The sequence below is a fragment of the Perna viridis genome, chromosome 4, assembly GCF_037379345.1.
Source record: "Perna viridis isolate PV_CMFRI_1.1 ecotype Kerala chromosome 4, ASM3737934v1, whole genome shotgun sequence".
Taxonomy (NCBI): domain Eukaryota; kingdom Metazoa; phylum Mollusca; class Bivalvia; order Mytilida; family Mytilidae; genus Perna; species Perna viridis.
Genome location: NC_142448.1, coordinates 36394119 through 36448401, shown reverse-complemented (window position 1 = coordinate 36448401; position 54283 = coordinate 36394119). Strand labels below are relative to the sequence as shown.

General features: G+C 31.8%; 1 protein-coding gene and 1 long non-coding RNA gene across 3 annotated transcripts; one reads left to right on the top strand and one right to left on the bottom strand.

Moving 5' to 3' along the window:
* Nucleotides 1-14001: 14001 nt before the first annotated feature.
* Nucleotides 14002-18232, top strand: LOC148619939 (uncharacterized). Its single transcript, XR_015921319.1, has 5 exons — nt 14002-14138; nt 16311-16355; nt 16608-16658; nt 17397-17427; nt 18185-18232. It is a non-coding gene; the product is annotated as an uncharacterized LOC148619939 (long non-coding RNA).
* A 5123-nt stretch (nt 18233-23355) lies between these two features.
* On the bottom strand, nt 23356-34773 carry LOC148619938 (uncharacterized). Of its 2 annotated transcripts, XM_088576970.1 has the most exons (12): nt 34669-34773; nt 32738-32776; nt 30860-30931; nt 28632-28664; nt 28344-28379; nt 27229-27264; nt 26745-26780; nt 25264-25284; nt 24801-24833; nt 24524-24544; nt 24329-24353; nt 23356-23429 (listed from the first exon to the last, which is right to left on the bottom strand). In XM_088576970.1, coding segments are annotated over exons 1-12 (444 nt in total). In that variant the 5' UTR covers nt 34760-34773; the 3' UTR covers nt 23356-23428. The 2 variants fall into 2 exon arrangements, with proteins under 2 accessions (XP_088433096.1, XP_088433097.1); XM_088576971.1 differs by lacking the exon at nt 28632-28664.
* Between the last annotated feature and the right edge of the window lie 19510 nt (nt 34774-54283).

The window sequence follows — 54283 nt, the reverse complement described above, 5'->3', positions numbered from 1 at the left end:
AAGCGATGAGTTGCTTGATTGCAGCTAATACGTTCGGTATGCAATCCTTTAGATTAAATGATACGACCTTAGATAGTATTGTACTATTTTACATGTTATTGTAATGTTAGTAATTTTAGTTATTTAGATATAAATATACAATCTAAAATCTCTGATGTTGTACATAAAGTGAATTTTTGACTAAAATCACTGATGTTATTCTCGATGGGGTTAAGAATCTAAAATCTTTTCTGAAGTGTTGACGATTCATATATTCACACATGGAGGAAACAACTGCAATCATTCATCTACATAAGGGTAGGGCTAAAACGGCATGATGATAATGTTCAAAACTTATGGACTTCTTTGAACAAATAGATAAGTACATGTACTCACCATAATATGTAGCCAAAGTAATCAGGTGAGCAAAGTGCCTGGACATACTGCATACCATAGTTGACACAGTAATTCAAGATCGAGTCCCGCCGAAAAAAAAGCGACCGTTAGTATGCTTTGTAAACCGGTTCTTAAGTTTCTTTTCATAATGCGTTAAGAAATCCTGATCCGATAGATCAGTGGAAGCATTCAACATTTTGGAAAGTACATTACATTAAATTTGCGAAATTATCATAGAAAGAAATAAAATGTAATAAATGCTTATTTTGCAGATGTGTGGTTTTTTGAAGTATGCATTTTTTTCTTCATTTTCTTCAATTGATTCAGAAAAGAGTTAGAAGATTGATGATTTGATATGTAGTTGCAATTGTTCATCCTTTTTCAGTTTGAAATCTTATGTTGAACAATTATCAATCTTTTTGTATTTTAGTGGCATTTATAGAGTAATCTCCATTAATTTTACAGTACATGCTATAACTGTCATCCCCTATGAACAAGGGTTATATGAAAAGTCACATGGTAGTTTCTGTTTACTAAGACATATTTGACAAAAATATCAAAAATAAGAATATGAAGGCTTTTCAACTATAAATCACATTTTCCATGATTCTTATATAGAGTTCTACTTAAAATTTCAATCCTGTTTCAAAATCGTACTATGTGACGAATAACGGGGTTGTGTATAGTTGTATTTAAATAACAGACTGTTCGAGTAATCTTTCGTTTTATCATTTAGGGTTCAATTAGATAAATTCATCAATTCAAGTTTATCATTCAAACAATGTGGTAATCTGTTAAGTAGTCATGACTATAAGAGGAAGATAAACAACTAATAATTTATTTTTTTTAAAAATTAAATCTATCCGTACTATTTAGTGTTAACAATACTGAAGATTTGTTCACTTTATAAATTAATCTATATTTTAGGTTGTACGTCTGAAAAGCTTAAAGCACAAATATCAAAATCACTGGACGGATGTATTTTGCACTGCTCCGATAAATGGTATTTTACCTACGAGGTTTGTCATGCATTTATTAATATATATATATATGATATTAATTTTCATTTTAAAATTTGAGTATGTGATAATTTATCCGTCTTCTAATAAAAAGTAAAAAGATGTTCATTTAATGTTCCAAATTGACCATCAATACGTATGCCACTTGATGATGTTTAGTCTTGACCATGTACATCAGACATATACGGTTTGTTATTCAACATACACCTCATTAAAAAGAAATCTAAAATTCGAGTAAATTCATTACAAGAAGGGGCTGCATATCTGAATGAGAGAACATGGTACGGGCAATATATTAGAAAGCTTGTCGTTTCAGAATAAGGATTGTGTTTGCCTGAATACTAAACCATTAATTGATGAAAGTTTGAAAGACTGCCGGCGAACTTGTTATAAATATTCATCACAGTTTGCATGTTCAGAAAGAGGATCTACAATGGCTTTTGAATATGTCACAAGTAAATGTTTTTTTTTGAAAATATTTTTAACAAATAATACTTATATATATATATGTGATGGAAGTTTTCTATTTCAAACAAAGCATAGTGTGTTGTTGATGAATTGTATAAACAATAATAAAATGTATTGCAAAAATTAATTAAACTTAACATGCAACATATACAGAAATCTAAAAGGACAGTAAAACGGTAAATTCGTCTTTTTATGTCAAAATGCATATTATTAACCTTAGAATCACTTTTGCAAGCCTGATAAGCCGCTGTGTCATTTGTGTTTGTAGTCAAGGGCCTTGTTCATTTCACGAACTATACCAATCAAGAATGTATTGTGAGGGGAAGAAAAAAACCAAAGCCTTTACCTTGTGAAAGATTGTAATTCCGAACACGGCTATGTATGCAAACCCGGAACAAGTTATTTTCTAAGTAAATAATGAAATACTCATAATCGATTGTATTTAACTCCTTTGACCTTTCAGTTGGTAAAATGATATTCATATGTTTGTACTGAGTTATGAGACATTCATAATTCTTTAAAAAATCACAGCATAATTCTTATGTAATTATGAACAGACTTCAACAATTTCTCAAACCTATGTTTTAATGCATGCTTTTGAATGACAGTGTAGGAATTCATATCACTTTTTATATAGGTCCAGTTAATCGTAAGACCTGGTATGACTATCAAGACGAATGTCTTGGGGATGACCAATATATATTTCGTATAAAACAACAAAATATCGACTGTAACTGGACGCCAATCATTCGAACACATCTTATTATGGAAGGTATGAGTGAGTTGTATTATTTAGTTTAAAGTCATATTTTGTGTCTTTTTTTTGAGAAATATTCGTGCCACTTGTGTAATGGCTTTTGTTCCTTTTTTTTATTTTATTTTATTTATACTTTATTTATTAATTTGGTTTGCCTTCAGCAATATCATTTTTTTTATTAATCGGAATAATCGATACTACTGTTTCAACTCTGTAGATATACGGATATAAATTTATTTTAAGTATGTATTTGCATTATAAATATATATAGCGAAACTTTTCCAAACCGGCCACCACTGGGGCAAGAGGAAATGGCCGGTTTATAGGGGTGGTCGGTTCTGTGAAAAATAGCAATTCGTTCTAAGAGTTGTTTCAATTTATGTGTTCAATAACCCTACATGTTGTCAGTTTGCTGGTCGATGCATATTTACTGACAAATCAAAAATTTATTACATTTCAAAGTTTGCATCATTTGTAAATAATTTGATTTTACAAACAGAACTGCCAACAAAATAATGTTCATGCTTTTGAAAAATGTGTATTAAAGGTAAAACGGCTATTGATGGTATATATTTGTTTATCAAATAACCTGGATTGTGTTAGTTTATGCTTAGTTCTATAACGAATGTAACCCAGTGTTAATTACATTATATCGCACAGCTTGTTTACAACGTTTTTGTGTGCATATACTTGAAGCATTTCAAATGGAATTCATATCACGTCAGCTTAATCGTAATGATTATGTTATGTTGTGTGACAATATTTAAAACGCTCACAATATAACAATGAACGTTAATGACATCATAGTACCAAAACAGTTTATATAAAATAACATAGATTGCTCGAAGAGAATAAACCGATCAGGAAGCTCTTTACAAATAGAAATAAATTTGATAATACTTTATTATTTTTGAATCATGAAATCAATTTGTGTATGTATTTGCTACATTTAACATTTTCCATACAACTTGATACAATAAAGCATTTAATATATGAATAACAATCCGGGGTTTAGGTCGCCCCACTAAGATGCAGCCTTGGGGAATCCCCGACACAGTTCCCGCCAAAAACCAGCCAGCCGGAACGAGGCAGACGATCTTCAGACATTAGATAGAACAGACGTATATTCGCATACAGAAGTCCAAACCTGATTAAAGACCGAAGTGTACACATATACAAGTAAGTAGTCGTAAGCACTATATTTGCTCTGCGACTATTTACAACCTGCGAGATTTTCTAGCCGCAGATTTAGCTGAAATTCTATTTTTTTCCAAGACTTGAGGGAGGGAAGTGGTTGACCGCGTGGTCGAGGGTCGGCCATTACGATCGCTCCCGATTTTCGTTGTTCACTCGGGAAGTCCTCAGGATTTGGAGGAATCGTCTCTGTTTATCTCGGATTAGAGATAGCACATTGGGAATTCGTTTCTTTTTTCTTTAAGAATTTTCAGGTGGAAATTATTTTTCCCAAATGCTAGGGTATTGTCTGGAAGGACTGGTAAGCTGAGGGACAACTAGGTCTAGGACATATATGAATGGGGAGGATAGTTTACATCACAGCAGTTAATCTCTTACAAAAGAAAATTCTTTTGAGTCACAGGAAAAGGGACCTAGTGTAAAAATCTAGTTTTCCCTTAGAAAACCAGCAAACACGCATAACAAACAAAAGAATAAAACAACAAAGAAGGCCTTTGCCCAATTTTTCCCTGATTTTCGGACTATTTTGGAAACCTGCGGATATCTTTTTAATATAGTGAAGAGCCACTTAGCGTAAGATGGATACACAGGTAAGGGTGAATAACTGCTCATATGAAGAGCTTCTACAACTCCCAGGTATAGGTAGCGCGTTAGAGGGAGGAGAAGGGGTCCCTGATTTTCATGACCTTAGTGAGATCCCGTACCTAAAGGTGACCCCCAGTTAGTGAAACTACTGGACTTTACCACATATAAGGAAGAAAGTGAGGGGATTATAAGGATGACCAGTGGGAGCATGGGGAAACGGTCAAAAAAGTTAATGAGTTGGTAAGGACAAGGTCTAAACCAGGCAAACAGGGTTATGTAACCCTGAGCACTACTGGGTGTGGAGGGGAGTTGGGTTGCAAGGGAAAATCTTGGGCAGAAAGAGCCCTTCATCCCAGAGTTACAGAAGTAAGTGAGGTCTTTTTTTTAATAGAATTTTCCTCTGTTTTGTTTGTTTTGTATTTGTTTGTGGATTTGGTCTTTTTATTTTATTTTATTTCATTTCATTTTTTCCGAAGGCGTAATTTAAACGAAAAAAAAAAACATACCGGTACATTGTTTATTTAAGTGGATTGATTTTACCTGAATCCTGATTTTTGTTTTTTTTTAAATCTTTTAAAAGTTTTCTTCTTCTTTTGTTTTTTGTGTATTTTTTTTTAAATTTTATTTCGGTAAATTTAAAGGAAAAAAATAGTTGTTCATTTCTGTGGTTTGATTTTTCTAATATTTTCTGCTTCAGATATTTATTTTTTCGTCATGTATTCTAGTTCCGTAGTAGTCTTGTATTGCAGACGGTAAAAAATATTGTTGCTGGACTGATTTTGGCTTCCTATTTCTATATGGTTATAAATCATTCTTGCATACAAGCAACTTTTCGATTAAGGAGGTAGACCTAGGGTAAGGGACATAACTCATGAAATCAGTGATATGTTTGTATCAGATTCAAATTCTTTCAAGCTTTCCTTTGAAATAGAATGAAATTAGTCCAAGTAACTTTGATGCTTCCATGAGATTGATATAAAGAGCCTGGATACAAACGTTTCAATGATTCTAAAGAGTTATATCCCTAACCTTAGGTCTACCTCCTTAAACCTTCCCTTGATTTACTTCTAATTCTGCTGATGGGAGGCTACTTCTTGAAACGCAAATTACAGCAAATTAACATTATCAATGTATAATAAAAGGAAAGCACAAAATTATATGTTAGAGTAATCAAGATCACAATGATTCCAGCGGAAATCAAAAGAATGTAATCCTGGGAAGCCAAGAAATGGAAAACAGACCAACACAACAAGGAACACAAAATAACCAAAATGATACATACAAAGTAACAAAACGAATTAGAAACGGGTGGAACCATTGAACTTTCGAAAGTCGAATGTTTTAAAGCAAGTGAACATATTTATTACACATGAACAATAAAATAAATACTTTTGAAGGGTAGGATTACATTTCAGACGATAAACTGCCGACTATTATGGACACTATTCTTTCCTTGTGCTCACCTTCAGGCCTGTAGATAAATTTAATAAACGTTGCAATTTAGACCGTGACATCAAGTAAGCACTTTATTAAGAATGAGGATTATAAATAAAATAATAATAATAAAAATAATAATAATAATAAAAAAAAATAATAATAATAATTAAAACACTCTGTAACTTCCAATTTCGTTTATTCTGTTGTCATCCTGGTATTTGCGAACCCCGAAGTAAGACTTGGTTAACAAACATTCATTGATACCAGAGTTTTGAAAATAGAAGTCCAAAGATGGGTCAAATTAAATGTAAACACTAAGCATAGTAAAATCGCGTAAAATATTCTTCCTTCTCTGTCAGAAATCAATGACCCCTTTTTACAAATTGTACCATGAAATGAATGCGTAAAATGTTTGTAAGCTTTTCATGATAAAAAACGTTACGATTTAGCCATCATTAAAATAACCATAAAATTTTCTTTTTATTTGAGTACAGAAGTTCTTTAATAAATCTAATACAATTCAAATAACGTAATGATTTTTCGGAATAAGTTTGATGTAAACAATAAATAAGTACATACTGACTTCTTGGTAGAAATTTCTCATACTATAAGAAATAATTCCAAATCATCTCCCAAATACACAGAAGAAGATGTTTACAAAATGCTGGAATTTTTAATCGACAACATATTTGTCCAGTGTGGTGGACGTGTTTTTCAACAAACGGTCGGGCATTCCAATAGGAACAAATTGTGCTCCTCTACTTGCTCACTTATTCCTTCACTTAAGAGGCTGACTTTCCGAAAGAAAAATATTGTTTAGCTAGATCCATAAATCTCAGTTTGCGCCATATAGATGACGTATTACCTTCAAACAATTCTAATTTCGGGGAATTGGTACATCGCATCTACCACAAAGACCTTGAAATAAAAGAATGCTACAGACACTATATAGTCAGCTTAATATCTTGATCTACACTTAGAAATCGATGGTAAAGGACAACTTTACGACAAACGTGATGACTTATCATTCAGAATTGTCAAATTTTCTTTCATCTGTGGCAATACCCCTTCAGCACCTGCGTATGGAATGTTCATATCACAACTCATACTTTATGCCAGTGCTTGTCAAAACTACGCAGACTTTTTGTATCGCGCTAAAATCCTAACAGATAGGCTTCCGGAACAGGGTTATGTTGCTACAAGATGGAAGTCATCTCTGCAGAAGTTTTATGGTCGTCATCATGAACTCGTGGATCGTTACGGTGTATCCATCTGTGTCATTAAAACTGATTTGTTCAACGCGTCCTTTCCAATTTCGTCTACCTCGGACTTAACTTTTTATGAGCAACTCGGTGGGTGTTTCTAAAAAAGCAAAGGACGCTTGCCTTACCGGTGCACTTGTTGATAAAGTTTTTTTTTTATTAATATCTGTTAAATGGAAAAGTGAAGGTACGTTGTATCACGAGACAAATTCAAGCAGAGCCTGAATACAGAATTGTTACACACACAAGCATATCTTCAGTTGACGTCTGAAGCCCAATACGAGTATGTTTCTAATTATGATTTACCTGACGATTTACCAGAACAGAATAATAGAAGTATGTCCTGGAAAATGTCTTAGCCAATGCCAAGCCATCGGAGGTACAACAAGTGCTGAAGAAAAAAAAAGTATAATAATTGCTGAAAGTAACAAAAAAGTAAATGCTGAAACACAAGAAAATCCAGAAAGGTATGTGGTTCAACCAATGCCAGTGGAAGTGCTGAGTTTAATGAAAACCGACAACGAAAACTTGCGAAGGTATCACCGATGCCTATGGATCGCCAGGTGAAAATTAAACTTAGATATGTGGAGGATTAGCGAGAAGATGCCAATGACACCAGTAAATTTTCATATGTATTGAGCTAACGGAAAGAGAAATATAACAGTCTATGGGTTTAGAGAACGTCATTGTGAACTTAAATGTAATTTCAGTACACTTTTTGTATATTTAATTTCAGCATATTGTTCTTAACATTGAGTTTTCTTTCATATCTTTATTAACATTTATAGCAAAAATCAATTACTGTACTTAAATCACGAAGGTATATTCTTACTTTTTCGAAATTTTGCTGCTTTCATAATGTCGTTTAACATAAACACTGTGATCACGTCTTTTGTTCCAATTTTATTCTTTTTTTATTTTTTCTAGAAAAGGTCTTCGTCATAATTTTGTTTTGATAAATCATTTAAGAATCATGAAAATTAGATTTTTTTATGCTAATGCTTGTCCTTCTGTGTGTCCAAAATAACTCAATCAATTCGAGGTACTTCAATTATTTTCTTAGCAATGCTTTTTTACATGAAATTGAAGTAATGAATAAATTCTCAGTTTCAATTTGTTCTTTGCATTCCCGAAGAATTCTTAAAAAAGAATGAACGCTAGCACAGTCCAAGCTCTACAAAAATCTGGGTGAAATTGGTCGCACTTTCACTGTATCTGTGTAAAAGAACGGGTGTCGTTATTTTTTGTATAAAAATTCCTTATTTTGTGTGTTGTGTTTTTTTTTCGTATTTACATTCACTTTGTATTTTTAGTGTTAGTTTAACCCGAAGACGTACGTGTATAAAGATTATTGATGAACTGTAACTTTTGTATAATAAATGTTAAAAGATGTAAATTATATCTTTATTACAATGTGTGTAAAAATGTTTGTTCCAAAAAAATAGCACGGTAAAAGGATATGAAGAAAAATGACTTTCAATTTGAATTAGACCTCTTGCAACAGAAATACTACTGAAGAAATCTATATTTACAAGTATCCACACAAATCAAGGAAATAGGTAAATGGTGCGTTTTGGTTTTATTTGAAGTCTATCGAATTTTTGTTTGCGAATTAACGGCCTGGAATTTTCGTTGTGTGAATATATCTCCCTGTAACAAAGATATTGTTGTAGAAGAATATAGGTCTGATTGCAACATACTCTGTTAACAGTATGTATCACCATGTTTACATGTAAATATGTCAACACACTTACATGAAGACAATATATGGGTCATACGATGTTAGCTTAAAACTAACCTTTTTAATTAAGACAATGCATTTGTCTACTGTGGGAGTCACAATCCAGATATATATAGTTTTATAGTTTCTACGTGTACGTATAAAAATGCAAGCTGAGTTGTCCTTCTTTGTATTGTACAAAAAACTGTTCGAACTTCTACATGCACATAATCAAGCGCTGTTTGAAAAAAAATATTGTATTTAGATCAATATTTCTAATATGAATAGGTGATATATTTTAAGTAGACATTTTCTATCATACATATAATAACAGCCCCTCAGAAACTATCGAAACAAATTTTGAAGTGATATCAATGTCACGTTATAATATAAAACTTACAGTATATTTTTAAGGTCACATAATGAGACGTATTTAAGGTTCCAATTTAATGTGACTTTGATTTTGATTTTTGATTTTCTGTTCTATAATTTAACACTACTTAAACAGCAAAATATTCTAATGCGATTTTCCCCTGAATGACCAATTAAATTTAGTAGCAGACTCCAGGTGAAATTTTATGTGAACGGAGATTTCCAATGAAATTCACCTGTCATATTCACTGTTCTCATTTTCCTTGAAGTTGCTTTGCTTGTTTATATTTTTGTGCAAGAACCTCTGGCCAGACATGAACACATCTGTGAAGTTATTATATAGGACATGTTTAGATTAACATCACACCACTTACAAATTCAGTGTTACCTAAAACTATCTTTAAATCTAAAAGTCGACTTCAAGGCTTATTTAACGTCACCGAACTAGCATAAGTTTGAGACCGGCACTATTAAAACTTACAAGGCAATACTTTTGAAACCTCTAGACAAACTTCGAAAAGTTTTGAAGCAAACTGTAATGATATTGACTTCACCTACACGCCATGACACTGTAGTCTGTTATATTTTTTTCAACGTTAAACATACAAAATTTTACTGAAACAGCAAAGTAAAAGAATGCATGAAATAGAACGAGAAATAATACGTGTTTATTTGTCGGTGAACATACCTATAGGTATTTAACAACCGTTTTATTTCAAATATCAAAGAGCCAAAATTTTGTTCATAAAACGCCATGAGAAGCATATGAAGAATACACAAAGTAAACTTTTGACGACTTAAATAGTGCAAACGAATACAACATTCATTTTTTTTTTGGAAACTGATTAAACGCCAAAGGGTGAAAAGTAACAAATTATCCTGCCTGAAATAAACCTATGTGGAATTTCTCTTAAATCTGTATGTGAGAAGCCGAATACTTTATCGCATATGTTGCGTTATTGTATGAACTATCAAATGACATCTGTGATAAAGATGCCTTAATACTTATTGAGAGAGATGTTTTTTAAATCATAAAGTATGCAGCAAGTTCCTGATGAAAGATCTTCTGGGTGGACGCATAACGGAAATATCCGCTATTGTCACTAGACTCAAAAGGTGGAAAATCCTCATGTATAAGTTATTCAATCTGAATGTTAGGGTTAATGGTAAAGCATTGAGGCTTAGGCATGACCTTCATATTAATAATTGTACATGTAATTTTAATTAATCAGTGTAGATAAACGTTTGTTTTTTAAGTTTCTAAATATGTAAGACAAGGAGGTACATTTTGTGGTTTGCAATACTAAATTTTCAGCATTGATCTACAAACTGATAAAATCGCGGCAGTAGTCAAAAGGAAATGTCAATATCAGAGTAAAAACAGGAAAGTTTAAAACCGCAGCAATTATCCTGGTTTGGAACAAGCATGTCAAAGTCAAAAGGGGTTAAACCATGGATTTTTAACACGCTTAACATCCCGCTTCCATTACATTCATTACATTGTATTTCTGGTATATGTCAACACAAATGGGCAGCAAAAAACTGCCACAAGTCAAAATCGGTAATATCAGTAGTCAAAACAGTACAGAAAATATAAACTATAAATAAGTGAAAATAAAAATAATTTAACAAAACAAGTGATGAAAATCCGACACAACACAACACAAAGTCGAAACCCAAAAAACTGAAACAAATTTGTGAAAGTTTGAAGAATGAGATCCAACTCCCATTATTGTCGAAATAAGATGAAAGTAACAAAACATTATGAAACAAATGAAATCGAGGCAAAAGTCAAAAGGAAAGTACAACAAAAGTATAACAAATGGCAGTATCATATTGGCGAACGGAAAATATGAAACTACTGCAATGGTTCTGACTATAGGTTCAGGTATTTCCAATAATAAAGATGGAATAAATCCGGTTTATAGCGGCCTAAACCTTCCGCTTCCTTACAGGTCGAAACATTTTGGAAAAACAGACATTTCATGTCGAACAAACCACACGATATGGAAATCGAATATTACGCTTCTTTTAAAATATCAAGTGGTTGTGATTAGTAATTGCAATTCAATCTATTAATAAGGTGCAGAGAGGCGGACAGATGGACCACCTGATCACTATATCCCTCATGTACATCTAATCCATATGGTATAAAACGACTTTATTTACTAGGGTTGTTCAAGAATAATTTCTACTAGAATGCTAAGAAAACGATTGGACTGAATTAATGTGTGTTATATTGCTGTGATAATGGTCCTTACTATTTGACTTCCATATTGCTGTAACTTCTCAAAGTTCATCAGTCTGATTAATATGACTTTTTTTTAATTTCACCACTTTAATCAATATGACTTTTCTGAGTTCACCACTTAATCATGTTAATCTTGCAGTACACCAAATTAAAAAAAAATACGTAAACCTCTGAGGCTTCATTCCTTATATTGCTTATGTAGAACCTCTTGGTGATGGATTTGGCTTCCTCTTTCGTTAGTTTTGGTTTTGAGTACTTCTTGTATACAACTAATATCCTGGTTATGAACTTCCTAAATATTTGATTTTAATGCTGCTGATTAGAAGTTACTCTTTGAAACACGTGTACAGCATATCGAAATTTACAATATATGAAAATGGTATTTTTTGTATTTAAGATCCAATGGGTCGATACCTGAGGTCCCCGAGGGTATTCATCAACCAAATAGTCAGACATGTCTGACTCCGAATTATATCATATTTAATCTACCTTTTTTATGAAAACTTGCAGTATTCCAAATTTAAAAAATACGTAAAACACTGAGGCTTCATTTCTTGCATTTCTTACGGTGGATTTCGACTTTTTTTGTTTTGAGTACTTCTTGTATATAACTAATATTTTGATTATGACCTTCCTCAATGTTTGATTTTAATGCTGCTGATGCGAAGTTACTCGCACGTGAACAGCATATCGAATTTACTACATATAAAACTGGTATTTTTTGTATTTAATCTATGTGACTTCTATAGAGTTTAAAACAATAGTCAACATGACTTATAAAATGTTACAACTATAATCAATATGACCTCTCATTGTTCATTTCTCTTATCAAAATGACTTCTCTGAGTACACTACAATAACCAATACATATATGACTTCTCCAGGTTCATAATTTTTTTATGAGTTTACAACTATAATCAATATGAATTCTTTAGTTTCATCACTGATCAATATGACTTCTATGAGGTTACAACTGCAATCAATTTGTCTTCTCTGTATCCAACACTAAAATCAATATGACTTCCTGTGTTCACCATTATAACCAATAAGGCAAAACCTGGTACATGTATTTGGATTTGCATTGTTTTCGTTTTATTACAATCCCCACATGTAGAGTGCGTACCAGTTTTACAAAGAAAGTTGTCTTCCTTAAAATTGGTGGCGGTAAACAAAAGAAAACTTTGAAACGTTTGTCAAAGTTATGTGGAAGATAAAATAACAGTTTCCATTTTGTTAACGTTTACATAACCAACATAACAGAATGCACAAATTTAATGTTTCATTTTCATGAAAAAAGCAGTTAGTACAAAAGGTATGATATTGTTTATAAAAATAAATGCAAATAGAATGACCATTAGACAACTAGATAATCATCAACAAACACTAGAATCAAACTTTCCTTAAGAATATAGACCTATGGTAAGGAATATAACTCTTAAAAGTCATTGGAACGTATGTATTCAGCATTTTACATGTGTAGGTCTGCAACAATGATGACTAATTGATGATAATAATTCAACACTGGATAAATTGAATTGATTACTTATGATCAGTTAATCTCGTGTATGTCGCTTGTTTACTAAAAAGAAGTGAATTCCAATTATCAATTCACTTTTCATGCATTATGTCGCATGGAAAACATAATTTTACTTGTTTGTTTATACGTTGTTAAGTCAGATATTTAATCTATGCCTTCTAATGATTTATTTCAGGGTACTTTAGGTTAAGATAAATAGAAATTATATTTAAAGATTTCAATTTTTCCGATACATTGCTTACCGCGAATTTTTAAGACAATAAATTGCCCCTAAAAATCAATTCTCTTGTAAGTTCACCTATTTGTCATGTCAAAACCTAGGCTAATATTGGTACAGAAAGATGTAACGCTTGAACTTTTCAATATTATAGTACACGGTCGTTTAATTTCGATTAAAAATAAATATAACATTTAATGAGAAATAATCATAATTCGATGTATTTTACACCATTGCAAAAGTGCTCGGCAATTTCATATATTTAATGTAATGCAATATAATATATTTTTGTATTCCTCCCCTTAATAATCATGCTTTAACTAAGTTTGCAGTTATGTGTTCGTTGATTAGTATATTTGTACAATGCAAGATTCAAGGCAGCAAGTGATCAAGTAAATGAAAAAAAATTAATCTGATGAATTAAGAATTTTAATATATGAAAACTATCAACCTTCAAATGTAGAGAAATATCCCTAGTGATAAATATCATTAAAGATCAAAGAAACGTGGAAGTTATGGACAAGAGAACATTGGGTAAACTGAAAAAAAAAAGAAAAAAAAAAAAAACGTTTAAAAACCTTAAAAGAATAAAAAGAATCCAGAGAATTATAAATGCAGTTGCGTGCAAATTATGAGTCTTGGAATTTTGACGTTTTCAGTGCGAACTTATTACTGCATGTGTATTAAACAGAGCAATACATTTGGTCATTTGGTTTTGCACTTTCAGATACGTCATATTGTACACGCAGTTTTTATCGATTACTTACACTATATATATACCCATGGGAAAACTAATGTTAACAAAGACCGAACACAAGATACAGACGAAGCAGTTATCCCCTACGTGATGATGTGCAAAACTCTGACGGTTTTTATCATCATGATGCTCATCACGAACATAATTTGTCACGACAAACCCGGTCACGAAACAGGTAAAATTAAAGGTAAGCATTTGTTTTACGTCATTGTGTCCTTGACTTAATAATATTAACAGGATAATTAATAGGAGATGGTGAATTATTGTTTATGAATCTTCAAGCGTTCTTGGCTAGAGTAATTTATGTTTTTATTATTCACAATAAATAAAGATGAGTAATTGATTACCATTGTTAACATACTTATTTTCTCTAAATTTATTGTAATCAAAATGAGTTTTAAATTTTGTGATGGGGGCTTGGTATTCTTGTAAAGGAGTATGTTCAGAAAATGTCAAAATCAGCCCCAAAAACTAAAGTGTTTCAAATAAATTTGATAATTGTATAATTTACTATTTAAATATATGCATTCGTTAAAAAACAAAGTTTGATGGCTGTTAATGCCTGTGTTTCACTAAAATTGTAGATGAAAATAAAGCAAAATCAGAAAATAAAGTCGAATTGTGTTAAAAAATATACCCCTAATCCTCTCATTTTTGTGAAAATTCCTTGAAAACTTTGTGGAAATAGTGTTTTGTACCCTCCTTTTGACTAAATTATGACCCAACAGCTTGTATTTTCTGTATATTAGTATTCAAATAATCTTTCAGGTTTTAAAAAGGCAATTAGAAAATTTCAAATTTTCGTTAGTGAATTTACTCCTTTGTCACATGGGGAAGTTCTAAAACGAGGAACATTAGATAAATGCCACTGCTGTCTAAAATAGAGTATTTATTTAAAACCTCACCATAAAGGGCATATCAATATTCAAATGAGTTGATAATGAATAATCTAATCGACATTTCGATACTCATCTAGAATAATAATAATTAGCTTTGAATTGATAGGTTTTACATTAAACACTTTTATATGACTATACAGCTCAAAAGCTGAAATTCTCCTTCATTTTCAAATGGGAAACGGGGAATCGGGTACGAGTAATGGGGCATCTATAATGTGGTAATTGGTCGATAGCTGTGATTGCACTTGCAATTTTTGAACAAAACAAATTTGGTTTACCATCTTAATATACAATATTTAAGACTATCACTGGCCGTTAAGATCCATTACATGAATGTTTGTATTATTCGGTAAATATCACACAGAAATAGGAAATACATGTGTTTTAAATATGTAATAAATAACACTTCAATTGATGAATTTAATTGTAATCAAAAAGCAGTATTAACATGTCTTACACAATGACCGTTAAAATGAGCAGTCAAAATATATTGACCGTATATCCCCACCACACTGCCCCGCGAAAAAAGAGCCATGAACATATCAATATTTTTAGTCAAAAAATGGAGATTGATCATGCATAATGCAAGTTTAGGTTCATAAACAAAAAACGTATTGACTGTATATATATATATATATGATGGATGATAGAAAAAATGGGAACACATTCCCAGAAAATGCTTTACATACATATTGTGTTCACGTAAATGCTAAAAAAAATAAGAAATCACGATTCTCTGTTTGATAAGATTTTTAAAAGAGGCAATCCTTAGATGGCAATAATGCATGAAAGATATAGTTTTTCCTGCTAAAGTTCAGTTATTCAGTTACAACCATAGTATTAGTTTAATACAAATATGATTCTTTAACTTTATAGTTTTTTTTTTGGTGGTTTGTTTATTACACCTCAATAAAAAATATTTTTTTACCAAAAAACGAGGAATACATAGATTTTAAGAAAGCATTGTTAATCAAACAACAGGAAATTGTGCTTGCTTTTCGTGTTATGGTACGAAAACTCAGAAAAAGCTGTTAAAACCATTTGATTGAAAAACTACGTTATGCCAGTATATGAGATACAAAAGTTTTGGGTTGAACATGTTGAATATTCAAACAGAAATCAGTTCAGGTAATTTGAGCTTGTTGACAAATATTTTTTTACTTTTTGGTAATTTAAATATCTTATGATTTTTATCAATAGTCTTTTTTTTTAATTTTTAACCGAAGCAAATTTATTAAGAAAGCGATGGAACTTCAATTAATTTTTTAAAAATCATATTTGAAAGAACCTAGCTATGGAACATATTTTATTACCTTTACGTTTTCATAGTAATACCCTTTAGATAAATATTTCAATAAGGACTCATAAACTCATAATTGAAAATATTACGTTAAGACACTTCGAGCAATACTGCCTTTATAGTATGTCTAGCTATATTTTTTCTTGCCTTGCATTTTAAGGTCACGATAACCGGCCAGAAACCGAACAAAAGTCACTACAGGCAGGTAAAAGATTTTTGTATGCATTTATTGTAATATAGATTATGTGTATCTCCATATGACAGGTAAGAAGAGTATTCCATATTCCTATGAAAATTGATTAATTTTGAGTCATTTTTGTTATTTTTTTTTTAACAACGCACATGCATTGACGTAACTATCATCAGTTTTTTGTTTCGAATTCAAAAACTAAATCTTGAAATACATGTATCATTATATTTTCAATCCATTAAAAAAACTCTTTTTTATTTTATTTAGCGTTTGTAAAGAGGTCTGCGCTCCTCAGGCGGAGACAACGTAGACCATCAGGTAATATTTTGTCCTATCTTGTAGATATTTAAGTAGCAGTCTTTGTAAGAATCAGACAGTGGTCAAAATACACTATGAAAAAGGCTATCATTTTGATTATGTAATTTGTCTATTTGCACCATCAGAATCAAGGAAAAAGACAATATTTTCCATATTATTTCTAACATACTATTGAAAAAATTCTGAGCAAAGCCAATAATGCAGAGATCAAATAATTTCATTCTTGTCGAAACTCATAGAAAGTATCCTTGACTGATATTACATTGTCAGATTTAATTTTGGGATTATGGGATTTTTACATGCATGTGTCTGATTTTTCCCATTTTATCTGATTCTTACAAACACTTATATTTAAGTACATGATTGACGGAGGCTGAGAGAAGAGAAAAACTTCTTAGTTTTGTACAATTCAATTGTTCTGCTTATATTAATTTCATTCTTTTCGAAACTCAGATACAACCAGTTTCGGTATTTCGTAATCATAAACCTTACTTTTTTAAAAAAAATATAGGTTATTTAGAAAGATAACAACATTTTGTTTTTGCTTTGTAACGCTTTATTTTCCTATTTGCACTATTATTCGGTCGTTTTGTACGTCAAACGGTTCTTATTGTAGACAGTAAGTAAGAAGTTTTTTTGGACACATTGCGATTGAACGTGGTTTAATAACGGCATACCAAATGATGCATTGCATTTTTTTTGCATACAAATTTATTATTATTTTCATCTTTCTTTCAGTTAATTCAACAGAAGGGTTCATGTTGTAAAGGTAATTATCATTTGATTTCAATTAATCTATCTTACAAATTAAATATTAAAATATATTTAGTAATATACTACGCTAATATACAATGGAATCATGATATTAAATGTTTGTTGGGACAAATTAAGAAAAACACATTGTCTACTTGACTTTTTTGTCGTTTTTACCTCTTGCTTTGGTATTACTGAAACAAATGTTTTGAACTGAAACAGTGTATTAAAGATTACAGATAAGTATTAACATGTCAGAGCTCAATATGGTCGATAAAATTTTTATTGCCAATTGTATGTTTGGAAAAAGGTTACTAAGTGTCAGTACATTTTGTTTTGTATCTGTAAGAATCAGGCAGTGGATGAAACATGGTATGAAAGCATCATTTTGATAGTGCAATTTGACTTTTTTTTTACCATCAGAATCAAGGAAATAAGGCAAGATTTTCAAAATCACTTTGGTAAATTGTGATGTAATTTCATTGAAATGTACTGTGAATGAACAAATTATTTTAAGGGCAGATAAGTCTAATTTTTCTAACATTCTATTAAAAAAAATCTGAGCAAATCCAGTGATGCAGAGATCAAATAGTGGTATTTTCAAATAGAGAAAGCATTTTTGAGTGCCATTATATTGTCAGATTGGTGGAGTTGTGATACATGTATATATATGTTTAAGATTTTTCCTATTTTGCCTGATTCTTACAAATACTTACACTTAATTTTATCAGTTATTCCTGTTAAAACTTATACCTTCTCTAATTTTATTTCAGCATGTAGATATGACTGCATGGATTATACAAAATAAAGCTGAATTACATAAAATATTTGTATTTTGTAAGAAAACGACAATAACGTAAAATCTTACTATAAAATATCAAAGAACAGAGCGTCGTTAGGAGAAGCCTTAAAATCATATCGGTAATTTCAAAAGAGTAATGTCACCTTAACCTTTAAATTTAATTCACCAACAACATGTAGAAATGTCCATGAAACAAAAAATCATCGGCGATTAATATGAATGTTTGATTGGAAAATTCCTTTGTGGTATAGTAAATGTTGTACATGTATGTTTCAGATGCTGTGCTCATGTTTTGAAATAACCGAATAACTTGCAATGTTCTATTTATTTTCAAATTGTTTAAAATCATAAGTATACTCATGTATTGATCTACCGATATACTTTGTAATGTTAAAGAACGTACCGACTGCAAAACTGGTGACATATGTTTAAATAATTATTTGATAGGCATAACCTCATTTCTGCGAAAGCGTAAGAAAATCTTATATATGGTCCACATATGTGCATCAGACCCTTAAAACTCATTATCTGTCATGGTCATTTGAGTGAATTAATTAACGTTCACAAAATTTGTCTTTAATGTGACTACATGTATCTATGGTCGCTGGTATTGAAAACCAACGGATATCTTTGGACAAAATGCAGTTAATAATGAAAAGTAGTCAACACAATTATAAAGATATATTACACAACAAACTCAAAATATTTAGTTAAGAAATAGTACAAAATTGAAACAGTCAAAAAGATGAGCCGTACCTTGATACTACTGAAAAAAAACCGCTGTAATATAAGTGTAGGCGCAGATATTTATATTCTATTCAAAGCTTTCATATGTTAATTGCACATAAATTTATATAGCAAGTGTTGAACAAAGTATTGTCATTTTTAATAGGTAAAAAATATAAATATATTCAAATAACAAAAAAAAAACACACACACACACACACACTTGGACTGTTTGTCTACGACAGGAGCTTAAACAACATGACCACGATTTTTAAACTTTGTGGTTTTCTTGATTTTTGATACCAAAAGAGTATGTACAACTATAATTTGATATTTTGTTCATGTAAGACAGATAACATAAATTGATATCCTGTTATTTGTACGTCAAAAGGATAAAATGTCAAGTCATTTTTAGACTCCAGCATGTGATACCTATCTGTCTATATATACATGCTTTTTATAAATGTTGATTCAACATTATTACGTATTTTAAATGCTTATCATCGGTGGCAAAGATGAAGAGAAACAATGTCAGAAGTTGGATTTTCTCAAATGGGAGTCAAATGGTGTGTACAACTAAATATATATAATGTAACATTGGAGTGTATATGTCTTATATATGTTATGTAACATAAAAAGTGTATTTTTTTTATAATTCATAATCACTAAAAGTAATTAAATGTATACCTTCAAAGAAGTTTACTGAGCTCCTCCTCTGTCCAGTAATTATATATAGTAAATTTTTTACACAGTTCCTTACATACTAAATTTGTATAATGTTATGAACTTTTAAATATTTTAACTTTAATAAATGAACAGTATTGTCCTTTAATTTTCCTTGTCATTTACAAATTTCAATTGCATATGTATCTTTCAACGTGTCGAACGGCGAATCATTAAATTAATGAACTATACACATGTTACTTCTGTCTTCAAATCGGGTGTCGTTGAAATTGTTATCCTAAAATCATTGGCTAAAGAAATGAAAAAAATAAATTGAAAGGGAAAACGCAAACCAATGTATAGAAAATGGCAAGTAAAATGGTCAGGCAAACACATACTGCGTAAGAAGAAGAGTCTGATATTGGTGTTAATATACGTACCTTTACCTATTTAAGATATTAATCGAGCTGAAGAGGTAAAGTAGAACCTTTTAACTTAATACTTATAGTACATGAACAGGAAAATAAAATGGAATACTGTTTGGTTACATCGGAGAGCATTTTACTTTACTCATAACAATAACAGTAAAACACCTAATTCTCTGTTTAAAGGATTCTGAAGCGAAGTGTAAAAAAATACAAAATGACGTTCATGCTGGAACAAAGTGGCAAATATGCAATAACAAGTATTATGTTGACTTATCTTACCAGAATATGTATATAGAAAGGTCTGAAAAATTCCCAACAATATTAGAACTCAAATTTTTTGTCGTTCCCTCCGCGAGACTCGAACTCGTACTGCTGTGACATCTATGACAACACCGCCTGCACGAAGTCCAGCGCCCTAGACCACTCGGCCAGCTAGGCTATATAAAAATATCGCTTTCGCTGGCCGGGTCATTCCTCCTCGTAGGATTAATCTAGGGCTGTAACTTAGTACACGATGTATAGTGGTACGGGATAGTTCATTTAGATGTTAATATGTAGGATAGAGGATCAATTTAATGATGCATGTCACAACAAATCAATATTATACAACGTCTCAGAATGTGACGACTCTATTTGCTACACTCCTCCATCGGATGAAATTGATACAGGGAAGATATATAAACGTATAGAAAGGTCTGAAAAATTCCCAACGATGTTAGAACTATATATATATATATATATATATGTATATACATCTTTCAGAAATGCAGTATTTTCAAATATTAATTTGTGTTAATCTGTACAGTTAAGCTACAATTTGCTCAAGGTGCTTCAGTTACTATAAGTGGATGTTGCCATGGAAGTCACATTAATACTTTTTTGAGTTCAGAATTTATTTTTGACATACTCTAAGTGAAATACCTGAGAACCGAGCTTATTAAATAGTATGAAAGTTAAATCAATGCCGTATACAATGGACTGAATTTCTAGTGAAACTGTGATTCACATAAATTGTTTGTATTGTTGTGATCTTTATTAGATAAGATGTGTTGTACTACAATAATGTGTATATCAGGTTCCAGCCCTCGATTAAACATACGTGGATGTATCAATTTGCTTACGCATGCTAACGTCATGTTTTGTTTAGTTGAACGAGTGGTTCAAGTCCTTGGACATGTCACATCAGTGGACCGTCGAATAGCGTTGGAGAAATGTTTTTAAAATTCAACAGTTTCAACGTTGTTCGAACGTTTTTATTCCATAATCTGCGTACTCTAACTTTTGATGTTTTTTAACTTGATCTGTTGAGGCGGTTTAACGATTAAAGCTGTAATATTTTGGGACGTATATCTCATTAAGCACAGAAAATGCCATAACATTTATTTACGACTCCCGATGATAAATCATTCAGACAAAAAAATTCACGTTGTGAAGAACTGGGTATCTTAGTATGAAGAACATATTCAGAATTTGTGATTTTTTTCATTGATTCATCAAATAAGTAAGGTATATAAGAAATTAGAGACGATAATAATTATTTGTCTAAGTAGGATATGATTGAAAACAAAACCATCTATAGATGAACGTTTTAAACAACTACAGACGAACTTGTTCTATGATCGAACATTTTATAAAAAGGTGTTAATAATTATTGTTAAAATTGTTATTTATTAAAACGTTAAAACATATTAGATATGATACTGTGAGTTTCTACATGAAGTTTCAAACAAATCAGTGTATTGTTTGATGTATTGTACAAACAAATATAAAGTTTTGGAACGCATCGAGGAATCGTGTGTATAGAACAAAAGATTAATTTGTACCCTTCAATGTCATAGGTCTGATTCCAACAATAAGTAAACAAAGATAGAGTGTATTGCAAGGGACAGGAGGAATCGACGTCGATATATAGTTGAAGATGGCAATACCAAATAAGACTATGTTTGTGCATCAAACTGTGGCGTGTATCTAAGAAATTGGTAAATATTTCTTAATTGGCTGCATATTATTGTTACGATATTTCAAAAAATAAAATAATACATTTATTTGTTAAAACTATATTTGTTTTCTTTCTAAGTTTGATAATATATAATCATTTCTATATTGCATCTTATATTCTTATGTTATAGTGAAAAGATTTAAACTACTGTATGATCTGATCTATGCCATATCTAAGTCATAACAATTAATGAACTACAAGCTCTTAGCAGTTAATATGGCACTAATTTGAAGAGAAGTTTTTTTAAAAGATCTTGTATGAAAATCAAGATGAATGTCTGGAGAAAAACCATCACATTTGACTAAAACCCTGACCTAAAATCAACATGGAAGTTTTACTGCATGTCGGTATTATATTAAGGACAAACGTGATTGTGAAAGATATTAGTTGCAATGGTTGGTTGATATTCAGTATGTTCATGTTACAAATATGCATATCCTAGGCAGGTGTGACAAAAACCTGAAGAAATACTTGACTTTTGAAATGATAACAAAATAGTTATGTAGTTTCACAATAGTCACATATCAATATCCTGAGTAGTTCAGCAGAGATATTTTTATTGCTATTATGACTGATAGTTATGATGAAGAACTAAATGGATCCTCGGAAGATTTTGCCGTACTACAACTTCAGTATGATAGAAAAAAATGACCCGACTGAAATTTACATTGGAAGTTACCAAATATGGTTTAAACCGACCAGTTACATTTGGACTTAACACCACCAAGCAACTGGCTTTTATTTTTACAAAGATAAGTTTCTTTCATTGAGGCAGGGAAAGTCCTACCTCAATTATATTGCATTGAGTAATTTTCGAAATTTTGATATAATCCTAAAGTAGTATATGATAAGGTCGTTAAACTTTCACTGCCTATCCCTGAAGTGCATTCACAATGTAATGGTAAACAGGAACTGAGTATGTATTGAATACAAATAAAGCGTGATAAAAAAGGAAGGTACACAATATTTACCTGTCGGCCTCCGTAAAGGGCGAATTGATCTAGAACTGGACTATATGAACAGATACAATTTACCCACACAGACTACAAAAATCAAATGTCCGTGAAGTATTAACACATATCTTTGACAATCTGGTCAAAAGAAAAAGTAACTGTTATTTTAAAAAGTTGTGACATTCTTCACACTATCTAACTGTAATTGCGCGGCCAGTAATTTAAGTATCTTGACCTTGTATATGCTCATTAACGTGCCAAGTTATTATGATTGCTCCTATCGGTCAACAGACAAGAACATTAAATAAGCTATATTCCAGTGGATAATCTTAAGATAAACACGGCAGTCGTTCAAAATCTCTTTGTAATGAAGGAAACATTTTGATTTATTCTTTAATCTATCTGTATGTTTCTGTATTCAATGACTCGACACTTTGACTGGTAATTCTAAAACGAAAATAATATTCATTTATTTAAATGTCATAAAACTCATATCAAGTTCATGTACTGCGACTTTAAAACTGATTAAGATATACATCGTTTGTCAGGCAAAGTGTAAGCTCTGCAAACGCTGTGAATTTTCGATTTATGAACCACAAAACTTTGTAGAAAGAATATCCGTTGTCTTAAATTTTAATCAAAATAAAATAATTAAGAAAATATTCAGATGGCATATGATATTTTAAAGTCGTACCAAAGTAACAATAAATATATATAGCCATGTATGCAACATGTATATGTATATATGGCAATGAACTAGCAGGTAAGATGGCAGAGTTCCCACATCCCATTAGACATCCCTGTATTTCGATACAGATCCTCTACTGTCCTCCCTGATAGCATTAGAAGTAGTCCTATCAAATCTGCTTTCCAATTATACAACATGTGCTTATGTTCACACTCTAGATTTACTAACGAGGAAGCATCACTCGATTAATGAAAACTATATAGCTTATTTTGCCGACTGGTCTAGAGCGTTGGACTTAATGCAGGCGGTGTTGAAATAGCTGTCAAAGCAGAGAAGAGGTTCAAATCCCGCTTCGGGAGCGATCACATTTACACCGCAAATTTGCGGCCTCCCATCGATTCCATATTTTTTTTGATGAAATTTGATTCATCAATATTCTATGTTGTATTAGAACAAGCACTTGTGGTGTCATGTAAGACAGTAGAGATTCTTCAACAGTATTCAAATAGAGTCATACCAAGTTGTTTTCATACACAAAATCTAATGGGATTTGGAAACTCTTCCATATTCTTGATTACTATGTTGATAAATATATTTTACTGTTCTTATCCCATTTTAAAAATAGTGTACCATCACTTTGACTAATAAAATAACTTACCATACTTGTATGCTTACTGAATACACTGTAAAGATTAAAAAAGTACTCGTTAAGAATTGAATAAAGGAATTAGCAGCTATGAACACATTTGTGTCTTAGAAATGATGAAAACAAGTATGTTCTTTGCAAATCGATTTGTAAAAGTACCTTCAATTGATATATACATCAAAATGTATTAAAACTTTAGTTTCTTACCTACTTCTTCTGTAGGATATTCTACAACAAAAAAAAAAAGAAAAGAAAAAAAAAACAAAACATCAAAATGTGTATGTTTTATATTCATGTTAGATCATTAAAGGAAGTGGACATAAATATTCAATAAACCTCATTCACATTCACTTTCTATAAAGAGCACGCTGTTTTGATTATTTAACTTTTCGTTAGTTGTAATAATTACAAATTTTCTCTTTTCGTCTTTAGGCTAATTTTCGTATTTGTATACAATGTAAGCGTTTCAAAAATCAATACATACCAATCCAGACAGGGGAAGTGGTTTTTGAGGAAACTACAAAGGAACAATAAGTAAGTTCAGAACTATTTTACTTTAAGGCTTAGGATGCCACATTCAAAGTTTACGATGAATATAACTGTATTCATATTAGAATCTAATTATGTGACGACCATCTATAAATTAATGTTTACTTAAGTATGAGTAGGAATGATATTCGTAAATATTTCTTCTCGAGCGAGATGTAGGAAACAAGCCTATCCATGCTGTCCTTAAATAGATATGAACATTATTAATTATATGTGTATATTTTGTATTTTTTAAATTGAATAATCACAAAGGAATGAATTGGAAAAACACACTGCGGTCCTGAAAGTAAATTTGTGTTTTATAATTTCCAACAAGTCACATTCATTGAAAACCGATTTTTTAGTATTTATGCCTATAAAAATATTGCATCATACTGTATCAACATTTAATTTCTTACCAACTGCTTCTTCAGTGGGAGCTGCAGTAACAACAAATTCAATCAAAATTGTACATTTTGCACTTTTTCATTGTGTAACGAAAGGAATAGTTTTTAGTAGAAAACCTCTGAAGTCAAGTTTTTTTAAAAATCAGACAGGAGGTTGTATTTTTGAGAAAACAAAAATATATATGCAGTCCATGAACCGATCCGCGCACCGATTTGACGGATCGATGACCGTTGACTGATTGATCGCTGACAGATCGCTGACCGATGAACAGTGACTGATCTGACCGCAGTTTGTTATGTACAATGACGTACGATTTGTTTGGAATAAAAGAAATGTAAACTTAAAGCGTAATTTGATGTTTATAAATCTATTACATTATGTAAATATGCGTAAAATTGAAAAAGTAAACAACAAAAAACGTAAAATACAGTGACCGCTCTGTGGGCACGTGATACGATCATCGGTCTAATGGATAGGTTTGCCGGATCGATGGCTGACTGGAAACTGATCGGTGATCGATTATCGATCGCAATTTTTGTTGCACGGATCGGTTCAGGTGCTGTATATATTGTGTATGAACTTGGGTCTTTGCAATAAGTATTGTTCATGATTTGGTTTGCTTCGGTTGATTTAATTGAGGATAAATGTATGGTTTTCTAAAAAAAATCAGATCATAACGACTGACTATCGTTATGAATAATTTTACCAAAAATGTAGACCGAATTTTTTTTTTCATTCACCATGAATCACCTCTACATTAGGCAGTGTCTTTTTTTCATATGGACTAGTACTTTAGTTCTTTTTTCAATTGTACCTGAGAATATACAGTCGTAACCTTTCATTTCTAACGTTTATACCCATTCGAATAACAATGTATTTACTAGTCGAAGAATGGGAAGTTGCTGGAGTGGGAACTACACATTTAAAATACATGGGTTCAGTGATATTTCACATATTCAGTTGGAGAAGAACGCGTTTAGCCAAAGTGAAAGGTGACGAATGTTTCTTTTTTTGTACCACACTAATTTTCTCATAAAACAAGCATTTTTGAAAGGAACGTTTGGAATATTTTGCATGATACCTTTTTGATTTGACAGCTGCATTGAAACAGTTGTTACCAACTATTTTCCAAAATTACTCCAATATTTCATAGGGTGACACCACAACAAAACTTTAGCTAAACTCCAAAAACATAAGTGTAACTTGACGAATAACTGTAAAACATCCTCTACCACATGGTTTATTAGAAGTCAGAATCATACGGTTACTATATTAAAGTCTAATTATGTCACTATATGATTGTTATTTTTTTTCAATCATTGAAAGACTATATGCTTATCAATATGGTTGAACGTGCTAAATCTCATTTATTTAACACTCACAAAAACAGAAACAAAGTTCGTTTTCAAATTTCTAATTTCAAGTCATGAAGGTAGCCGAGAATGGGCCTTATCGTACCTAATCCTTTTAAAAAAAAGGAACAGTTTCTTACATGTACTGACTTCAATTTCAGCTGCTGTAGTGGGTTCTACAAAACAAAGCGCAAGATGAATATTTGTATTCTTTGAAATAATATTTAACTAAGAGATCATGATTTAACTATTAATGTCTTCCAATGACATTTACGTTTTACAAAGGACCTTTGCTGATTTGCTCTTAGTCTCTTCAACTTTTCCGTTAGGAGCTTGTACAACAACACAACAAAAACAAAAAACAAAACAAAAAAAAAAAGAAAAAGAAAACAGAACAAAACAAACATAAAACCAAAAAAACTGTATATTTTGCACTATTTCTTTTTCATCGTAGAACGAAGTGAACAGTAGTAGGTTAATTTCTTATCTGGTTGTTGCATGAACATCCTCTGAAGTCAATACTTGTACCTGAGAATGAACAGTCTAAACCTTTCATTTTTATAGTTAAACTTATATACACATTCGAATAACAATGCATTAACTCTTTTTTTAATTAATGCTTACTAGTCGTCGTTGCAGGCGTAGTTGTAGTAGCGGGAACTGCAAATTAAAATAACTAATCAATGATATTAGGCGATAGTGTATTTTTAAAAAAAATATTAAATTTGATGAAAAGAGATTGAAATGTTGAATATTAAATTGAATTTGATATTGTAAATGATTGATGAAAAATCTAATTGAGATTCAACAGGGGATGGAAATTTTTAAATAGGGAATGGGGATTTCTCTATGGAAAATGGGGAATATGACTATGCAAATATTCAATATATAGAAAGGTGCAATAGAAAATCCATGGGGAATGGAGATTTTTTTTTTGGAGTTCGAGTTGCTTATTTGCTTTTGTTATTGTGTGTGTGTGATTGTGGTTGCTTTATGTTCTTTGTTATGTGTGTCTGTTTTCCATGTCTGGTCTTTGTCCCTGGAGTGCGTTCTTTTGATTACCGCTATAGACTTGGTTCCCTTGATTACTCTTTGAATAAGAAATCTATGTTTCTCTGTAGGAAATTGGGAATTGGAAAATGTAAATATTCGATATAGAAACGAGCAAAGGGGATTATATTGGGAATTGAGATTTTTTCTGTTGGGATTAGGGACAATATGAATTGAGAATCGGAAAATGGTATATAGTTAAACTTCCTATTTACAACATACACACTCCCCAGTTTTCCCCAATGTTCCTTTCCCCATTTCACTTTAAAAAAATCAAATATCTCCATTTTCCAATTGAATTTTTTATATGTTAGATTTGGCAGCATTTAAACTGTTATTTCCAATTATTTTTAAAATGTTTTAATTTGAATTAATACTTTAAAGCTAATTTTGCTATCCTCCCAATTCAAAATCTTGATTTCCCATACACTTTCACCAACCCCCATCTATCATCCCCATTCATAACCCCCATATACCACATCATAAACCCGGTTTTATATCTAAACCGATAAAGATGTGAATACGAAAAACACATTGAGGCTTCGAAAACTAAACTGTTCGATGAAAATATAACAAAATACAAATGTACATTCCTTGCAACTCGAACTGTCATTATACTTTTAGTTGTACCTTTATACACAAAACCTTATTTAATAAATTTTAATAAAAGTAAAGTAACTATTTCTTACATGTGCTGACTTCATTTTGAGTCGCTGTAGTGGGTTCTACAAAATAATGCGCAATATTGTCATGATGTATTTTTACATTCTTTCAATAAAAGCCGACTGTTTGTGAACATTTCAGTATCAAAATCCCCCACCAACATTTACGTTTCATGGGGCACCGAAGCTGTTTTGTAATAAGGCTATACAAGATTTTGCTGGAAGAAATTTATATTTGACCAATCTTCACATTTCATTTTTTTTAAACAAATATGCTAACTGGAATAACATATCATTTAGTACAAAGATACTTACCAATCGAATCATCGGTAGTTGTTGAGGTGGTTACTACAAAGTTATGATAAAATTCTATTTTTTTTTTGTATTAAGTAATGAAGGAATACATACAGTTTTTAATTAAAAGAAGGAAGCACCGGAGTGTGAAATTTTGTAGCTCTCATCCTGTGCTTAAAATTAAAGGGGATTTTCTACAATCCACCACATCAAGGCATAATTTCCAAATATGTAATACCTACCTTATCTGACAGCTTTATAAGCCTTAGACAATATTGCTTCTTATAGATTTTTTAACAACCAGATTATTTGACTATTAAAAGTAAGTGACAAAATTTCGCAGAATATATGTTGTTTTAAGTACCAGTCCACATAAAATTCAGGCACTGCCAATGGTAAAGTGATTCATGGTGTAGAAAAAACCTACAGAACGAATGATGGTTTTTCTGTCTACAAATGCTATATTTTTACATAACAATAATCTTTTCCGTATTAAGATCTGCACTTTGGAGAAAATCATGCATTCATCTCCAACTACAATCAACCAAATGGAACCAGATCAAGAACGATAACTCTTGCAAAGTATCAATTTCTTGTACAATCTATATATTTTTATCTCAAAATCGCAACATCAAAATGAAAAACTAAGACTGGGTTTGTGATCAGTAACTGATTCTGAACAACAAATTAAACTGAACTCGGTGGGTTTTTGACATGCATGAATCACCTTCTGTCTGATTTTCAGAAAGACTGATACTTAACATGGTATAACATTCTTAAATGGCTTGCACCAAAGATAAAAGAAATACTTAACCGACCAAGTAATTATTGGTCGACATCACAACATAACTATAAAAAAACGTAAAAAAAATTAAAAAATAGACTGTTATTAAAAAAGTGGCTGTCATAGTTTTTAGTTGTATTTATATATTACCGATATTGAGCTGTTTGCACAATCGAATAATTATGAGTTTTACTTGTTACACATGAAACGTACCAGACGATTCACCTGTGTTTCTTGAGCTGGTAAATACGAATTAATAATAACACTCTGTACTGATATTATATATTGATGACCCACAGAGTTCAAAAAGAAAAATGATTACAGTTTAATGAACGAGGAAGTAGCGGTATTTTGTTTCTGTAGTATTCATTATGTGGTAGATGCTGCCATGAATTTCCCAGGACAATACTTTAACAGTTTATTTATCAAGTGGTAATATCTTTCTTTTAAAGTTTCTCGAAAAATTGTATGTTTTTGTTCAACGACATTTAAATAAGATAATATTTGTCTACAAGATATATATTGAATAAGTAAAACGTTCTGAAATTAACTTCAGCAAAGATCAAAGGGAAACATGAATACATATTGTATTACAAAATTTTACCAATCGATAGACATGAAATTTCTGAAATTTCTGTTAGTGCTTAAATCGTCAATACATTATGGATAGCAATGAATTAATTCATAGTATTTAAAATCGTACCTGCTACCATTTTTGTGGTTTGTGTGAAGAATGTAACTCTGGCGTAAAGGAGGACAAAATTTATTTAAAATAAAATTGTTATGTAGGAAGAAAGAATCACAAACGTTCTGATGTAATGAATTTACAATAAAGAATAATGCTCTTTATAAAGATATTTTAAGAATAACGCTTTTTGTAAAGATATTTACCGTTTTGGAGAACTAGGGTTTAACGTATTTTTGGAATAAATAATTTTGATCTTATTCATTTCAAATGTGTTCACTTTTCCTTACATATTCATGAACAGAAGCTATCAATGAAAACTACTGCTGAATAGCTAGGTACATTGTATGTCCTCTTATGCATCGTTAGGATAAAACAGATTAACAGACCAATGCCTATAGAAAGTTTTGCATAATAAAAATTCTTAAGTGTTTGGTTATTTGTACATGTACGCTGTTTACTAATAGTACAAGTGAAAAAATGAACCGATGAATATGATCAAGCGATAAAAAATATAGGAGTTAACGTTTTCGAAAATTTTAATTATTTTTATAAGTACTTACAAATACGTAGAAATGTATTGTGTTCTCTAAACATTACAACTAATCGGATTTTGTTGCAAATGATAAAACGTTTATTACCCCTGCATACATGTATAACATTACAAAATTCTTCACTAGATATCTTAATACTACGTTGAATTATTATGAATCACAAGGGTGTTTTTGCATATTTTGAAAACTAGATGATTACTTTTTTCAGGACTATGCATAAACTAACCTGATTCAGCCAACACTTTACGAACAATCGTCTTTATTTTTGATTCATCTAATATGCATCGGCAACCCATGGCTACAAAAAAAGCAATCATGTTTTTAATTAAATTGAATTTGATAACATTGACGTGCAGGATAACATTTGCTATCACCTGAGAAAAATGCAGCAAAATAAGGAAAGGAAGATTTCGACTTTAAATGTTTGAGCTCGATGTAGTTCTCATTTAAAATTTGTACCATATCTAATCAATACTAAAATTAAAAAAAACAATTCTAAAGTATAATACTTTAGGACCTGGTTCATTTAAAATATAAAAAGGAAAATATGTGATATATTTATCGATCGAAAATCATATTTCTTTTAAATGAAAGGAAAAAACAACGGTAATCAAAATAATATTTAATTGTTAAATTTACAAACCAGGTAGTTCATATGATATGGATGACACACGGAGGGTTTGTTTCTGTGTAAAGTTTATATCGTATGTATGTCCAATAGTGTAAAGTTTTTTCGACAATAGATGGCTCAGAAACTTATTTTACACTTCCTTAAGAAAGCAATCGAAAGAAAGAGTTATCTCTCTTCTAATGAATTCAATCTTTTCTATGTCATTTATTTCTCTTAACCGTTGCAGTGAATTAAAAACAAACATTCAACTTTGAGAAAGGGTGCATTTATGATGAAATATATGAACATTTTAAAAAAGAAAACTCACTCCCTGGTTTTCACGTGGACGCCTTCTGAACTATGATCACGATATCTGAATATTTCTAGTGAAGAAAAACAAATTGTACCGTGCGCACTTGTAAGGTGTACTGGTAATCTTCATTTCTAAAACTTAAATATACACACTGCTGCGTGTTTAACTGAGAAGTTCCGATTAATATTTACACAGAAAATTACTTCCGTTGGCCTTAGGTCCTTAGTAGAATCTGTACACATTCATATATTATTGTTTTTGGGACCGTTATCTATACGAATTTATATGAAACAAGACACGGTATTTCAGCAACATTGAACACAATAACATCATAGACAATAATTCAGTTGAATATGGGTAAAGAAATTGAAAGAATCCCTGTATAAGTAGGAGTCTGAAACATAAGTGGCTCAAAATTTATATTCGAAAATGGCGTTATTCGCAAGTGATTGACTTTTGACAACATACGAAGAGCGGGGGTTTTATCATATCTTTGTAAACTCCTGTAGGAATACAAAATGTAAACACTCTGATAACTAAAAATCACTGCTAAGTTAAAGGCTGTGTTTGAAATGGAATAAGGCTTTTCAGAAAGAAATATCGCATTTGCACGCTGTCTGAGACATCACAAACAACATCAGTGATATACCCTTTATACACTTTCAAAAATATGTCCATCACATATGAACTATAGGTATGCGTATATTTCGGATATTACTTTATTAAGACATAAAATCTGAAGCCTTTTCAAAAATCATCCTTCCAGTATCAAATAAACATCTGAGCAATTTTTGACAAGAGTTTCTTGAAAATCTCCTTAACGAATTTATTTGAGGAAATCCTGTTTCAAATTGGACAATTGCAATGGTTCACAGCTATCCAGTTTTCGCCCTGAAAGTGCCAATTGTTATATTGATTTAATTTTTACTTCTCCTTTCTGGTATTGCTTAGAATATATTAGTTCTGTAATTGTGTCAATATCCTTTATTTACATTGTCGATTGATCATAATATATGTTTTGCATACTGTGTACACTGATTTTTGATTAAGTAGACGTGAAAATCTACAAATTGCGACACCGCCTGTCTTCAAGATACAGCCAAAGATAGTTTAGAAACTAAAATAAAGACCAAACGTTTGGAAATTGGAAAATAAGGAACGAGTAAAATAAACTGATTTACCTGGTCTTCCTCTTAGGAATGATTTATATTTTGCATTTCCTGAAATATAAGTTGATATTAGAAGGAGAGAAATTCATTGGTAGTCGGTCCATCTCAACATTAAAATTAATTTGATAAAAAAGTGATGTTTTCTCTAAAGTTCTGTAATATGGTTCCAAACAATGCCAATAAGTTACAAATGATAATTAAAGACGATATCTTAATATCAGGCGTATACATATGTAATTACGCGTTATCAATTGTCACCCTCCTCTATAGACCCTTTACGGCTTTCTAAGGAAAAATGCTTTTAAAAATCATGCGGATTCTAACAAGAAATATACTGAGGATAATGTTGTAAAAACGTTTGAATGTCTTATCTAGTATGTAAACTTTGTAGGATATTTGTTCTAAACGGAACATTATAATATATATTGAAACAAACTGTGTGTCAATTTTGGCCAATCTGTTACTATTTAAGCACAAGGCTAGGTTGTTGTACAATTAAGAATATACATGCAAAAATGGTTGCGACCGGCACGACTCTCTAGTTACAGATTATGTTACATGGATGAGGTATCCTACCTATCTTCTTAAACTAGTTTCCTTACATTTAATACCTCGGCGAGTGTTTCTAAAACAAACAGAGGACGCTAACCCTACCGATGCACCTGGTCCTTACTCCCAGTTTTTAGTTGCTCGTTTGCTTCTTTTACTTTGTATGTATGATTTTAGTTACTTTATGTCTTTTTTGTTTATGTCTTTGTCCTGGATTACATTCTTTTGATTACCGCTATAACCTTGGTTCCCTTACTTTCACTTTGATATAAATTTTCATAAACCTCACACAGAAGTTTAAAATCGAGACCTTATGATAAACGTGACTATCTGTTCTTTCCAAATTTAAATTTATCCATTTGTTATGGCAAAATACAACACCATTAACCCATGAAACATCATTTTGCAGTATATATGTTGATATTGCTCGCGAGAACCACGGAGAGAAAGAAATTTAAAAAAAGCAATCTGATATCCAGCGAAAAGGATGCATGAACAGATGTCCCGGAACGGGAAGCGTTCTCTCTTTTGTACAAGTGCTTGGTGAGTAACTAAATATATAGTTTTAAAGACCCTACGGAACGATATTGAAATCACACCACATGTCAGATGATTGAAAAAAAACGAACAAAAATATAGCAGAAGTGTTTGATCGCATTTCCGGAAGTTAAGCATAGTCGATTAGAGCAAATGGAGAGATAGTTCAACATATCAACTTCAAGATATGAAATCCAATGATAAAATTTGATAATACCAATTAGTTAAAAAGCGGTATACTTAGACGCGTTTCAAGGAGTAACCTCCCAGCAGTAAAATTAGAACCAAATACATAGGAAATTCAAGAATCAAAATTATATAGTAAAAACATAAAAATGAGAGAGTATTCCAAAGGAGCAACATTAGTAATGCAAAATATTTAATAAAGGAACGAAGCCTATTCTATAAAGAGCTTCCAATTTTGAGATACGGTAAGATCCAGTGAGGAATATGTGATGTAAAAGTCTGTGGCCATGCAAGTCTGACTATTGGGTTGTTAACAAAAAGGTCCACATGCAGTGAATAAAGAAAACGAAACAGTTAGATATTGCACATTCAGTACATGTATGCTTATACAGGATTGAAGTGCAAAGTAAACACAACTTAACTTAAGAAACAAATTTCGTGGTAAAGCACAAATTTCTGAAAATATTGAAATACTGAAGTTTACTAAAATGTGTACACAAGATATACATTGTACATCTTTAAACCTTCTGTTTTGCAAACGATGCATGAAGTTTTAAGTTTTATGTTAATAAGAATTTCTTGCTAATTTGGTTTAAACAGGACTTAATCAGGCATGATTGAAAAAAGACAAAACAAAAATCAAACCACTACAGAAATAAACATGGTCATACCTTTCCATTGTTTATAGTTGGAACACAACACGTTCGTGAAAATTATGACGAATATAAAAACCAAAAGTTGATATTTATTGCACCTCGTCATGCTAAGAATTACTGCTCCCTCTTCAGTTTGTTTTGAGCATTGGTCCCTATATGTATATATAGGCAATTAATCGATAAACTACTTTGTGAAAAAATATGACAGCAATGTGTAAAATAAATTAAAGTGCAAAAACTGTTGCACTTATAAATGACTCACTCTTAAAGTAATAAAGGAAACTAGTTTTTGATTCAATTGGCTAGATGTAAAACAATTTTGAAATATTACTTGAGTACGTTAAAAACAAATTGTATAGTTTATTAAATTGGAAGTTTCTCATTTAAATATAATTATGCTGTATTATGAATATCAATATAATGTTATTATGTACTCTACATGTTAAATGCTACAAATGTGAGGCAACTGTACTTACAGGTATGGAATGTGAAATCTAACAGTGAAATGGGAAAACTATCCAGGAATAACGACCAGTGTAAAGGAAACACTATCCAGGGATAACAACCAGACAGAGAAAATTGATACATACAACAAAAGAACACGAAATAACCACAATAACATGCAAGTTGTCTAGGACGTCTCTCTAGATCGCTTCATGGTGTTCATTTTTAGTAGAACGGGGTCCATTTTTTTTTCAAGTAACTGTACATTGTAAGTAGAGGCTTAGCCGTGCAGCAATGATTGAACTTGCCCAATTTGATGTTTGAACTTCTATTACATTTCTACTATTTCATCTGTGTTGATGCTGATTTTATTTATGTCAATCTGATCACTTGTTAACCTGTCGAAGTACTTAGCCGGTTCTGTGACGTAACTAATATGACAAATGTTCAACCGCTGTCCGAATTTTACCCTGTACTCCTCAATATGATATTTGCCATACAGGGATTATTTTATTATATTCTTGTACTCGACGAAAATTCTCTCTTGTTCCTAATGATTGTTGATGCATCTGTATTTGTCTTCTTTGGTCTAACACCAATCTGACCAGCCATTCGATTCCTGCTTGATTTTTAGAAACGTATTCAACTATTCAGAAAGTTGACCGCCACGCTTTTTGAGGTCTTATCTCTGTTTCAACAAAATATCAGACTTCATTGATCTATTTAAGTTCATATCCCATTTCACAGAGGTTTCTGTACTTCGTCTATTTCCCACGTTCCAGTTAATATTCGTTCGTCGTCGGTGACACTCGTTTTGATGGAGTTCAGCACATGGTTCAGCACATGTCTTGCATTGCGGGAACATCGTATCGTAGCTTTTATAAAAATGTTAAGGCTTGCATCGATGACGATGGTCTGGTATTGGTATTAGTAATAGTTTCTGTTTTCAGAAATAAAGATTGAAATACAAGTTTTCAGGCCAAGGCAAAGGTGATTGATGCATTTTCAAAGGGCCTAAAGCGCCACCTATAGCGTCTATGGTGTCCACAAATACCTTTAGAAGGTAAGACAGGCCTTCCGTAATTTGTCTACATCTGTATTAAAGTACGTTAAAAGTTCTTGGACTAAGTAGAAGGTATCCTCTCTGTGTTCTTTGTGGGATTTTGGGAAGTTATTTCTCTCGGCTGGTTTCATGGTGTTTGGGTTAAAATAGCAGATGCCGTCCAGTAAGTGTAAAATCACTAATATGAGCGCTTAAATTTTACCTTATAGGTGTGAAGAATTTGTTCAGGTCTGAATGCATCTTTTTACTGCACATGATCGTCTTGTTTCCATTTGATGTCACCAAAAATTTATGTCTATATGAATGTTGGGACGTGTTATCTCAACGGAATATGAAACTGATATTTGACCGGAGTACTAAAATCCAAAACATGATAATATAAACAGTTAAACTGTATACCATACATTACATGAGGTACAAAGGGCTCAGTCCCTGATTCCTCACTAAACAGGGGTACTAGTATAATCAAATGTGTATCAAATGACACGTATTCCCATAACAACAAATGACTAATTCAAATGCTTAAATAGTACATTTTCAGAGAGAAGAGCAAAGCATTAAGCTTATGGTCATGTCCGTCTGTCATTTTCAATTTCACAAAAACCTATCAAGCTTTCATTTGAAACAGAATTTACTTAATCCAAGTTACTTTGATGCTTACAAAATATAAATGTAAAATGCTGAATACAAACGCTACAATGATTTGTAAGAGTTGTGTCCATTATCTTAGGACTACCCCCTAAAATATTCAAAATGCCAAGTAGTACATATAAATAAGTACATCGTAATGGAATAAAAAACGTGCATTACAACTGTATAAATGGTATATGTATGAACCTTGTAATCTCGATCACAACTTTTTCAATGACAAACGTAACGGTCAATACTATGTTTAATCATTCATGTTCCACTTAAAAGAGTAATCAATGGAACCAAGGTTATAGCGGTAATCCAAAAAAATGCAATCCAGGGACAAAGAACAGACGTGACATGGAAAACAGACATACACAACAAAGAACACAAAGTAACTAAAATCATACATACAAAGTAACAAAAGCAAATGAGTAACTCGGACTCTATTAAAAATGGGAGCATGAACTAGGTGCACCGGTAGGGTAAGCGTCCTCTGCTTTTCTAGAAACACCCACCGAATTGCTCGTAAAAAGACAAACGAGGGAAGGAAAACTGACCCGTTGAATAAATCAGTTTCCATGGAGAAGATGGATACACCATAACGATCCACGAGTTCATGATGACGACCATTAAACTTCTGTAGTGATGACTTCAATCTTGTAGCAACAAAACCCTGTTCCAGAAGCCTATTTGTTATATGGATTTGGTTGCTTCTCGGCGTAACTAAAATACCAATGTCACAATTACGTTAAGACAAACTCTTAACTTTAGTTTTGCCCGTTTCAAGGCCAGGCTTGTGATTGTAACCATGTTATATGTATACTGATAAATTCTTACATTCGACCATTTGGGGAACAGCTAAGAAACATCCATTATTAACTGTGTTAACATTGTTATCAACTCTTTTTTGTAAGCTTCCGATATTATTTTGAACACCATCGCAGGTTCTTGAATATGGCTCACAGTACATTTCAGAAAAAAAATATGAAATTATTACCAAGGTGGTGCATTTTAAATAAAACTTGATTTGTGATACTTGTTTCGGCTAAAACAATGACATGTCTTACATCATGTTCTTTCCTTACATAATTACCCTTTTCATTTTACTACTCTCTCTCGGAATGTGTTGTTCGGTTAACATTTTACTACTATCTCTCGGAATTTGTTGTTCGGTTAACATAAAACCCAAGGACAGAGACCAAACAATGAAAACAGACACACACATCAAAGAAAACATAAAAAAACAATACGCACCCCTTGAGACGTTTAGGTTTCACGCAAACACGATACATAAACGCACGCTGATCGCTCACCAAACAAGCAACAAACGAACGCTCCAACGATAAACGATGCACAAACCCTTAAATGTGAAAACGTGAACGTTTCAAGGAGTGTAATACGTACAAAGCAACAAAAGAAAATTAGCAAATCGAACTCCGCTAAAAAAGGAAGATGAATTGTACTAATTAATTGCTGTAAAATAAGTCTTTTAAATTGATTTATATTTAATAGGAAAAGTTTGCATAATTGTCGTTTGTTAAAAAAGAGAACTATCTAGGATTTCATGCAATCAAGCTTTATTCATTATAATTCACATTGTTGTATTTTGGTTCCTGTGGTAACATGCTAAAAAGAAGATAATGCATTATTTTTACTATAGAGAAAACTGACTAAAATAAAGGCATATTTGTAAAACATTGAGCTTGCAACACATATCATATAAATTATACTAAACTGTGATATGATAATAGTGATGGCGTCAGTTTATTTTTTAAAAATAAAAATCAGTAGCACAATAGAAGAGAAAACAACACCAGATAATGTACATAAAAATAAACCATTCTAAAGATAAATGCAGCATTTTCAGTATATCTCTTTCTCTCGTTAAAGATGATATATTAGCCCCCTTTTCACATTATGGTATATTCTACTTCACATGGACGGTATATACTTATATAATTATTTAAATATTTGAGCAACTAATTCGTATCATGTATTAATTGTACACAAAAAGTAATTACCGTTACTGCCATTCCCCGTTTTCTCCTGTAAACGAAAGTAAAAAGGATCAAAACATATGTAAACTCCTAATTATAGACACAATACAATCCTAGTTTTGGGTATTTTAAACATCGCATCTATCCAAAATAAGGTGAGATTTAGGATACTGCAGATCCTGTGAAGTCGGCCTTATACCTTTACCCACACTAAGAGATCGACTAAAAGGGAAAACTTTTGACCAGACTATACGACAAATCGGATGACTTTACATTCCGTATTGTCAACCGTCCCTTAATATGTGGCAATATCCCTTCAGCACCTGCCCTTGGAGTGTTCAACGTGTCAAAGTTTTCCTTTCGTCTTTTGTCTCAATGCACTTGACTCTTTAAGAGCAACTCGGCGGTTTTTTTTAAAAAAAGCAAAGAAAGCTTACCCTACCGGTGCATCTAGTACATGCTCCCAGGTTTTAGAGGAGTCCGAGTTGCCCTATAACTTTATTAGCATTGTGGGTATCATTTTGATTATTTTATGTTCTTTTTTGTGTATGTCGATTTTCTATTCTGGTCTTTGTCCTTGATTACATTTTTTCGTTTGGCTTACGCTGGAATCTTAGATCCCTTAATGACTCTTTTCTTAACACTATGACCTTTGATTAATTGGCACAGAATTATACTTTGGCATATATCACCTTGAAAACAATGAGAGTAGAGTCATAAATATAATTATGTACATTTTATATAACAGCAATGTTAAAAAATAATAGCATAATTACTTTAATCGATGGGAAAAAAAATAATTCACAAATTGAGAATATTCGTTACTGACTTTGGCCCTTGTAAACAATCGTTTTAACACGACTTTACTTTCCAAGAGTTTGCAGACATGCAATTCTTCATTGAAATTTATTCTTTATTGACTTTGTAGTATTGATTGGAAAGAAAAGATTGAAAACACTACCTGCATGCACTTGTTCTCACTTATGCTCGCCGAGATTTGCTGTAAATGAAAAAAAAACTATCAAAGTAAAATACAATTATGCTATATTGAACATGACCAGAACTTCATTCCTAAATCCAGTTTAGCATATTTCTTATCAAGTAGAACAAAGAAAGGAAAAAAAAGAAAACATGAATATTAAAAAAACACATAAGTTCATTTTTCAAACAAAGAAGACTGCAAAATTCCTTAAACATTTTTTTGTTGAATCTGTATAGTGCCTGACGTGTTAAAGGTTCCATTGTCTTACGAATTTGAACTAATACGTAGTTATATCGTGTCAGAAAGAGGTCGATGGACGGAATATATTATCAAAGTCTTTAGGACAGATTATACCATACAATCCCTTAGTCTAGATTTTCTAATGTTTCTCAAAGATGACGATCATTAAGCATACCTCTAAATCTTAATGTAAACAAAATGGGTCACCGAACTTGATATCGAGACAATTACACTAAATTAAGGCAATTTTTCACTCCTTTTTATGCATATCTTAAGTTAGTTTTGCTATTTCGCAAACTTTTAAAAGTTGGCATATAGAACTTCTTGAGTTGTATATCGCTTATTTGATATTTAAAAACAAATTGCGGTTCGTTGAAATATTTTTCATTTCATACCAAACAAAATAAATTTCCATTTCTCTGCCAAAGTACATTATATAGGAATTATCATCCCTTTAAACGAATTTTCCCACTACATATCTCCAATAAAATTATTTGTTTAATCAATGTCTCTTTTTTTAGAAAGTCAATTTAATTTTTAACTGTACTAATTAAACTAAGGTACATTACTTTGTATGAATAAGTATAAAAGTTCTGCAGAGCTTATGTTTTTGTAAATACAATTTCTGTTTTGTTCTATTCTCTTCTTTGTTCTGTTCTGTTTGGGTTTGCAAGATTTTTCTTGATTTTCCGTAGTGGTTGTCTTAGTAGGGTTTATCTATTAAAACCACTGAAGAAATAACATATTTCAAAAATTTCTGGAGAACATTTTAAAGTGTGTTAAAAGAAATGATAAAAAACGAAAAGGAGGGGTCGATGGCGGCAAATGTGAAATGGATAATACATGTACCAGGAAAGTCCGAAAATCCGACAAAAATGGCTGAACATGAGAGACGAACATCCTTAAGACATGTCAATATTTTTTGCAACCCAATCTTAAACTTCCTTAGATTACCTGTTAGTGTACGATCTGAGCGCTTGATAGGTCTTGCAATGAGAAACAGTAAATCACATCGTGTTAAGATATTACAAAAGGCATTCAGATTGTTACTTTTATATAACGTATCATTGGTGTCAACGCGTTTGTAAATAATTACATTTCATACATTGCCGATATGCTTGATACATTTGTTTTTAATATTCTACAAGAAAGGGCAAAATATTACCTGTTATTCCAGGAGCTAAGCGCTTGATACGTCCTGCTATTAGAAATATTCAAATCATTCACCGTCGTGTTAAGATATTACACAAAACAATCAGATTGGTTCATTCCTGTAAGGTGTCTTGGTGTTCGTAAATAAATGTATTGCATACTTGCCGATTTGTTCGGTTCATTTGAACTGAACAGTCTACAAGATAAGGCAAAACATTACCTGTTAGTTCACGAGCTAAGGGCTTGATAGATACTGCAATAAGAAATATTCAAATCATGTACCGTCGTGTTAATATATTACACAAGATAATCGGATTATTACAGTTAGGTAGTCATTGGTACCCAAGTATTGGTAAGGACATGACAGAATAACAGAATAGTGAAATATTCTTATGACAAACATTCAATATGATAATATATTTTTACTAAACCATATATTTGTAACTTGAAATGACCCTGAGTGATTTTTTTTCCAGAAACAATGCAGCTATTTGATAGAGTTGTTGCTGGCATTTTTTTATATTCAACACATTCATTTAAATTCCAATGTAACTGTTGAAAATGTTTGGCAATTTGGTGAGCTATAGGTTCCCTTATGCTATAAACCAGAAATGTTGTAACCCAATTTAATCATATATAAGAACGCTTAGGCATACTTTCAAAGTATTTCAATAATTACAAGTCGTATTCTTAAATCAAACTTAAGTAAGAACCAATAAAAAATCTTTATATTTTCAGAAAAAAAAATATACCGAAAACAGTCATATCTAAGGTTGGGAAAAAAAGTCCAAAACAGAACAAATTTTGTATACTTAAATGTCACCCGCCAGTTATTTTCTTACGGATCTCTTTTTTGATCAAAATTTTTCTCCATTTCTCTAGCCTTTCTTTTATATTTTTTTATTATCTCAAATCACTGCGATTACAATTTCAAGTTATTGACAAAATAGTTTCATTTCAATCTTTTTCTTATTCTGAATTATGTTTTAACATTACATAAGATTAGGCAACATATTACCTTGTTGTTTACGTAGGGCTGCTTAGCGTTTATTATCATAACAGTCAATATGCAATTCATAATGTTACAAAAAGACTGTATTTACATTGATTTCCTGTCCGGATGCGGAATACTAAGCAATATTTACAAGTGGACACAAGTATACATTTGTTGTTTATTTAAGGTGGTAGACCTCGGGTGAGGGACATTACTCTTTCAATTAGTAATATGCTTGTATCATATTCAATTTCACAAACGCCTATCAAGCTTACATTTGAAACAAAACGAAATTAGTCTAAGTTACTCTGATGTTTACATGACATTAATGTAAAATGCTGAATACAAGTGTTCAAAGGATTTGCAGGAGTTGTGTCCCTTAACATAGGTCCACCGCCTTAAATAAAGGAATAAAGGGAATCCCGCTTAAATTGCTGTTGTTATACTTGTTCAACATCACGCAGACAACCTAAAAGATGAACGACTATACTTAAGGTACATTATACTGAGCACTCTCTGCTGTCTAATAGCAAAATCACACAAACGTATACATTTTCAAATACGTTTGTAATATTAGTTTTCCCATGTGTATATATAGTAAAACATTAATCGATTTATAATTATTAGTATGAAATTCCTAACAAATTGTTATGTATCGGTCAGTACAAAACGTTATGTATCGGTCAGTGTGAAACACATGCAGTATTTATAAGAGGGTCTGCAGTCCTACCACAACACTTGTTACTCCCTTAGTGGTATTAATTCTATGTGGATCCGGAAAAATTCGAAAGATCTTTTGGAGACAAACAGTTCAAGACTATTATCTGAATATAATAGTATTAAAACCTAAGATTTTTCTTTCAACACTGTATACTTCTATTCCCCATACTCAGTTAAAATCCCGACTTAAAAACATTATACATCGTTGTTTTTCCAAAAAAGATAGTACACCTAGATACAAATATATAGTTCTTGGTAGAGATTTCTCATACTTTGTAAGAAATAATTCCAAATCATCTCCCAAACATACAGAGGAAGATGTTTACAAAATGCTGGAATTTCCAATCGATAACATATTTGTCCAGTGTGGTGGACGTGTTTTTCAACAAACGTTTGGCATTCCAATGGGAACAAATTGTGCTCCTTTACTTGCTGACCTATTTCTTTATTTTTATGAGGCTGACTTTATAGTTGATATCATCAGAATGAAAGAATATCGTTTGGCTAGATCCTTCAATCTCAGTTTCCACTATATAGATGACGTATTATCTTTAAACAATCCTTATGTCGGGGATTTAATACATCGCATCTACCCAAAAGAACTTGTGATAAAGGATACTACAGACACTGTGAAGTCAGCCTCATGTCTTGACCTACACTTAGAAATCGATGGTAAAGAAAAACTATTGACCAAACTTTACGACAAACGTGATGACTTTTCATTCAGAATTGTCAACTTTCCTTTCATCTGTGGTAACATCCCTTCGGATCCTGCGTATGGAGTGTTCATATCACAACTCATACGTTATGCCAGAGCTTGCCGAAACTACGCAGACTTTTTGTATCGCGCTAGAACTCTAACAAATAGGCATCTGGAACAGGGTTTTGTTGCTACAAGATTGAAATCCTCACTACAGAAGTTTTATGGTCGTCATCATGAACTCGTGGATCGTAATGATGTATCCATCAGCACCATGAAACTAAACTGATTTATTCAACGGGTCATAGTTTTGTTCTCTCCTCGTTTGTCTACCCCGGACTTGATTTTTTATGAGCAACTCGGCGGGTGTTTCTAGAAACGCAGAGGACGCTAACCCTACCGGTGCACCTGGTCCATGCTCCCAGTTTTTAGTGGAGTCAAATTTACTTTTGTTACTTTGTATGTATGATTTTAGTTACTTTATGTTCTTTGTTGTGTGTGTCTGTTTTCCATGTCTGGTCTTTGTCCCTGCATTACATTCTTATGATTACCGCTATAACCTTGGTTCCCTTCATTACTCTTATAAAACAATAACAAGATTACAACTATTACAAATTGTAAAGTATTTAAAAGACAGAACATCGTTTAGCTATATGCTTAGACCTTAGTTTTCGCTATAAAGATGACATATTATCGTTAAACAAACCTAGAGTTTTGGATTGTATACACAACATCTCTTTTACCCCAAGTTACTGGAGATACCGAACAGTACAAACACTATGAAGTCAGCCTCACATCTTCACCTAGCATAAATATCTATGGTAAAGGAAAACTATACAACCGACTCGAGTACTTCTTATTTAGTATTGTCAACTTTTCTTTCATCTGCACCTTCGTTGGGAGTTTTTATATCAAAATGTATACTTTATTCAAGAGTTTGCAGTTACAGCGCCTACTCTACCGGTGCACCTGATTCTTTCTTCAAATTTTTAGTGAAATCCGAATTGTTTATTTACTTTTGTTTTGTTTTGTGTTTTTGTTCTTTTGTTATACTTTGTTTTTGTACTTGTTGTTTTTGTGAATACAAGAATAAACCACAAATACTACATGTTATATTCAGATATTAATTACATTCCTTATGATTTAATATTTTGGCTAAGAAACTATGATGAATTCGCCTTAATGTATTTCAATACACACTCCACTTGACATGACCATTTCATTTATAAAAAAAGTAGTCCAGTTATAAGAGGCTTTGTGTATGTCATAACCTCATGTATTGATCAGGTGATAAGAAACTTTTTTTTATCCAAAATACGGTAAATAGTCGGCATGCTTCCTTACATCCGTACAGTAAAAATGCTCTAACTTAATACCATACATGTAAATTGATTTGTAACCCAAGCGTTATATTATTTATCATTTTGTTTTTACTATTTGAACCGCACATTGCGAACCGATCGCATTAATAACGTCATGTCACTAAGCCAGATTTAACAAGGTTTTCTCAAAGAGAATTAACCAATCAGAAGAAAAATATGAATTATTTTATATTATACGATTTGTTTAACATAATAATTGTGATGTTAAAAGTTTGGTCTTTTCCAATGGTTATTTCTTTCTTGAACTGTTGGTACATGTATTTCAGCTTTCTCTGCATTGGTCGCTTTTTAATAACATAGAATATTTTTGAATATGGAATTACTGATTACATGTAAATCAGGTACTTGTTTTCACCAGATGAAAATAGCAATGTTTTTTTAAGTACTCTATTACTGCTTTCCAATTTAAATATCTTGTTGATGATGACGCACAAAAACCTTAAAAAACAAAAAAACAAAAACAAAAAACAAAACAAAAACAAAAACGTTAAAATGGTTAAATTGGGCTTATTTCATTTTCCTTATTCACAAAGGTACTCCAAGATCAATGTTTTTAATATATTATTGCAATATCAGTACATGCATAATGTATAGATTGAACAACATCTTAAAAGTTGACATCTGAGTGAATTATGCACTAATAATTTTTTTCGAGCACTTTTGTGAAGCACATGAAACTGATACTTTAGTCTGTTTTGCTCAAACTGCTAAAATTGGATAAAATATATAATTTATAGTGTTCTTGGTTTTAATCGAAAATTAACGACTGTGCATTATTACATCGAAAAGAACTTGAGACCAATCTTTGTGTACTTTAAAAAATGGCAAATAGGTAAATAGAACTCTAACAAATAGGCTTCTGGAACAGGGTTATGTTGCTACAAGATTGAAGTCATCACTACAGAAGTTTTATGGTCGTCATCATGAACTCGTGGATCGTTATTGTGTATCCATCAGCACCATGCAAACTGATTTATTCAACGGGTCATAGTTTTCCTTTCCTCGTTTGTCTACTCCGGACTTTTTATGAGCAACACGGCGGGTGTTTCTAGAAACGCAGAGGACGCTTATCCTACCGGTTCACCTAGTCCATGCTCCCAGTTTTTAGTGGAGTCCGAGTTGCTCATTTGCTTTTGTTATTTTGTATGTATAATGTTAGTTACTTTATGTTCTTTGTTGTGTATGTCTGTTTTCCATGTCTGGCCTTTGTCCCTGGATTAAATTCTTTTGATTACCGCTATACCTTGGTTCCCTTAATTACTCTTTATTAACACATTAAGATTGTGTTGCTGACCTGTTTCAGTCATTCAAAACCAATAAAGAAATTATTCTATACGATGTTCAACGAAAGTCGGAAAAATTCTGTAATTTGTTGTCGGGGCTTTTTTAAGGATAAGATGTCGAAAAAATCAAAAGACACACTTAACCACTCTAAAGATATGTAAAATAAGGACACGACCAAGAACAAAAAATAAACAATATATTTTGGTTGAATTAAAAAAAGAATGAACATTTTTAAATGCAAGAACAGAATAATATTCGATGTCTCTTGAAAATAAAAAAAAGAAACATATAGTCTTTGTGTTTGCACGGAATTTATATGCATCTTTCAACTCCTGGTTCAAGGGAGATTTCCGTTATACGATTCTTTCCCCTTGAACCACGGAATCTCGTTCTATTATAAGTTTGTAGCTAGTGGTTCATCGCAGACGACGAATCAGACAAACTAAAATTAGAATTAGAGAAAGTGATTTGGTATCGGGTCATGGGATACAAGCAATGACCAAAAAATCAATCCATTTGTCATCATAAAAGCCAATTCATTATAAGAATTTTTTTCAGAAATTTTGGTAGTGACCTGAGTTATTTGCTATTGTTTTGCCTATGAGATGTGACCCACGAGCTTTTGTTTATCATTGATTTACATGTTTTTTTTATTATTCACTAAATTTTGTTTGCTTGTTCATTTTGTTTTTGCTCTTATTAAATGTTTACTGTATTGCATTTTGTTTATTTTACTTTATTATTTTTTTAATTCAATCTTTTATTTTTCGTGTCAGTTCAACAATGATTTGGACAAGATATAAACTCGATAGTTTATATTGATCAATATAGTCAAAGTCTTACCCAGACGGGTTTTGCAAAACAATTCTAGAAAATGACAAAAACACAAAACAAACAAAAGACAATAATCATACCCAGCCCCCCGGAACAAAAAAAAAAAGAGAGAAATGTCGAATTCAGAAGATGTTTTATATATATATATTATATCGCCTATTTTTCAAAGCATCAGTTATAGAAAAAAAAAAGAAACATTAGAACTGTCAATTCCTGCTAAATATGGCGTTGTGTTTATTTTGCATGTAATAGACATACTAACTTCTACTTCGAGATTAGATTTTTGTAAGTAAATTATAAACAAGCTTGTTTCTATAGAACCAGTTCCAACGAGAAATTGATAAAGTTGGATTTCCTCTCTTTGATTATGAGACATCAATAACATTTTTCGAGTTTCTTGGTGGAAAGACTATATGTTGGCCTCGTTGTTCACTTTTAAAAATGCTGATTTTACAGGTACTGTTTCATATTTTTATTAGAGGATTTTTGAACAACTGACAATTACTCGTGGTCCTATCATACAACCAGTTAACAAAAAAGATCTGAAAAATGACAAAGGACATATTAAACAAAAGACAATAAATAAAACACAAACACAAATTAAGTTGAAGAAAAAATAACCGTCTTGTCAATATTTATGATAAAATGAATCAAACGTATATAAACGAATGTATAGAACGCCAAAAATTTCCAATTTCAAAGACACCTGGATAGTTTGTTTGTATAATGGATTTTGGAGCAATGGATATTCTTTTGATACTTTTTTTGGTTCTTTTTTATTTTTTATTTTTTTTTTTTTGGGGGGGGGCATTTTGTTCTTGGTGTTTTTGTGTGTTTGGTGCTCCTAATTTGTCTTGTAAATGAATTTCATTTTGTTCGGTGGTACATCTACCTTTTTGTTTGATAAATATACTTTTATACATGCATTGATTGATATTTTTAAAAGAATAAATCAGGTGAAGTTACCATTTTTTTACCAATTCAATGGTTAATATAATTGTCGCCCTGTATATTTTCTAGAGTGAGAATCGGCTAAACCCTTCTAACTGTCGTTTTTTAGTTCATTCTTATTTATTCAGTGTATTGCAAACATTGATTCGTTTACTTTACTACGTCTTTTTTATGAATGAATCTTCAACATAAAAAAAAGCTTTTGAAACCAAACTATACACCTTATTTTCGTGCTAAGCTAACAAGTGTTGCCCTTCGTCCTTTTGGTTAAAGTGTTTGTCTTCTGTATTGATCTCAAGAGGTTAATCCAAAGTTGACAGATTTTTCATTGTTTTATGGTTGTATTTTATTTTCCTACCACTGTCCTAGTGGGAACCAAGGTTATAGCGGTAATAAACAAATGTAAACCACAGAACAAAGACCAGACACGGAAAACAGACAAACACAACAAAGAACATAAAGTAAGTAATATCATACATACAATGTAACAGAGCAAATGAGCAACTCGGACTCAACTAAAAACTGGGAGCATGGACCAGGTGCACCGATAGGGTAAGCGTCCTCTGCTTTTCGAGAAACATCCGCCTAGGTCAGGAAAGGGTTGAGTGCTCAGAAACACGTTTAACTCGGACTCAACTAAAAACTGGGAGCATGGACCAGGCGCACCGATAGGGTAAGCGTCCTCTCCTTTTCGAGAAACATCCGCCTAGGTCAGGAAAGGGTTGAGTGCTCAGAAACACGTTTAACCCCGCCACAAATTTTATGAGACTGTCCGAAGCCAGAAACCTGTAGTCTAGTAGTTGTCGTTGTTTTCTGTGTTCATGCTATTCGTTTTACCTTTTTTTTCAATAGATAAATTCAACTTTCGTCTTATATAAATAGTTTCATATTATCAATTTTTGGCTTTTTACATCTTGCTATATTGTATGGGTTTTACCCATCATTGAAGACCTTGTGGTGACATGTAGAAGTTCGTTGCTTGCCACATGTCCTCCTTTAACGAGTATGATAAGACTGTAATTCAAATCATTTGAACTTGAATAACAATGAACAGTAGTGCAACTAGTATCTCTGATTTTTAATTACATCATAACAATATAGTACGATACCTTATCTATAGCTATATTGAGATAAAACAGAAACAAAATATGAAAGAAAACAATTTTCTGTTGTTCCCAACTAAAACGTACAGTATAACAATTTACCTTTTGTGGATTCTAAAAACTGCTACACAGAGAATCGCAGAAATTAAAGACAATACAGAATGTAAAACAAAAGTCCACCTAAAGCAGGTTTTTCCGTAACAGTCTTTTTTTCCTTCATACGGAATGGCCATCTGGTACATCCAGCCAAAGCACAATTGAGCCATGACTGTAAATATTGATATCGTTCCCGCATAAAATCCGAAATTTCTACCATAATACTTTTTTCCGTAATAATCACGGATGACAACCGAACCAACACTCCATATACAACCACAGGTCATTCCTATCGATATAGCATTCAGCAAAAGTATAGTAAAATTGTCAGAGAAAAAGATACACATCGTTGTGGTAATAGTTTGTATCAGAAATACAGCTAACATGACTGTGACGCGAGGAAGATACTTGATACTTAAATCGGACAACAATCCAAACACCAATTTCGCTACTAACTTTGAAAACGAAATCACAATTACTAATAATGTAGTATACTGTTCTATGTTGAAAGATTTCATATATGTTCCAACGTTAGTTTGAAATACTTGGCCAACACATCCGGAAAATGTAGCAGCCCACAAGAAGAATTGGAAATCGACCGTTTTGAAAAGTTGCATACTTGTTAAATCTTGACCATCAGTGCGAAGATGTCTTGAAGGTGAATGACCTTCAAGTAAATGGATGTTTTCTAAATCAACAGGAAATTGTCGTAAAAATACACAACACAGAATTCCAATTATAAAAACCATAATAGCGGCTGATAGATAAAATGATCTTATATCTTGATTCTCACTATCTTCTATATGACCTCGTATAAATATGAAACCATATATCCATGCAATTAGCACAGTGCCTATGTTCACAAACACTGACAAACACCCCATAGCTCTTCCTCGATGTTCAGGCGAAAAGTTTTCAATATTCGTCAAAGTAACTGCTATGTAAACACAACTCGCTCCAAAAACTGAAATATTTTGTGTATATATATTGTATTGTTGTGTACTTTAAATTTTTTGCTTTATAGTATTCGCTTTGATAAATATAACTTTACATATACCATGTTTTATTTTCATTATTTCATTACATTCAGCCGTTACACACATAAATTTGATTTTAAAAATGGCATGAATGCTCAAATCAGCGGACTCATATCTTGGTGCATGGTAATTTTAAATTTTAACATTGTTAACACATTGGACGGATTCTAAAGGTTTTCCTCGGCTTGATATGGATAAATTATTTCTTGTGTCTATCAATGATTTGTTATTGCCTTAAAAACTTTTACTTTTTTTATCGCAGTTCCTCCTTAATAAATTTTGCACAATACAAACCTATCAAAAAATTGAATAAGGCTTGCAATGACCCATTCTTAGAGTAAAAATCGATGAAATATGTTGTTGACCACAGCATCAAGCACCCAGTGCAGGCAAGAAGTACACCAAAGAAAGTAGTTCTTGTAGTTCCGCATTTTTCATACACAATACCAGCTAACAGCATTCCAAAGTAGAAACCAAAGTTGCACGATGCTACTATGAATTCCACTTGAAATATTAGAAAAATATATATGTACTACATAAATGTCATTTTGTTTCAAATATTTACTGAATATAACGACAATGCATAAGGTGAATATGTCAAAAAGACCACATCTGAAGAAGGTTTTCAGTTTAAAATTAAGGCCAAGAAATCGCAAAAACGGAAAACATATTATTTATTACCAGTGGAGAAACAAAAGCACAAGGAAGACTGACAATACATTATAAAAACACAAGTTAACTAAAGTAAATAAATCAGGAACTCGTACTTTCCTAAAATTAAGAAATGTGGGTACGCCTCAGAATTTTTGCTAGAGACACCATCCGAACTCCCCATTTGATGTCAATGGTAACATGAGAAACCAAATCCTAAAGCATTAATACTTTCGTGGTAGAGTTTCGCGTCAAGGAAAATTAACGACTTGTTCATATTGGGACGAAATCAAAATACTATTCGATGGGACGGACTAAATGGCGGTCATGAGTTTTGTTAAAAATTCTAATTTTCACAACAAAAAAAAAACAAACAAACAAACAAACAAACAAAATTGACATTGATAAATATGAAATAGGTCTTTGTATTGTATAATTATTTCTATATTACCTTCCCACTGCTCATAATTAAATTTCTGCTTCACAGCATTCATATAAACAGAAACTGCAGCTGGAGCCCCCGCAATCAACATGCCAAGACATCCAACAATATAGGAAAGAAGGCGACGACAGTCCTTATAGTGTAACATAGTTTCTGTAGTAAACAGGATATATATATATCATATATTGTATTTAGTTAATGTTTTTGAGAGAAATTAATTATCCCAAGATAACGCCTGAACCAATGTAATTTAAAATAGCGTTTCGTTGACTCCGAAGACTATACTGGGTAAAAGAAACGTACAAAACAAAAACAAAAACAAAAAACAAACAAAAAACAAACAAAAAACAAAAAAACTAGAAATCACCAAAATAACACGTCAAAAGAAACAAAAGTTGACAACAATGATTTAAGACCTTTATTCGATTAAATCACCAATATCATCTTGTTATTTTTGGTTTATGTTCACCCTATCACTGAACTTTGTACCCAGCAAGTAAAGTAATCATTACCATTTTCCTGGAATCGATTACACGTTTAAACAAATACAATATATATATATATATATGAATGTGACGACTCTATTCAGTACACTGCTCCATCGGATCAAATTGATACAGGGAAGAAAAATTCCCAACGATGTTAGAACTGTCAAATTTGCGATGCAAATATTTGGTCGCTCCCTCCATCGTATACTAAGTTATAGTATGGTAGTACGGGACAGTTCATTTAGATGTTATTATGTAGGATAGAGGATCCTAGAATTCCCAACAGCCCTAGATTAATCATACGAAGACGAATGACCCGGCCAGCAAAAGCTATATTTTTATATAGCCTAGCTGGCCGACTGGTCTAGGGAGCTGAACTTTGTGCAGGCGGTGTTGCCATAGATGTCACAGTAGTACGAGTTCGAGTCCCGTGGAGGAAACGACCAAAAATTTGCATCGCAAATTTGACAGTTCTAACATCATTGGGAATTTTTCAGACCTTTCTATACGTTTTTATATATTCCCTGTATCAATTTGATCCGATGGAGCAGTGGAGCAAATAGAGTCGTCACATTCTGAGACGTTATATATATATATATATATATATATATTAATTATGTTACATGTATTACCATTGTTATTATTATATTTCAATCAAATTTAAAAATTGAGATGCAATTTTACGGATACCTCTCTGTTTTCCTTTTGAGAATAAAATCTGGTCTTCTAAGTTTTCTTTTTTCTATTTTATCCATGAAGGTTCATTAGCAAATTTTACAATATTGTGAATTTATAGAATCAAATTTATAGTCTTATATGTACAATCCTATTCTCTGTAGCTTTTTTAAATTATTTTGTATTGTACTTTTGTTTTAGCTTGCTGACAATATTTCAGAATAAATCCAAAACAATCTTAACTTAATGCTTGCATTAGGTTTCCCGTGCCATTTCTGCGTAACAAAAAGCAGAACGGTCACCTGATTGGTTTTCTACTAAAACATGTGCACTCCGCAGGATCAATCACTTGGACTACTTATCAAGTATCATTTGCAAAGGTTTAATTAAATTCAAAGCTGAAAGAGACAACATACCGTTAGATCTCAGGAAATTAGGAGCTCCATATACATATTCTAGTACCCACATACACAGTCATATATGTTACCTTGAGAAAACATCAGACACAAAATAATCTCGAACTTTATTTTTCTAAACAAACAACAGAAAAATAACTAAAACATATATCACTCTTTAATGAATGAATGAGTTAGACCTAGGGTAAGGGACACAACTCTTTTAAATCTTTGGAAGGTTTGTATTCATCAAGTTACATCAATCTCATGTAAGCATCAAAGTAACTTTGACTGATTTCATTCTGTTTCAAATGAAAGCTTGAAATACTTTAGTGAAATGTAATATGATACAAACATATCACTGATTTCATGAGTTATATCTATTACCCCAGGTCTACCTCCTTAAAATATTTCACTCATAGCTTTCTGTGAGAGGAAAAATTAACTTTACCATAGTTCATACAAAAAGAAATAATTCCAGCTGGAATTTGAAAAGTGTTTAGTTAGATGTCATTCAAATTCTGAAGAGGAAATTGACACGTTTCATAATGGGTGATATCTATCAAAATATTAGAAAACTTACCATCATCACAACATTTTTGGTATATCAATAATATTCATTTTTAGGCATATTAATTGCAGTTGAAAATGTTATCGGCAATGGATTTAGAGCAGTTACAGTACATGTAGTGAAAGATTTTTTTCAGTATTTAGATTCACACTGTACTTTATATATAGAGTGATTTGTATATCGTTTAGAAAGTTCTCAATCTGTACTGATTTTATCAATCATGTTACCTAGTGATTTTTTTCCACATTATCATACCATATATCATCAGTAGAAAAAAAAACTATAGATGCGGGCTTTGGTCTTGCCAAAACTTTTTTTTCAGTGAGTTTGCTCATATACGTAGTGAATGTGACAACGGGAAAATTTTCGTCAGCTGAAATTAGGATATATAAAAAGTGTTTTAAGGCAATAAATTTAAGAATATATTGTAATTACATGTAACATTTATATTGAAAATGTGTGTTTTCGATGCTTTTTAATTGTTCAATAGGTTTAATAAAAAGAGCTATAATTCTAGTTTTCACAGTAATTCACATATTTCCTGCCTTCTCTATCTTTTTCGAAAACATCATATCAAAACATCTCGCGGATTTTCTTTTTCACGGTTGCAATAGTTATATGATATTTTCAAAAAAAAAATGTTCGCATATTTAGCGACTCTGGAGTATTGCTTGAAAACTTCTCGTGACTGCCCAATCCCTGTAGGTCCTCTGGTATAATAACATCGTTGCGTGTAACAGTTCCTAAGCCAATTTTAGACATTTTAACCATCACTGCCTCGAGCGTTGCATTTCAT

What these genes read in the sequence shown, in the direction of transcription:
- LOC148619938 (XM_088576970.1), bottom strand. Translation starts at nt 34,759, where the DNA reads ATGACGAGGTGCAATAAATATCAACTTTTGGTTTTTATATTCGTCATA. An exon ending in TGAAATTGAAGTCAGTACAT is followed by an intron (nt 25,285 to 26,744) that starts GTAAGAAACTGT and finishes TTGTTACTGCAG; the next exon opens with CTCCCACTGAAGAAGCAGTT. An exon ending in CACTTCCCCTGTCTGGATTG is followed by an intron (nt 24,545 to 24,800) that starts GTATGTATTGAT and finishes TTTTTGTTGTAG; the next exon opens with AATATCCTACAGAAGAAGTA.